Source organism: Amblyomma maculatum, chromosome 1, assembly GCF_055883805.1.
Source record: "Amblyomma maculatum isolate TAMU_Amacu chromosome 1, ASM5588380v1, whole genome shotgun sequence".
NCBI classification, from domain to species: domain Eukaryota; kingdom Metazoa; phylum Arthropoda; class Arachnida; order Ixodida; family Ixodidae; genus Amblyomma; species Amblyomma maculatum.
Window position 1 is genome coordinate 487861452 of NC_139344.1, and position 72089 is coordinate 487933540.

Consider the following 72089-nt stretch of genomic DNA (forward strand, 5'->3'; position numbering starts at 1 on the left):
GGTTGTCCTGATTCTATTAGCGATTACCTTAGTAAATACCTTATACGTAACAGACAGTAAGCTGATTGGTCTGTAATTTTTAAGGTCCTTAGAGTCCCCTTTCTTGTGAATGAGGATAATGTTTGCATTCTTCCATGCTTCCGGTACCGTCGATGACACCAGGCACTGCGTATACAGGGTGGCCAGTTTTTCTAGCACGATATCCCCCCCGTCCTTCAGCAAATCTGTAGTTATCTGATCCTCTCCAGCTGATTTCCCCCTTTTCATAGTTTCTAGTGCTTTCTTGACCTCGTCCTTCGTCACTGGTGGAACGTCTGACTGTTTTTCCCTACCGCTAATCTCATTACGGTCCTGACTACTTTGGCTACTGTAGAGATCTGTATAGAACTCCTCGGCTACTTTGACTATCTTGTCCATATTAGTGATGACGTCGCCCTCCTTGTCCCTTATCGCATACATCTGGTCTTTGCCTATGCCCAATTTCTTCTTTACCGCTTTAAGGCTTCCCCCGTTCTTTACAGCATGCTCAATTTTCTCCATGTTATACTTCCTTATATCGGCCACCTTGCGCTTATTGATTAGCTTTGATATCTCGGCCAATTCGATCTGGTCTGTTGGATTGGAAGCTTTCATACTCTGCCGTTTCTTAATCAAATCTTTCGTCTCCTTAGACAGCTTACCGGTATCCTCTCTAACTATCCTACTGCCTACTTCTACCGCGCACTCAGTAATGATATCTCTGAAATTATTGTTCCTTGCCTCTAGGGTAATGTCGCCATCCTCAGTTAGAGCTGAATACCTATTCTGTAGCGAGATCCTGAACTCTTCTGCCCTCCCCCTCACCGCTAATTCGTTGATGGGTTTCTTTCTTACTAATCTATTGCGTTCCTTCTTCAGATTTAGGCTAATTCGGGACCTCAGCATCCTGTGGTCACTACATCGAACTTTCCCGATTACCTCTACATCCTGCACAATGGCGGGGGTTGAACACATTATGAAGTCGATTTCATTTTTAGTCTCTCCGTTAGGACTTTTCCATGTCCATTTTCGGTTCTTCCGTTTGCTGAAGAAGGTATTCATGATTCGTAAGTTATTGCGCTCTGCAAACTCGACTTGTAACTCCCCCCTGCTATTCCTAGAACCAATGCCATAGTCACCTACTGCCTTGCCTCCTGCCTGTTTTTTCCCTACCTTGGCTTAAACTAGTTTGGCTTAAACTATTACGGAACGCCTGTGAGGCCCTGCAGAAGCGAGCGCAAGGTCGTGGAGCACTCAATCTGAAGTCTTCATTCCTGGTTAAAACGACGAGTTATAGACGGCTCTAAGAGATGCAAAATCACTTTGCAGATGTCTTCTTTACATTCAGATGCAGCATCAAGCTCGTGCGTCCGCTCAGTTTGGCTTAAACTATTACGGAACGCCTGCGAGGCCCTGCAGACGCGAGCGCAATGTCGTGGAGCGCTCAATCTGAAGTCTTCAGTCCTTTGTAAAACGACGAGTTATAAACGGCTCTACGAGATGCATAATCACTTCCCAGATGTCTTCTTTGCATTCAGATGCAGCATAAAGCTCGTGCGAGTGCTCAGTTTCGCTTAAACAATTACGGAACGCCTGCGAGGCCCTGCAGACGCGAGCGCAATGTCGTGGAGCGCTCAATCTGAAGTCTTCAGTCCTTTGTAAAACGACGAGTTATAGACGGCTCTACGAGATACAAAATCACTTCGCAGATGCCTTCTTTACATTCAAATGCAGCATCAAGCTCGTGCGTGTGCTCAGTTTTTCTTAAACTATTACGGAACGCCTGCGAGGCCCTGCAGACGCGAGTGCAATGTCGTGGCGCGCTCAACCCGAAGTCTTCATACCTGCGTAAAAGGACGAGTTATAGACGACTCTACGAGATGCAAAATCCCTTCGCAGACGTCATCTTTACACTCTGATGCAGTATCAAGCTCGTGCGTGTGCTCAGTTTGGCTTAAACTATTACGGACCGCCTGCGAGGCCTTGCAGGCACGAGCGCAATGTCGTGGCGCGCTCAACCCGAAGTCTTCATACCTGCGTAAAAGGACGAGTTATAGACGACTCTACGAGATGCAACATCAATTCGCAGATGTCTTCTTTTACACTCAGATGCAGTAACAAGCTCGTGCGTGTGCTCAGTTTGGCTTAAACTATTACGGAACGCCTGCGAGGCCCTGCAGACGCAAACGCAATGTCGTGGCGCGCTCAATCTGAAGTCTTCATTCCTGCGTAAAACGACGAATTATAGACGGCTCTACGAGGTGCAAAATCGCTTCGCAGATGTCTTCTTTACATTCAGATGCAGCATAAAGCTCGTGCGTGTGCTCAGTTTGGCTTAAGCTATTACGGAACGCCTGCGAGGCCCTGCAGACGCGAGCGCAATGTCGTGGCGCGCTCAACCCGAAGTATTTATTCCTGCGTAAAAGGACGACTTATAGACGACTCTACGAGATGCAACATCAATTCGCAGATGTCTTCTTTTACACTCAGATGCAGTAACAAGCTCGTGCGTGTGCTCAGTTTGGCTTAAACTATTACGGAACGCCTGCGAGGCCCTGCAGACGCAAACGCAATGTCGTGGCGAGCTCAATCTGAAGTCTTCATTCCTGCGTAAAAGGACGAGTTATAGACGACTCTACGAGATGCAAAATCCCTTCGCAGAAGTCATCTTTACACTCTGATGCAGTATCACGCTCGTGCGTGTGCTCACTTTGGCTTAAACTATTACGGAACGCCTGCGAGGCCCTGCAGGCGCGAGCGCAATGTCGTGGCGCGCTCAACCCGAAGTATTTATTCCTGCGTAAAACGACGAGATATAGACGACTCTACGAGATACAACATCAATTCGCAGATGTCTTCTTTACACTCAGATGCAGCATCAAGCTCGTGCGTGTGCTCAGTTTGGCTTAAAATATTACGGAACGCCGGCGAGGCACTGCAGACGCAAACGCAATGTCGTGGCGCGCTCAATCTGAAGTCTTCATTCCTGCGTAAAACGACGAATTATAGACGGCTCTACGAGGTGCAAAATCGCTTTGCAGATGTCTTCTTTACATTCAGATGCAGCATAAAGCTCGTGCGTGTGCTCAGTTTGGCTTAAGCTATTACGGAACGCCTGCGAGGCCCTGCAGACGCGAGCGCAATGTCGTGGCGGGCTCAACCCGAAGTATTTATTCCTGCGTAAAACGACGAGATATAGACGACTCTACGAGATGCAACATCAATTCGCAGATGTCTTCTTTACACTCAGATGCAGTATCAAGCTCGTGCGTGTGCTCAGTTTGGCTTAAAATATTACGGAACGCCGGCGAGGCACTTGCAGATGCAAACGCAATGTCGTGGCGCGCTCGATCTGAAGTCTTCATTCCTGAGTAAAAGAACGAGTTATAGACGACTCTACGGGATGCAAAATCACTTCGCAGATGTCTTTACAGTCAGATGCAGCATCAAGCTCGTGTGTGTGCTCAGTTTGTCTCACACTATTACGGAACGCCGGCGAGCCCTGCAGACGCGAGCGCAAGGTCGTGGAGCGCTCAATCTGAAGTCTTCATTCCTGCGTAAAACGACGAATTATAGACAGCTCTACGAGATGCAAAATCACTTCGCAGATGTCTTTACAGTCAGATGCACCATCAAGCTCGTGCGTGTGCTCAGTTTGGCTTACACTATTACGGAACGCCTGCGAGGCACTGCAGATGCGAGCGCAATGTCGTGGAGCGCTCAATCTGAAGTCTTCAGTCCGTCGTAAAACGACGAGTTATAAACGGCTCTACGAGATGCAAAATCACTTCGCAGATGTCTTCTTTGCATTCAGATGCAGCATAAAGCTCGTGCGTGTGCTCAGTTTCGCTTAAACTATTACGGAACGCCTGCGAGGCCCTGCAGACGCGAGCTCAATGTCGCAGCGCGCTCAACCCGAAGTATTTATCCCTTTGTAAAATGACGAGTCATAGACGGCTCTACGAGATACAAAATCACTTCGCAGATGTCTTCTTTACATTCAAATGCAGCATCAAGCTCGTGCGTGTGCTCAGTTTGGCTTAAACTATTACGGAACGCCTGCGAGGCCCTGCAGACGTGAGCGCAATGTCGTGGCGCGCTCAACCCGAAGTCTTCATACCTGCTTAAAACGACGAGTAATAGAGGGCTCTACGAGATGCAAAATCACTTCGCAGATGTCTTCTTTGCATTCAGATGCAGCATAAAGCTCGTGCGTGTGCTCAGTTTCACCTAAACTATTACGGAACGCCTGCGAGGCCCTGCAGACGCGAGCGCAATGTCGTGGCGCGCTCAACCCGAAGTCTTCATACCTGCGTAAAACGACGAGTTATAGACGACTCTACGAGATGCAAAATCCCTTCGCAGAAGTCATCTTTACACTCTGATGCAGTATCACGCTCGTGCGTGTGCTCACTTTGGCTTAAACTATTACGGAACGCCTGCGAGGCCCTGCAGGCGCGAGCGCAATGTCGTGGCACGCTCAACCCGAAGTATTTATTCCTGCGTAAAACGACGAGATATAGACGACTCTACGAGATACAACATCAATTCGCAGATGTCTTCTTTACACTCAGATGCAGCATCAAGCTCGTGCGTGTGCTCAGTTTGGCTTAAAATATTACGGAACGCCGGCGAGGCACTGCAGACGCAAACACAATGTCGTGGCGCGCTCAATCTGAAGTCTTCATTCCTGCGTAAAACGACGAATTATAGACGGCTCTACGAGATGCAAAATCGCTTCGCAGATGTCTTCTTTACATTCAGATGCAGCATAAAGCTCGTGCGTGTGCTCAGTTTGGCTTAAACTATTACGGAACGCCTGCGAGGCCCTGCAGACGCGAGCGCAATGTCGTGGCGCGCTCAATCTGATGTCTTCATTCCTGAGTAAAACGACGAGTTATAGACGACTCTACGGGATGCAAAATCCCTTCGCAGATGTCTTTACAGTCAGATGCAGCATCAAGCTCGTGTGTGTGCTCAGTTTGGCTCGCACTATTACGGAACGCCGGCGAGGCCCTGCAGACGCGAGCGGAATGTCGTGGCGCGCTGTCTGAAGTCTTCATTCCTGAGTAAAACGACGAGTTATAGACTGCTATACGAGATGCAAAATTACTTCGCAGATGTCTTCTTTACATTCAGATGCAGCATCAAGCTCGTGCGTGTGCTCAGTTTGGCTTAAACTATTACGGAACGCCTGCGAGGCCCTGCAGACACGAGCGCAAGGCCGTGGAGCGCTCAATCTGAAGTCTTCATTCCTGCGTAAAACGACGAGATATAGACGACTCTACGAGATACAACATCAATTCGCAGATGTCTTCTTTACACTCAGATGCAGCATCAAGCTCGTGCGTGTGCTCAGTTTGGCTTAAACTATTACGGAACGCCTGCGAGGCCCTGCAGACGCGAGCGCAATGTCGTGGCGCGCTCAATCTGATGTCTTCATTCCTGAGTAAAACGACGAGTTATAGACGACTCTACGGGATGCAAAATCCCTTCGCAGATGTCTTTACAGTCAGATGCAGCATCAAGCTCGTGTGTGTGCTCAGTTTGGCTCGCACTATTACGGAACGCCGGCGAGGCCCTGCAGACGCGAGCGCAATGTCGTGGCGCGCTGTCTGAAGTCTTCATTCCTGAGTAAAACGACGAGTTATAGACTGCTATACGAGATGCAAAATCACTTCGCAGATGTCTTCTTTACATTCAGATGCAGCATCAAGCTCGTGCGTGCGCTCAGTTTGGCTTAAACTATTACGGAACGCCTGCGAGGCCCTGCAGACGCGAGCGCAATGTCGTGGAGCGCTCAGTCTGAAGTCTTCAGTCCTTCGTAAAACGACGAGTTATAGACGGCTCTACGAGATTCAAAATCACTTCGCAGATGTCTTTACATTCAAATGCAGCATCAAGATCGTGCGTGTGCTCAGTTTGGCTTAAACTATTACGGAACACCTGCGAGGCTCTGCAGACGCGAGCGCAATGTCGTGGCGCGCTCAACCCGAAGTCTTCATACCTGCTTAAAACGACGAGTTATAGACGGCTCTACGAGATGCAAAATAACTTCGCAGATGTCTTCTTTGCATTCAGATGCAGCATAAAGCTCGTGTGTGCGCTCAGTTTGGCTTAAACTATTACGGAACGCCTGCGAGGCCCTGCAGACGCGAGCGCAATGTCGTGGCGCGCTCAACCCGAAGTATTTATTCCTGCGTAAAACGACGAGATATAGACGACTCTACGAGACGCAACATCAATTCGCAGATGTCTTCTTTACACTCAGATGCAGTATCAAGCTCGTGCGTGTGCTCAGTTTGGCTTAAAATATTACGGAACGCCGGCGAGGCACTGCAGACGCAAACGCAATGTCATGGCGCGCTCAATCTGAAGTCTTCATTGCTGCGTAAAACGACGAAATATAGACGGCTCTACGAGATGCAAAATCGCTTCGCGGATGTCTTCTTTACATTCAGATGCAGCATAAAGCTCGTGCGTGTGCTCAGTTTGGCTTAAACTATTACGGAACGCCTGCGAGGCCCTGCAGACGCGAGCGCAGTGTCGTGGCGCGCTCAATCTGAAGCCTTCATTCCTGAGTAAAACAACGAGTTATAGACGACTCTACGGGATGCAAAATCCCTTTGCAGATGTCTTTACAGTCAGATGCAGCATCAAGCTCGTGTGTGTGCTCAGTTTGGCTCACACTATTACGGAACGCCGGCGAGGCCCTGCTCACGCGAGCGCAATGTCGTGGCGCGCTCAATCTGAAGTCTTCATTCCTGAGTAAAACGACGAGTTATAGACTGCTATACGAGATGCAAAATCACTTCGCAGATGTCTTCTTTACATTCAGATGCAGTATCAAGGTCGTGCGTGTGCTCAGTTTTGCTTAAACTATTACGGAACGCCTGCGAGGCCCTGCACACGCGAGCGCAATGTCGTGGTGCGCTCAATCTGAAGTCTTCATTCCTGAGTAAAACGACGAGTTATAGACTGCTATACCAGATGCAAAATCACTTCGCAGATGTCTTCTTTACATTCAGATGCAGTATCAAGGTCGTGCGTGTGCTCAGTTTGGCTTAAACTATTACGGAACGCCTGCGAGGCCCTGCAGACGCGAGCGCAATGTCGTGGAGCGCTCAATCTGAAGTCTTCAGTCCTTCGTAAAACGACGAGTTATAGACGGCTCTACGAGATACAAAATCACTTCGCAGATGTCTTCTTTACATTCAAATGCAGCATCAAGCTCGTGCGTGTGCTCAGTTTGGCTTAAACTATTGCGGAACGCCTGCGAGGCCCTGCAGACGCGAGCGCAATGTCGTGGCGCGCTCAACCCGAAGTCTTCATACCTGCTTAAAACGACGAATTATAGACGGCTCTACGAGATGCAAAATCACTTCGCAGATGTCTTCTTTGCATTCAGATGCAGCATAAAGCTCGTGCGTGTGCTCAGTTTCACTTAAACTATTACGGAACGCCTGCGAGGCTCTGCAGACGCGAGCTCAATGTCGTGGCGCTCTCAACCCGAAGTATTTATTCCTGCGTAAAACGACGAGTTATAGACGGCTCTACGAGATACAAAATCACTTCGCAGATGTCTTCTTTACATTCAAATGCAGCATCAAGCTCGGGCGTGTGCTCAGTTTGGCTTAAACTAAAACTTAGCGGGTAATATAAATGAATTTTATAGTATTAATGAGAGGGTTGCAGGCATGGTAATTCGGCTTAATAAGCGGTATAAACTGAAGGCTGTACAGGCCTATGCACCTACATGTAGTTATGATGACCAGGCAGTTGAAAGCTTCCACGAAGATGTAGAATCGGCAATGCGAAAAGTAAAGACGCAGTATACTGTACTAATGGGCGATTTCAATGCCAAGGTAGGGAAAAAACAGGCAGGAGACAAGGTAGTAGGTGACTATGGCATTGGTTCTAGGAATAGCAGGGGGGAGTTACTAGTTGAGTTTGCAGAGCGCAATAACTTACGAATCATGAATACCTTCTTCAGCAAACGGAAGAACCGGAAATGGACAAGGAAAAGTCCTAACGGAGAGACTAAAAATGAAATCGACTTCATAATGTGTTCAACCCCCGCCATTGTGCAAGATGTAGAGGTAATCGGGAAAGTGCGATGCAGTGACCACAGGATGGTGAGGTCCCGAATTAGCCTAAATCTGAAGAAGGAACGCAACAGATTAGTAAGAAAGAAACCCATCAACGAATTAGCGGTGAGGGGGAGGGCAGAAGAGTTCAGGATCTCGCTACAGAATAGGTTTTCAGCTCTAACTGAGGATGGCGACATTACCCTAGAGGCAAGGAACAATAATTTCAGAGATATCATTACTGAGTGCGCGGTAGAAGTAGGCGGTAGGACAGTTAGAGAGGATACCGGTAAGCTGTCTAAGGAGACGAAAGATTTGATTAAGAAACGCCAGAGAATGAAAGCTTCCAATCCAACAGACCGGATCTAATTGGCCGAGATATCAAAGCTAATCAATAAGCGCAAGGTGGCCGATATTAGGAAGTATAACATGGAGAAAATTGAGCATGCTGTAAAGAACGGGGGAAGCCTTAAAGCGGTAAAGAAGAAATTGGGCATAGGCAAAAACCAGATGTATGCGATAAGGGACAAGGCGGGCAACGTCATCACTAATATGGAAAAGATAGTCAAAGTAGCCGAGGAGTTCTATACAGATCTCTACAGTAGCCAAAGTAGTCAGGACCGTAATGAGATTGGCGGTAGAGAAAAACAGTCAGACGTTCCACCAGTGACGAAGGACGAGGTCAAGAAAGCACTAGAAACTATGAAAAGGGGGAAATCAGCTAGAGAGGATCAGATAACTACAGATTTGCTGAAGGACGGGGGGATATCGTGCTAGAAAACCTGGCCACCCTGTATACGCAGTGCCTGGTGTCATCGACGGTACCGGAACCATGGAAGAATGCAAACATTATCCTCATTCACAAGAAAGGGGACTCTAAGGACCTTAAAAATTACAGACCAATCAGCTTACTGTCTGTTACGTATAAGGTATTTACTAAGGTAATCGCTACTAGAATCAGGACAACCTTAGACTGCAATCAAGCAAAGGATCAAGCAGGGTTTCGGAAACGGTACTCTACTATCGATCATATCCATACCATCAATCAGGTGATAGAAAAATGCTCGGAATATAACCAGCCCTTATACATAGCATTCATTGATTACGAAAAAGCATTTGACTCAGTTGAAACCTCGGCGGTGATGCAGGCATTGCGAAATCAGGGGGTAGACGAGTTATACGTGAAAGTGCTGGAAGATATATATAGCGGCTGCACAGCAACAATAGTTCTGCATAAAGAAAGTAACAAAATTCCCATAAAGAGAGGTGTTAGGCAAGGACACACAATCTCCCCAGTACTATTCACAGCTTGTTTAGAGGAAGTATTCAGAGATTTGGAATGGGAGCAGTTAGGGATAAGGGTAGATGGAGAATACCTCAGTAATCTGCGATTTGCTGATGACATTGCCTTGCTAAGCAACTCGGGGGATGAACTGCAAATAATGATTGATGACCTAGACAGGAAAAGTAGAAAGGTAGGCTTGAAAATCAATATGCAGAAGACTAAGGTAATGTTCAACAGCCTCGGGCAGGAACAGCAGTTTACATTAGGTAGCGAAATACTGCAAGTAGTAGACGAATATGTCTACTTAGGACAGGTAGTAACCGCAGACCCGGACCACGAAAAGAAAATAACAAGAAGAATAGGATTGGCATGGAGCGCATTTGGCAAGCACTCGCAGATTATGACTAGCAGCTTACCGGTATCGCTCAAGAGGAAAGTATACAATAGTTGCATCTTGCCTGTACTCACCTATGGGGCTGAAACGTGGAGGCTAACCAAGAGAGTTCTACTTAAGTTGAGGACAACCCAGAGGGCTATGGAACGAAAAATGGTAGGGGTAACATTAAGAGATAGAAAGCGTGCAGAGTGGGTCAGAGAAATAACTCAAGTTATCGACATTCTAGTAGAAATTAGGAAGAAGAAATGGACATGGGCAGGACATGTAGTGCGAAGAGAGGATAACCGATGGTCGCTGAGGGTAACAAACTGGATTCCAAGGGAAGGAAAGCGTAGCAGGGGGCGGGAGAAAGTTAGGTGGGTGGATGAGATTAAGAAGTTCGCAGGGGTCAAGTGGATGCAGCTAGCACAGAACCGGGTTAAGTGGAGAAATATGGGAGAGGCCTTCGCCCTGCAGTGGTTATAATCAGGCTGATGATGATAATGATGATGATTACGGAACGCCTGCGAGGCCCTGCAGACGCGAGCGCAATGTCGTGGTGCGCTCAACCCGAAGTCTTCATACCTGCGTAAAACGACGAGTTATAGACGACTCTACGAGATGCAACATCCCTTCGCAGACGTCATCTTTACACTCTGATGCAGTATCACGCTCGTGCGTGTGCTCAGTTTGGCTTAAACTATTACGGAACGCCTGCGAGGCCCTGCAGGCGCGAGCGCAATGTCGTGGCGGGCTCAATCGAAGTATTTATTCCTGCGTAAAACGACGAGATATAGACGACTCTACGAGATGCAACATCAAGTCGCAGATGTCTTCTTTACACTCAGATGCAGTATCAAGCTCGTGCGTGTGCTCAGTTTGGCTTAAAATATTACGGAACGCCGGCGAGGCACTTGCAGATGCAAACGCAATGTCGTGGCGCGCTCAATCTGAAGTCTTCATTCCTGAGTAAAAGAACAAGTTATAGACGACTCTACGGGATGCAAAATCACTTCGCAGATGTCTTTACAGTCAGATGCAGCATCAAGCTCGTGTGTGTGCTCAGTTTGTCTCACACTATTACGGAACGCCGGCGAGCCCTGCAGACGCGAGCGCAATGTCGTGGCGAGCTCAATCTGAAGTCTTCATTCCTGAGTAAAACGAAGAGTTATAGACTGCTATACGAGATGCAAAATTACTTCGCAGATGTCTTCTTTACATTCAGATGCAGCATCAAGCTCGTGCGTTTGCTCAGTTTGGCTTAAACTATTACGGAACACCTGTGAGGCCCTGCAGACGCGAGCGCAATGTCGTGGCGCGCTCAATCTGAAGTCTTCATTCCTGCGTAAAACGACGAATTATAGACAGCTCTACGAGATGCAAAATCGCTTCGCAGATGTCTTCTTTACATTCAGATGCAGCATAAAGCTCGTGCGTGTACTCAGTTTGGCTTAAACTATTACGGAACGCGTGCGAGGCCCTGCAGACGCGAGCGCAATGTCGTGGCGCGCTCAATTCCTGACATTCCTGGCACTGCAGACGCAAGCGCAATGTCGTGGCGCGCTCAATGTGAAGTATTCATTCCTGCGTAAAACAACGAATTATAGACGGCTCTACGAGATGCAAAATCGCTTCGCAGATGTCTTCTTTACATTCAGATGCAGCATCAAGCTCGTGCGTGTGCTCAGTTTGGCTTAAACTATTACGGAACGCCTGTGAGGCCCTGCAGAAGCGAGCGCAAGGTCGTGGAGCACTCAATCTGAAGTCTTCATTCCTGGTTAAAACGACGAGTTATAGACGGCTCTAAGAGATGCAAAATCACTTCGCAGATGTCTTCTTTACATTCAGATGCAGCATCAAGCTCGTGCGTCCGCTCAGTTTGGCTTAAACTATTACGGAACGCCTGCGAGGCCCTGCAGACGCGAGCGCAATGTCGTGGAGGGCTCAATCTGAAGTCTTCAGTCCTTTGTAAAACGACGAGTTATAAACGGCTCTACGAGATGTATAATCACTTCCCAGATGTCTTCTTTGCATTCAGATGCAGCATAAAGCTCGTGCGTGTGCTCAGTTTCGCTTAAACAATTACGGAACGCCTGCGAGGCCCTGCAGACGCGAGCGCAATGTCGTGGAGCGCTCAATCTGAAGTCTTCAGTCCTTTGTAAAACGACGAGTTATAGACGGCTCTACGAGATACAAAATCACTTCGCAGATGCCTTCTTTACATTCAAATGCAGCATCAAGCTCGTGCGTGTGCTCAGTTTTTCTTAAACTATTACGGAACGCTGCGAGGCCCTGCAGACGCGAGTGCAATGTCGTGGCGCGCTCAACCCGAAGTCTTCATACCTGCGTAAAAGGACGAGTTATAGACGACTCTACGAGATGCAAAATCCCTTCGCAGACGTCATCTTTACACTCTGATGCAGTATCAAGCTCGTACGTGTGCTCAGTTTGGCTTAAACTATTACGGAACGCCTGCGAGGCCTTGCAGGCACGAGCGCAATGTCGTGGCGCGCTCAACCCGAAGTCTTCATACCTGCGTAAAAGGACGAGTTATAGACGACTCTACGAGATGCAACATCAATTCGCAGATGTTTTCTTTTACACTCAGATGCAGTAACAAGCTCGTGCGTGTGCTCAGTTTGGCTTAAACTATTACGGAACGCCTGCGAGGCCCTGCAGACGCGAGCGCAATGTCGTGGCGCGCTCAATCTGAAGTCTTCATTCCTGACTAAAATGACGAGTTATAGACGACTCTACTAATGCAAAATCACTTCGCAGATGTCCTCTTTACATTCAGATGCAGCATCAAGCTCGTGCGTGTGCTAAGTTTGGCTTACACTATTACGGAACGCCCGCGAGGCCCTTGCAGACGCGAGCGCATGTCGTGGCGCGCATAATCTGAAGTCTTCATTCCTGAGTAAAACGACGAGTTATAGACAACTCTACGAGATGCAAAATCACTTCGCAGATGTCTTTACAGTCAGATGCAGCATCAAGCTCGTGTGTGTGCCCAGTTTGGCTCACACTATTACGGAACGCCGGCGAGGCCCTGCAGACGCGAGCGCAATTTCGTGGCGCGCTGAATCTGAAGACTTCATTCCTGCGTAAAACGATGAGTTATAGACGACTATACGAGATGCAAAATCACTTTGCAGATGTCGTCTTTACATTCAGATGCAGCATCAAGCTCGTGCGTGTGCTCAGTTTGGCTTACACTATTACGGAACGCCGGCGAGGCACTGCAGACGCGAGCGCAATGTCGTGGCGCGCTCAATCTGAAGTCTTCATTCCTGCGTAAAGCGACGAATTATAGACGGCTCTACGAGATGCAAAATCGCTTCGCAGATGTCTTCTTTACATTCAGATGCAGCATAAAGCTTGTGCGTGTGCTCAGTTTGGCTTAAACTATTACGGAACGCCTGCGAGTCCCTGCAGACGCGAGCGCACTGTCGTGGCGCGCACAATCTGAAGTCTTCATTCCTGAGTAAAACGACGAGTTATAGACGACTCTACGAGATGCAAAATAACTTCGCAGATGTCTTTGCAGTCAGATGCAGCATCAAGCTCGTGTGTGTGTGCTCAATTTGGCTCACACTATTACGGAACGCCGGCGAGGCCCTGCAGACGCGAGCGCAATGTCGTGGCGCTCTCAATCCGAAGTCTTCATCCTGAGTAAAACGACGAGTTATAGACTGCTCTACGAGATGCAAAATCACTTCGCAGATGTCTTCTTTGCATTCAGATGCAGCATAAAGCTCGTGCATGTGCTCAGTTTCACTTAAACTATTACGGAACGCCTGCGAGGCCCTGCAGACGCGAGCTCAATGTCGTGGTGCGCTCAACCCGAAGTATTTATTCCTGCGTAAAATGACGAGTTATAGATGGCTCTACAAGATACAAAATCACTTCGCAGATGTCTTCTTTACATTCAAATGCAGCATCAAGCTCGTGCGTGTGCTCAGTTTGGCTTAAACTATTACGGAAAGCCTGCGAGGTCCTGCAGACGCGAGCGCGATGTCGTGGCGCGCTCAACCCGAAGTATTTATTCCTGCGTAAAACGACGAGATATAGACGACTCTAGAGATGCAACATCAATTCGCAGATGTCTTCTTTACACTCAGATGCAGTATCAAGCTCGTGTGTGTGCTCAGTTTGGCTTAAACTATTACGGAACGCCTGCGAGGCCCTGCAGACGCGAGCGCAATGTTGTGGCGTGCTCAATCTGAAGTCTTCATTCCTGCGTAAAACGACGAATTATAGACGGCTCTACGAGATGCAAAATCGCTTGGCAGATGTCTTCTTTACATTCAGATGCTGCATCAAGCTCGTGTGTGTGCTCAGTTTGGCTCACACTATTACGGAACGCCGGCGAGACCCTGCAGACGCGAGCGCAATGTCGTGGCGCACTCAATCTGAAGTCTTCATACCTGAGTAAACCGACGAGTTATAGACTGCTATACGAGATGCAAAATCACTTCGCAGATGTCTTCTTTACATTCAGATGCAGCATCAAGCTCGTGCGTGTGCTCAGTTTGGCTTAAACTATTACGGAACGCCTGTGAGACCCTGAAGACGCGAGCGCAAGCTCGTGGAGCGCTCAATCTGAAGTCTTCATTCCTGCTTAAAACGACGAGTTATAGACGGCTCTACGAGATGCAAAATCACTTCGCAGATGTCTTCTTTGCATTCAGATGCAGTATCACGCTCGTGCGTGTGCTCAGTTTGGCTAAAACTATTACGGAACGCCTGCGAGGCCCTGCAGGCGCGAGCGCATTGTCATGGCGCGCTCAACCCGAAGTATTTATTCCTGCGTAAAACGACGAGATATAGACGAATCTACGAGATGCAACATCAATTCGCAGATGTCTTCTTTACACTCAGATGCAGTATCAAGCTCGTGCGTGTGCTCAGTTTGGCTTAAACTATTACGGAACGCCTGCGAGGCCCAGCAGACGCGAGCGCAATGTCGTGGCGCGCTCAATCTGAATTCTTCATTGCTGAGTAAAACGACGAGGTATAGACGACTTTACGAATGCAAAATCACTTCGCAGATGTCTTTACAGTCAGATGCAGCATCAAGCTCGTGTGTGTGCTCAGTTTGGCTCACACTATTACGGAACGCCAGCGAGGCCCTTCAGACGCGAGCGCAATGTCGTGGCGTGCTCAATCTGAAGTCTTCATTCCTGCGTAAAACGACGAATTATAGACGGCTCTACGAGATGAAAAATCGCTTCGCAGATGTCTTCTTTACATTCAGATGCAGCATAAAGCTCGTGCGTGTGCTCAGTTTGGCTTAAACTATTACGGAACGCCTGCGAGGCCCTGCAGACGCGAGCGCAATGTCGTGGCGCGCTCAATCTGAAGTCTTCATTCCTGACTAAAACGACGAGTTATAAACGACTCTACGAGATGCAAAATCACTTCGCAGATGTCGTTTTTACAATCAGATGCAGCATCAAGCTCGTGCGTGTGCTCAGTTTGGCTTACACTATTCCAGAACGCCTGCGAGGCACTGCAGACGCGAGCGCAATGTCGTGGCGCGCTCAATCTGAAGTCTTCATTCCTGCGTAAAACGACGAATTATAAACGGCTCTACGAGATGCAAAATCGCTTCGCAGATGTCTTCTTTGCATACAGATGCAGCATAAAGCTCGTGCGTGTGCTCAGTTTGGCTTAAACTATTACGGAGCGCCTGCGAGGCCCTGCAGACGCGAGCGCAATGTCGTGGCGCGCTCAATCTGAAGTCTTCATTGCTGAGTAAAACGACGAGTTATAGACGACTCTACGAATGCAAAATCACTTCGCAGATGTCTTTAAAGTCAGATGCAGCATCAAGCTCGTGTGTGTGCTCAGTTTGGCTCACACTATTACGGAACGCCGGCGAAGCACTGCAGACGCGAGCGCAATGTCGTGGCGCGCTCAATCTGAAGTATTCATTCCTGCGTAAAACGACGAATTATAGATGGCTCTACGAGATGCAAAATCGCTTCGCAGATATCTTCTTTACATTCAGATGCTGCATCAAGCTCGTGTGTGTGCTCAGTTTGGCTCACACTATTACAGAACGCCGGCGAGGCCCTGCAGACGCGAGCGCAATGTCGTGGCGCGCTCAATCTGAAGTCTTCATTCGTGCTTAAAACGACGAGTTATAGACGGCTCTACGAGATACAAAATCCATTTGCAGACGTCATCTTTACACTCTGATGCAGTATCAAGCTCGTGCGTGAGCTCAGTTTGGCTTAAACTATTACGGAACGCCTGCGAGGCCCAGCAGACGCGAGCGCAATGTCGTGGCGCGCTCAATCTGAATTCTTCATTACTGAGTAAAACGACGAGTTATAGACGACTCTACGAATGCAAAATCACTTCGCAGATGTCTTTACAGTCAGATGCAGCATCAAGCTCGTGTGTGTGCTCAGTTTGGCTCACACTATTACGGAACGCCAGCGAGGCCCTTCAGACGCGAGCGCAATGTCGTGGCGTGCTCAATCTGAAGTCATCATTCCTGCGTAAAACGACGAATTATAGACGGCTCTACGAGATGCAAAATCGCTTCGCAGATGTCTTCTTTACATTCAGATGCAGCATAAAGCTCGTGCGTGTGCTCAGTTTGGCTTAAACTATTACGGAACGCCTGCGAGGCCCTGCAGACGCGAGCGCAATGTCGTGGCGCGCTCAATCTGAAGTCTTGATTCCTGACTAAAACGACGAGTTATAAACGACTCTACGAGATGCAAAATCACTTCGCAGATGTCGTCTTTACAATCAGATGCAGCATCAAGCTCGTGCGTGTGCTCAGTTTGGCTTACACTATTCCAGAACGCCTGCGAGGCACTGCAGACGCGAGCGCAATGTCGTGGCGCGCTCAATCTGAAGTCTTCATTCCTGCGTAAAACGACGAATTATAAACGGCTCTACGAGATGCAAAATCGCTTCGCAGATGTCTTCTTTACATTCAGATGCAGCATAAAGCTCGTGCGTGTGCTCAGTTTGGCTTAAACTATTACGGAGCGCCTGCGAGGCCCTGCAGACGCGAGCGCAATGTCGTGGCGCGCTCAATCTGAAGTCTTCATTGCTGAGTAAAACGACGAGTTATAGACGACTCTACGAATGCAAAATCACTTCGCAGATGTCTTTAAAGTCAGATGCAGCATCAAGCTCGTGTGTGTGCTCAGTTTGGCTCACACTATTACGGAACGCCGGCGAAGCCCTGCAGACGCGAGCGCAATGTCGTGGCGCGCTCAATCTGAAGTATTCATTCCTGCGTAAAACGACGAATTATAGATGGCTCTACGAGATGCAAAATCGCTTCGCAGATATCTTCTTTACATTCAGATGCTGCATCAAGCTCGTGTGTGTGCTCAGTTTGGCTCATACTATTACGGAACGCCGGCGAGGCCCTGCAGACGCGAGCGCAATGTCGTGGCGCGCTCAATCTGAAGTCTTCATTCGTGCTTAAAACGACGAGTTATAGACGGCTCTACGAGATGCAAAATCACTTCGCAGATGTCTTCTTTGCATTCAGATGCAGTATCACGCTCGTGCGTGTGCTCAGTTTGGCTCATACTATTACGGAACGCCGGCGAGGCCCTGCAGACGCGAGCGCAATGTCGTGGCGCGCTCAATCTGAAGTCTTCATTCGTGCTTAAAACGACGAGTTATAGACGGCTCTACGAGATGCAACATCAATTCGCAGATGTCTTCTTTACACTCAGATGCAGTATCAAGCTCGTGCGTGTGCTCAGTTTGGCTTAAAATATTGCGGAACGCCGGCGAGGCACTGCAGACGCGAGCGCAATGTCGTGGCGCGCTCAATCTGAAGTCTTCATTCCTGAGTAAAAGGACGAGTTATAGACGACTCTACGGGATGCAAAATCACTTCGCAGATGTCTTTACAGTCAGATGCAGCATCAAGCTCGTGTGTGTGCTCAGTTTGTCTCACACTATTACGGAACGCCGGCGAGGCCCTGCAGACGCGAGCGCAATGTCGTGGCGAGCTCAATCTGAAGTCTTCATTCCTGAGTAAAACGAAGAGTTATAGACAGCTCTACGAGATGCAAAATCGCTTCGCAGATGTCTTCTTTACATTCAGATGCAGCATAAAGCTCGTGCGTGTGCTCAGTTTGGCTTAAACTATTACGGAACGCGTGCGAGGCCCTGCAGACGCGAGCGCAATGTCGTGGCGCGCTCAATTCCTGACATTCCTGGCACTGCAGACGCAAGCGCAATGTCGTGGCGCGCTCAATGTGAAGTATTCATTCCTGCGTAAAACAACGAATTATAGATGGCTCTACGAGATGCAAAATCGCTTCGCAGATGTCTTCTTTACATTCAGATGCAGCATCAAGCTCGTGCGTGTGCTCAGTTTGGCTTAAACTATTACGGAACGCCTGCGAGGCCCTGCAGACGCGAGCGCAATGTCGTGGAGCGCTCAATCTGAAGTCTTCAGTCCTTTGTAAAACGACGAGTTATAAACGGCTCTACGAGATGCATAATCATTTCCCAGATGTCTTCTTTGCATTCAGATGCAGCATAAAGCTCGTGCGTGTGCTCAGTTTCGCTTAAACAATTACGGAACGCCTGCGAGGCCCTGCAGACGCGAGCGCAATGTCGTGGAGCGCTCAATCTGAAGTCTTCAGTCCTTTGTAAAACGACGAGTTATAGACGGCTCTACGAGATACAAAATCACTTCGCAGATGCCTTCTTTACATTCAAATGCAGCATCAAGCTCGTGCGTGTGCTCAGTTTGGCTTAAACTATTACGGAACGCCTGCGAGGCCCTGCAGACGCGAGTACAATGTCGCGGCGCGCTCAACCCGAAGTCTTCATACCTGCGTAAAAGGACGAGTTATAGACGACTCTACGAGATGCAAAATCCCTTCGCAGACGTCATCTTTACACTCTGATGCAGTATCAAGCTCGTGCGTGTGCTCAGTTTGGCTTAAAATATTACGGAACGCCTGCGAGGCCTTGCAGGCACGAGCGCAATGTCGTGGCGCGCTCAACCCGAAGTCTTCATACCTGCGTAAAAGGACGAGTTATAGACGGCTCTACGAGATACAAAATCACTTCGCAGATGCCTTCTTTACATTCAAATGCAGCATCAAGCTCGTGCGTGTGCTCAGTTTGGCTTAAACTATTACGGAACGCCTGCGAGGCCCTGCAGACGCGAGTGCAATGTCGTGGCGCGCTCAACCCGAAGTCTTCATACCTGCGTAAAAGGACAAGTTATAGACGACTCTACGAGATGCAAAATCCCTTCGCAGACGTCATCTTTACACTCTGATGCAGTATCAAGCTCGTGCGTGTGCTCAGTTTGGCTTAAACTATTACGGAACGCCTGCGAGGCCTTGCAGGCACGAGCGCAATGCCGTGGCGCGCTCAACCCGAAGTCATAATACCTGCGTAAAAGGACGAGTTATAGACGACTCTACGAGATGCAACATCAATTCGCAGATGTCTTCTTTTACACTCAGATGCAGTAACAAGCTCGTGCGTGTGCTCAGTTTGGCTTAAACTATTACGGAACGCCTGCGAGGCCCTGCATACGCGAGCGCAATGTCGTGGCGCGCTCAATCTGAAGTCTTCATTCCTGACTAAAACGACGAGTTATAGACGACTCTACTAATGCAAAATCACTTCGCAGATGTCCTCTTTACATTCAGATGCAGCATCAAGCTCGTGCGTGTGCTAAGTTTGGCTTACACTATTACGGAACGCCGGCGAGGCACTGCAGAGGCGAGCGCAATGTCGTGGCGCGCTCAATCTGAAGTCTTCATTCCTGCGTAAAACGACGAATTATAGACGGCTCTACGAGATGCAAAATCGCTTCGCAGATGTCTTCTTTACATTCAGATGCAGCATAAAGCTTGTGCGTGTGCTCAGTTTGGCTTAAACTATTACGGAACGCCTGCGAGTCCCTGCAGACGCGAGCGCACTGTCGTTGTGCGCTCAACCCGAAGTATTTATTCCTGCGTAAAATGACGAGTTATAGATGGCTCTACGAGATACAAAATCACTTCGCAGATGTCTTCTTTACATTCAAATGCAGCATCAAGCTCGTGCGTGTGCTCAGTTTGGCTTAAACTATTACGGAAAGCCTGCGAGGCCCTGCAGACGCGAGCGCGATGTCGTGGCGCGCTCAACCCGAAGTATTTATTCCTGCGTAAAACGACGAGATATAGACGACTCTAGAGATGCAACATCAATTCGCAGATGTCTTCTTTACACTCAGATGCAGTATCAAGCTCGTGTGTGTGCTCAGTTTGGCTTAAACTATTACGGAACGCCTGCGAGGCCAGGCAGACGCGAGCGCAATGTTGTGGCGTGCTCAATCTGATGTATTGATTCCTGAGTAAAACGACGAGTCATAGACGACTCTACGGGATGCAAAATCACTTCGCAGATGTCTTTACAGTCAGATGCAGCATCAAGCTCGTGTGTGTGCTCAGTTTGTCTCACACTATTACGGAACGCCGGCGAGGCCCTGCAGACGCGAGCGCAATGTCGTGGCGAGCTCAATCTGAAGTCTTCATTCCTGAGTAAAACGAAGAGTTATAGACTGCTATACGAGATGCAAAATTACTTCGCAGATGTCTTCTTTACATTCAGATGCAGCATCAAGCTCGTGCGTTTGCTCAGTTTGGCCTAAACTATTACGGAACACCTGTGAGGCCCTGCAGACGCGAGCGCAAGGTCGTGGAGCGCTCAATCTGAAGTCTTCATTCCTGCGTAAAACGACGAATTATATACAGCTCTACGAGATGCAAAATCACTTCGCAGATGTCTTTACAGTCAGATGCAGCATCAAGCTCGTGCGTGTGCTCAGTTTGGCTTACACTATTACGGAACGCCTGCGAGGCACTGCAGACGCGAGCGCAATGTCGTGGCGCGCTCAATCTGAAGTCTTCATTCCTGCGTAAAACTACGAATTATAGACAGCTCTACGAGATATAAAATCGCTTCGCAGATGTCTTCTTTACATTCAGATGCAGCATAAAGCTCGTGCGTGTGCTCAGTTTGGCTTAAGCTATTACGGAACGCGTGCGAGGCCCTGCAGACGCGAGCGCAATGTCGTGGCGCGCTCAATTCCTGACATTCCTGGCACTGCAGACGCAAGCGCAATGTCGTGGCGCGCTCAATGTGAAGTATTCATTCCTGCGTAAAACAACGAATTATAGACGGCTCTACGAGATGCAAAATCGCTTCGCAGATGTCTTCTTTACATTCAGATGCAGCATCAAGCTCGTGCGTGTGCTCAGTTTGGCTTAAACTATTACGGAACGCCTGTGAGGCCCTGCAGAAGCGAGCGCAAGGTCGTGGAGCACTCAATCTGAAGTCTTCATTCCTGGTTAAAACGACGAGTTATAGACGGCTCTAAGAGATGCAAAATCACTTCGCAGATGTCTTTTTTACATTCAGATGCAGCATCAAGCTCGTGCGTCCGCTCAGTTTGGCTTAAACTATTACGGAACGCCTGCGAGGCCCTGCAGACGCGAGCGCAATGTCGTGGAGCGCTCAATCTGAAGTCTTCAGTCCTTTGTACAACGACGAGTTATAAACGGCTCTACGAGATGCATAATCACTTCCCAGATGTCTTCTTTGCATTCAGATGCAGCATAAAGCTCGTGCGTGTGCTCAGTTTCGCTTAAACAATTACGGAACGCCTGCGAGGCCCTGCAGACGCGAGCGCAATGTCGTGGAGCGCTCAATCTGAAGTCTTCAGTCCTTTGTAAAACGACGAGTTATAGACGGCTCTACGAGATACAAAATCACTTCGCAGATGCCTTCTTTACACTCTGATGCAGTATCAAGCTCGTGCGTGTGCTCAGTTTGGCTTAAACTATTACGGAACGCCTGCGAGGCCTTGCAGGCACGAGCGCAATGTCGTGGCGCGCTCAACCCGAAGTCTTCATACCTGCGTAAAAGGACGAGTTATAGACGACTCTACGAGATGCAACATCAATTCGCAGATGTCTTCTTTTACACTCAGATGCAGTAACAAGCTCGTGCGTGTGCTCAGTTTGGCTTAAACTATTACGGAACGCCTGCGAGGCCCTGCAGACGCGAGCGCAATGTCGTGGCGCGCTCAATCTGAAGTCTTCATTCCTGACTAAAACGACGAGTTATAGACGACTCTACTAATGCAAAATCACTTCGCAGATGTCCTCTTTACATTCAGATGCAGCATCAAGCTCGTGCGTGTGCTAAGTTTGGCTTACACTATTACGGAACGCCCGCGAGGCCCTTGCAGACGCGAGCGCATGTCGTGGCGCGCTTAATCTGAAGTCTTCATTCCTGAGTAAAACGACGAGTTATAGACAACTCTACGAGATGCAAAATCACTTCGCAGATGTCTTTACAGTCAGATGCAGCATCAAGCTCGTGTGTGTGCTCAGTTTGGCTCACACTATTACAGAACGCCGGCGAGGCCCTGCAGACGCGAGCGCAATGTCGTGGCGCGCTGAATCTGAAGACTTCATTCCTGCGTAAAACGATGAGTTATAGACGACTATACGAGATGCAAAATCACTTTGCAGATGTCGTCTTTACATTCAGATGCAGCATCAAGCTCGTGCGCGTGCTCAGTTTGGCTTACACTATTACGGAACGCCTGCGAGTCCCTGCAGACGCGAGCGCACTGTCTTGGCGCGCACAATCTGAAGTCTTCATTCCTGAGTAAAACGACGAGTTATAGACGACTCTACGAGATGCAAAATAACTTCGCAGATGTCTTTGCAGTCAGATGCAGCATCAAGCTCGTGCGTCCGCTCAGTTTGGCTTAAACTATTACGGAACGCCTGCGAGGCCCTGCAGACGCGAGCGCAATGTCGTGGAGCGCTCAATCTGAAGTCTTCAGTCCTTTGTAAAACGACGAGTTATAAACGGCTCTACGAGATGCATAATCACTTCCCAGATGTCTTCTTTGCATTCAGATGCAGCATAAAGCTCGTGCGTGTGCTCAGTTTCGCTTAAACAATTACGGAACGCCTGCGAGGCCCTGCAGACGCGAGCGCAATGTCGTGGAGCGCTCAATCTGAAGTCTTCAGTCCTTTGTAAAACGACGAGTTATAGACGGCTCTACGAGATACAAAATCACTTCGCAGATGCCTTCTTTACACTCTGATGCAGTATCAAGCTCGTGCGTAGCTCAGTTTGGCTTAAACTATTACGGAACGCCTGCGAGGCCTTGCAGGCACGAGCGCAATGTCGTGGCGCGCTCAACCCGAAGTATTTATGCCTGCGTAAAACGACGAGATATAGACGACTCTACGAGATGCAACATCAATTCGCAGATGTCTTCTTTACACTCAGATGCAGTATCAAGCTCGTGCGTGTGCTCAGTTTGGCTTAAAATATTGCGGAACGCCGGCGAGGCACTGCAGACGCGAGCGCAATGTCGTGGCGCGCTCAATCTGAAGTCTTCATTCCTGAGTAAAAGGACGAGTTATAGACGACTCTACGGGATGCAAAATCACTTCGCAGATGTCCTCTTTACAGTCAGATGCAGCATCAAGCTCGTGTGTGTGCTCAGTTTGTCTCACACTATTACGGAACGCCGGCGAGGCCCTGCAGACGCGAGCGCAATGTCGTGGCGAGCTCAATCTGAAGTCTTCATTCCTGAATAAAACGAAGAGTTATAGACAGCTCTACGAGATGCAAAATCGCTTCGCAGATGTCTTTACAGTCAGATGCAGCATCAAGCTCGTGTGTGTGCTCAGTTTGGCTCACACTATTACAGAACGCCGGCGAGGCCCTGCAGACGCGAGCGCAATGTCGTGGCGCGCTGAATCTGAAGACTTCATTCCTGCGTAAAACGATGAGTTATAGACGACTATACGAGATGCAAAATCACTTTGCAGATGTCGTCTTTACATTCAGATGCAGCATCAAGCTCGTGCGTGTGCTCAGTTTGGCTTACACTATTACGGAACGCCTGCGAGTCCCTGCAGACGCGAGCGCACTGTCGTGGCGCGCACAATCTGAAGTCTTCATTCCTGAGTAAAACGACGAGTTATAGACGACTCTACGAGATGCAAAATAACTTCGCAGATGTCTTTGCAGTCAGATGCAGCATCAAGCTCGTGTGTGTGTGCTCAATTTGGCTCACACTATTACGGAACGCCGGCGAGGCCCTGCAGACGCGAGCGCAATGTCGTGGCGCGCTCAATCCGAAGTCTTCATTCCTGAGTAAAACGACGAGTTATAGACTGCTCTACGAGATGCAAAATCACTTCGCAGATGTCTTCTTTGCATTCAGATGCAGCATAAAGCTCGTGCATGTGCTCAGTTTCACTTAAACTATTACGGAACGCCTGCGAGGCCCTGCAGACGCGAGCGCGATGTCGTGGCGCGCTCAACCCGAAGTATTTATTCCTGCGTAAAACGACGAGATATAGACGACTCTAGAGATGCAACATCAATTCGCAGATGTCTTCTTTACACTCAGATGCAGCATCAAGCTCGTGCGTGTGCTCAGTTTGGCTTAAACTATTACGGAACGCCTGCGAGGCACTGCAGACGCGAGCGCAATGTCGTGGCGCGCTCAATCTGAAGTCTTCATTGCTGAGTAAAATGACGAGTTATAGACGACTCTACGAATGCAAAATCACTTCGCAGATGTCTTTAAAGTCAGATGCAGCATCAAGCTCGTGTGTGTGCTCAGTTTGGCTCACACTATTACGGAACGCTTCGAGGCCCTGCAGACGCGAGCGCAATGTCGTGGCGCGCTCAATCTGAAGTATTCATTCTTGAGTAAAACGACGGGTTATAGACGGCTCTACGAGATGCAAAATCACTTCGCAGATGTCTTCTTTACATTCAGATGCAGCATCAAGCTCGTGCGTGTGCTCAGTTTGGCTTAAACTATTACGGAACGCCTGTGAGGCCCTGCAGAAGCCAGCGCAAGCTCGTGGAGCGCTCAATCTGAAGTCTTCATTCCTGCTTAAAACGACGAGTTATAGACGGCTCTACGAGATGCAAAATCACTTCGCAGATGTCTTCTTTGCATTCAGATGCAATATCACGCTCGTGCGTGTGCTCAGTTTGGCTAAAACTATTACGGAACGCCTGCGAGGCCCTGCAGGCGCGAGCGCATTGTCATGGCGCGCTCAACCCGAAGTATTTATTCCTGCGTAAAACGACGAGATATAGACGAATCTACGAGATGCAACATCAATTCGCAGATGTCTTCTTTACACTCAGATGCAGTATCAAGCTCGTGCGTGTGCTCAGTTTGGCTTAAACTATTACGGAACGCCTGCGAGGCCCAGCAGACGCGAGCGCAATGTCGTGGCGCGCTCAATCTGAATTCTTCATTGCTGAGTAAAACGACGAGGTATAGACGACTCTACGAATGCAAAATCACTTCGCAGATGTCTTTACAGTCAGATGCAGCATCAAGCTCGTGTGTGTGCTCAGTTTGGCTCACACTATTACGGAACGCCAGCGAGGCCCTTCAGACGCGAGCGCAATGTCGTGGCGTGCTCAATCTGAAGTCTTCATTCCTGCGTAAAACGACGAATTATAGACGGCTCTACGAGATGCAAAATCGCTTCGCAGATGTCTTCTTTACATTCAGATGCAGCATAAAGCTCGTGCGTGTGCTCAGTTTGGATTAAACTATTACGGAACGCCTGCGAGGCCCTGCAGACGCGAGCGCAATGTCGTGACGCGCTCAATCTGAAGTCTTCATTCCTGACTAAAACGACGAGTTATAAACGACTCTACGAGATGCAAAATCACTTCGCAGATGTCGTCTTTACAATCAGATGCAGCATCAAGCTCGTGCGTGTGCTCAGTTTGGCTTACACTATTCCAGAACGCCTGCGAGGCACTGCAGACGCGAGCGCAATGTCGTGGCGCGCTCAATCTGAAGTCTTCATTCCTGCGTAAAACGACGAATTATAAACGGCTCTACGAGATGCAAAATCGCTTCGCAGATGTCTTCTCTACATTCAGATGCAGCATAAAGCTCGTGCGTGTGCTCAGTTTGGCTCACACTATTACGGAACGCCTGCGAGGCCCTGCAGACGCGAGCGCGATGTCGTGGCGCGCTCAACCCGAAGTATTTATTCCTGCGTAAAACGACGAGATATAGACGACTCTAGAGATGCAACATCAATTCGCAGATGTCTTCTTTACACTCAGATGCAGCATCAAGCTCGTGCGTGTGCTCAGTTTGGCTTAAACTATTACGGAACGCCTGCGAGGCACTGCAGACGCGAGCGCAATGTCGTGGCGCGCTCAATCTGAAGTCTTCACTGCTGAGTAAAACGACGAGTTATAGACGACTCTACGAATGCAAAATCACTTCGCTGCTGTCTTTAAAGTCAGATGCAGCATCAAGCTCGTGTGTGTGCTCAGTTTGGCTCACACTATTACGGAACGCCGGCGAAGCCCTGCAGACGCGAGCGCAATGTCGTGGCACGCTCAATCTGAAGTATTCATTCCTGCGTAAAACGACGAATTATAGATGGCTCTACGAGATGCAAAATCGCTTCGCAGATATCTTCTTTACATTCAGATGCTGCATCAAGCTCGTGTGTGTGCTCAGTTTGGCTCACACTATTACGGAACGCCGGCGAGGCCCTGCAGACGCGAGCGCAATGTCGTGGCGCGCTCAATCTGAAGTCTTCATTCGTGCTTAAAACGACGAGTTATAGACGGCTCTACGAGATGCAAAATCACTTCGCAGATGTCTTCTTTGCATTCAGATGCAGTATCACGCTCGTGCGTGTGCTCCGTTTGGCTAAAACTATTACGGAACGCCTGCGAGGCCCTGCAGGCGCGAGCGCATTGTCATGGCGCGCTCAATCTGAAGTCTTCATTGCTGAGTAAAACGACGAGTTATAGACGACTCTACGAATGCAAAATCACTTCGCTGATGTCTTTAAAGTCAGATGCAGCATCAAGCTCGTGTGTGTGCTCAGTTTGGCTCACACTATTACGGAACGCCGGCGAAGCCCTGCAGACGCGAGCGCAATGTCGTGGCGCGCTCAACCCGAAGTATTTATTCCTGCGTAAAACGACGAGATATAGACGACTCTACGAGATGCAACATCAATTCGCAGATGTCTTCTTTACACTCAGATGCAGTATCAAGCTCGTGCGTGTGCTCAGTTTGGCTTAAAATATTGCGGAACGCCGGCGAGGCACTGCAGACGCGAGAGCAATGTCGTGGCGCGCTCAACCCGAAGTCTTCATTCCTGCGTAAAACGACGAGTTATAGACGACTGTACGAGATGCAAAATCACTTCGCAGATGTCTTCACAGTCAGATGCAGCATTAAGCTCGTGCGTGTGCTCAGTTTGGCTGACATTATTACGGAACGCCTGCGAGGCACTGCAGACGCGAGCGCAATGTCGTGGCGTGCTCAATCTGAAGTCTTCATTCCTGCGTAAAACGACGAATTATAGACGGCTCTACGAGATGCAAAATCGCTTCGCAGATGTCTTCTTTACATTCAGATGCAGCATAAAGCTCGTGCGTGTGCTCAGTTTGGCTTAAACTATTACGGAACACGTGCGAGGCCCTGCAGACGCGAGCGCAATGTTGTGGCGCGCTCAATCTGAATTCTTCATTGCTGAGTAAAACGACCTGTTATAGACGACTCTACGAATGCAAAATCACTTCGCAGATGTCTTTACAGTCAGATGCAGCATCAAGCTCGTGTGTGTGCTCAGTTTGCCTCACACTATTACGAAACGCCGGCGAGGCCCTTCAGACGCGAGCGCAATGTCGTGGCGCGCTCAATCTGAAGTCTTCATTCCTGCGTAAAACGACGAATTATAGACGGCTCTACGAGATACAAAATCACTTCGCAGATGTCTTCTTTACATTCAGATGCAGCATAAAGCTCGTGCGTGTGCTCAGTTTGGCTTAAACTTTTACGGAACGCGTGCGAGGCCCTGCAGACGCGAGCGCAATGTCGTGGCGCGCTCAATTCCTGACATTCCTGGCACTGCAGACGCAAGCGCAATGTCGTGGCGCGCTCAATGTGAAGTATTCATTCCTGCGTAAAACAACGAATTATAGACGGCTCTACGAGATGCAAAACCGCTTCGCAGATGTCTTCTTTACATTCAGATGCAGCATCAAGCTCGTGCTTGTGCTCAGTTTGGCTTAAACTATTACGGAACGCCTGTGAGGCCCTGCAGAAGCGAGCGCAAGGTCGTGGAGCACTCAATCTGAAGTCTTCATTCCTGGTTAAAACGACGAGTTATAGACGGCTCTAAGAGATGCAAAATCACTTCGCAGATGTCTTCATTACATTCAGATGCAGCATCAAGCTCGTGCGTCCGCTCAGTTTGGCTTAAACTATTACGGAACGCCTGCGAGGCCCTGCAGACGCGCGCGCAATGTCGTGGAGCGCTCAATCTGAAGTCTTCAGTCCTTTGTAAACCGACGAGTTATAAACGGCTCTACGAGATGCATAATCACTTCCCAGATGTCTTCTTTGCATTCAGATGCAGCATAAAGCTCGTGCGTGTGCTCAGTTTCGCTTAAACAATTACGGAACGCCTGCGAGGCCCTGCAGACGCGAGCGCAATGTCGTGGAGCGCTCAATCTGAAGTCTTCAGTCCTTTGTAAAACGACGAGTTATAGATGGCTCTACGAGATACAAAATCACTTCGCAGATGCCTTCTTTACATTCAAATGCAGCATCAAGCTCGTGCGTGTGCTCAGTTTGGCTTAAACTATTACGGAACGCCTGCGAGGCCCTGCAGACGCGAGTGCAATGTCGTGGCGCGCTCAACCCGAAGTCTTCATACCTGCGTAAAAGGACGAGTTATAGACGACTCTACGAGATGCAAAATCCCTTCGCAGACGTCATCTTTACACTCTGATGCAGTATCAAGCTCGTGCGTGTGCTCAGTTTGGCTTAAACTATTACGGAACGCCTGCGAGGCCTTGCAGGCACGAGCGCAATGTCGTGGCGCGCTCAACCCGAAGTCTTCATACCTGCGTAAAAGGACGAGTTATAGACGACTCTACGAGATGCAACATCAATTCGCAGATGTCTTCTTTTACACTCAGATGCAGTAACAAGCTCGTGCGTGTGCTCAGTTTGGCTTAAACTATTACGGAACGCCTGCGAGGCCCTGCAGACGCGAGCGCAATGTCGTGGCGCGCTCAATCTGAAGTCTTCATTCCTGACTAAAACGACGAGTTATAGACGACTCTACTAATGCAAAATCACTTCGCAGATGTCCTCTTTACATTCAGATGCAGCATCAAGCTCGTGCGTGTGCTAAGTTTGGCTTACACTATTACGGAACGCCCGCGAGGCCCTTGCAGACGCGAGCGCATGTCGTGGCGCGCTTAATCTGAAGTCTTCATTCCTGAGTAAAACGACGAGTTATAGACAACTCTACGAGATGCAAAATCACTTCGCAGATGTCGTCTTTACATTCAGATGCAGCATCAAGCTCGTGCGTGTGCTCAGTTTGGCTTACACTATTACGGAACGCCGGCGAGGCACTGCAGACGCGAGCGCAATGTCGTGGCGCGCTCAATCTGAAGTCTTCATTCCTGACTAAAACGACGAGTTATAGACGACTCTACTAATGCAAAATCACTTCGCAGATGTCCTCTTTACAGTCAGATGCAGCATCAAGCTCGTGTGTGTGCTCAGTTTGGCTCACACTATTACGGAACGCCGGCGAGGCCCTGCAGACGCGAGCGCAATGTCGTGGCGCGCTCAATCTGAAGTCTTCATTCGTGCTTAAAACGACGAGTTATAGACGGCTCTACGAGATGCAAAATCACTTCGCAGATGTCTTCTTTGCATTCAGATGCAGTATCACGCTCGTGCGTGTGCTCCGTTTGGCTAAAACTATTACGGAACGCCTGCGAGGCCCTGCAGGCGCGAGCGCATTGTCATGGCGCGCTCAATCTGAAGTCTTCATTGCTGAGTAAAACGACGAGTTATAGACGACTCTACGAATGCAAAATCACTTCGCTGATGTCTTTAAAGTCAGATGCAGCATCAAGCTCGTGTGTGTGCTCAGTTTGGCTCACACTATTACGGAACGCCGGCGAAGCCCTGCAGACGCGAGCGCAATGTCGTGGCGCGCTCAACCCGAAGTATTTATTCCTGCGTAAAACGACGAGATATAGACGACTCTACGAGATGCAACATCAATTTGCAGATGTCTTCTTTACACTCAGATGCAGTATCAAGCTCGTGCGTGTGCTCAGTTTGGCTTAAAATATTGCGGAACGCCGGCGAGGCACTGCAGACGCGAGAGCAATGTCGTGGCGCGCTCAACCCGAAGTCTTCATTCCTGCGTAAAACGACGAGTTATAGACGACTGTACGAGATGCAAAATCACTTCGCAGATGTCTTCACAGTCAGATGCAGCATTAAGCTCGTGCGTGTGCTCAGTTTGGCTGACATTATTACGGAACGCCTGCGAGGCACTGCAGACGCGAGCGCAATGTCGTGGCGTGCTCAATCTGAAGTCTTCATTCCTGCGTAAAACGACGAATTATAGACGGCTCTACGAGATGCAAAATCGCTTCGCAGATGTCTTCTTTACATTCAGATGCAGCATAAAGCTCGTGCGTGTGCTCAGTTTGGCTTAAACTATTACGGAACACGTGCGAGGCCCTGCAGACGCGAGCGCAATGTTGTGGCGCGCTCAATCTGAATTCTTCATTGCTGAGTAAAACGACCTGTTATAGACGACTCTACGAATGCAAAATCACTTCGCAGATGTCTTTACAGTCAGATGCAGCATCAAGCTCGTGTGTGTGCTCAGTTTGCCTCACACTATTACGAAACGCCGGCGAGGCCCTTCAGACGCGAGCGCAATGTCGTGGCGCGCTCAATCTGAAGTCTTCATTCCTGCGTAAAACGACGAATTATAGACGGCTCTACGAGATACAAAATCACTTCGCAGATGTCTTCTTTACATTCAGATGCAGCATAAAGCTCGTGCGTGTGCTCAGTTTGGCTTAAACTTTTACGGAACGCGTGCGAGGCCCTGCAGACGCGAGCGCAATGTCGTGGCGCGCTCAATTCCTGACATTCCTGGCACTGCAGACGCAAGCGCAATGTCGTGGCGCGCTCAATGTGAAGTATTCATTCCTGCGTAAAACAACGAATTATAGACGGCTCTACGAGATGCAAAACCGCTTCGCAGATGTCTTCTTTACATTCAGATGCAGCATCAAGCTCGTGCTTGTGCTCAGTTTGGCTTAAACTATTACGGAACGCCTGTGAGGCCCTGCAGAAGCGAGCGCAAGGTCGTGGAGCACTCAATCTGAAGTCTTCATTCCTGGTTAAAACGACGAGTTATAGACGGCTCTAAGAGATGCAAAATCACTTCGCAGATGTCTTCATTACATTCAGATGCAGCATCAAGCTCGTGCGTCCGCTCAGTTTGGCTTAAACTATTACGGAACGCCTGCGAGGCCCTGCAGACGCGCGCGCAATGTCGTGGAGCGCTCAATCTGAAGTCTTCAGTCCTTTGTAAACCGACGAGTTATAAACGGCTCTACGAGATGCATAATCACTTCCCAGATGTCTTCTTTGCATTCAGATGCAGCATAAAGCTCGTGCGTGTGCTCAGTTTCGCTTAAACAATTACGGAACGCCTGCGAGGCCCTGCAGACGCGAGCGCAATGTCGTGGAGCGCTCAATCTGAAGTCTTCAGTCCTTTGTAAAACGACGAGTTATAGATGGCTCTACGAGATACAAAATCACTTCGCAGATGCCTTCTTTACATTCAAATGCAGCATCAAGCTCGTGCGTGTGCTCAGTTTGGCTTAAACTATTACGGAACGCCTGCGAGGCCCTGCAGACGCGAGTGCAATGTCGTGGCGCGCTCAACCCGAAGTCTTCATACCTGCGTAAAAGGACGAGTTATAGACGACTCTACGAGATGCAAAATCCCTTCGCAGACGTCATCTTTACACTCTGATGCAGTATCAAGCTCGTGCGTGTGCTCAGTTTGGCTTAAACTATTACGGAACGCCTGCGAGGCCTTGCAGGCACGAGCGCAATGTCGTGGCGCGCTCAACCCGAAGTCTTCATACCTGCGTAAAAGGACGAGTTATAGACGACTCTACGAGATGCAACATCAATTCGCAGATGTCTTCTTTTACACTCAGATGCAGTAACAAGCTCGTGCGTGTGCTCAGTTTGGCTTAAACTATTACGGAACGCCTGCGAGGCCCTGCAGACGCGAGCGCAATGTCGTGGCGCGCTCAATCTGAAGTCTTCATTCCTGACTAAAACGACGAGTTATAGACGACTCTACTAATGCAAAATCACTTCGCAGATGTCCTCTTTACATTCAGATGCAGCATCAAGCTCGTGCGTGTGCTAAGTTTGGCTTACACTATTACGGAACGCCCGCGAGGCCCTTGCAGACGCGAGCGCATGTCGTGGCGCGCTTAATCTGAAGTCTTCATTCCTGAGTAAAACGACGAGTTATAGACAACTCTACGAGATGCAAAATCACTTCGCAGATGTCGTCTTTACATTCAGATGCAGCATCAAGCTCGTGCGTGTGCTCAGTTTGGCTTACACTATTACGGAACGCCGGCGAGGCACTGCAGACGCGAGCGCAATGTCGTGGCGCGCTCAATCTGAAGTCTTCATTCCTGACTAAAACGACGAGTTATAGACGACTCTACTAATGCAAAATCACTTCGCAGATGTCCTCTTTACAGTCAGATGCAGCATCAAGCTCGTGTGTGTGCTCAGTTTGGCTCACACTATTACGGAACGCCGGCGAGGCCCTGCAGACGCGAGCGCAATGTCGTGGCGCGCTCAATCTGAAGTCTTCATTCGTGCTTAAAACGACGAGTTATAGACGGCTCTACGAGATGCAAAATCACTTCGCAGATGTCTTCTTTGCATTCAGATGCAGTATCACGCTCGTGCGTGTGCTCCGTTTGGCTAAAACTATTACGGAACGCCTGCGAGGCCCTGCAGGCGCGAGCGCATTGTCATGGCGCGCTCAATCTGAAGTCTTCATTGCTGAGTAAAACGACGAGTTATAGACGACTCTACGAATGCAAAATCACTTCGCTGATGTCTTTAAAGTCAGATGCAGCATCAAGCTCGTGTGTGTGCTCAGTTTGGCTCACACTATTACGGAACGCCGGCGAAGCCCTGCAGACGCGAGCGCAATGTCGTGGCGCGCTCAACCCGAAGTATTTATTCCTGCGTAAAACGACGAGATATAGACGACTCTACGAGATGCAACATCAATTCGCAGATGTCTTCTTTACACTCAGATGCAGTATCAAGCTCGTGCGTGTGCTCAGTTTGGCTTAAAATATTGCGGAACGCCGGCGAGGCACTGCAGACGCGAGAGCAATGTCGTGGCGCGCTCAACCCGAAGTCTTCATTCCTGCGTAAAACGACGAGTTATAGACGACTGTACGAGATGCAAAATCACTTCGCAGATGTCTTCACAGTCAGATGCAGCATTAAGCTCGTGCGTGTGCTCAGTTTGGCTGACATTATTACGGAACGCCTGCGAGGCACTGCAGACGCGAGCGCAATGTCGTGGCGTGCTCAATCTGAAGTCTTCATTCCTGCGTAAAACGACGAATTATAGACGGCTCTACGAGATGCAAAATCGCTTCGCAGATGTCTTCTTTACATTCAGATGCAGCATAAAGCTCGTGCGTGTGCTCAGTTTGGCTTAAACTATTACGGAACACGTGCGAGGCCCTGCAGACGCGAGCGCAATGTTGTGGCGCGCTCAATCTGAATTCTTCATTGCTGAGTAAAACGACCTGTTATAGACGACTCTACGAATGCAAAATCACTTCGCAGATGTCTTTACAGTCAGATGCAGCATCAAGCTCGTGTGTGTGCTCAGTTTGCCTCACACTATTACGAAACGCCGGCGAGGCCCTTCAGACGCGAGCGCAATGTCGTGGCGCGCTCAATCTGAAGTCTTCATTCCTGCGTAAAACGACGAATTATAGACGGCTCTACGAGATACAAAATCACTTCGCAGATGTCTTCTTTACATTCAGATGCAGCATAAAGCTCGTGCGTGTGCTCAGTTTGGCTTAAACTTTTACGGAACGCGTGCGAGGCCCTGCAGACGCGAGCGCAATGTCGTGGCGCGCTCAATTCCTGACATTCCTGGCACTGCAGACGCAAGCGCAATGTCGTGGCGCGCTCAATGTGAAGTATTCATTCCTGCGTAAAACAACGAATTATAGACGGCTCTACGAGATGCAAAACCGCTTCGCAGATGTCTTCTTTACATTCAGATGCAGCATCAAGCTCGTGCTTGTGCTCAGTTTGGCTTAAACTATTACGGAACGCCTGTGAGGCCCTGCAGAAGCGAGCGCAAGGTCGTGGAGCACTCAATCTGAAGTCTTCATTCCTGGTTAAAACGACGAGTTATAGACGGCTCTAAGAGATGCAAAATCACTTCGCAGATGTCTTCATTACATTCAGATGCAGCATCAAGCTCGTGCGTCCGCTCAGTTTGGCTTAAACTATTACGGAACGCCTGCGAGGCCCTGCAGACGCGCGCGCAATGTCGTGGAGCGCTCAATCTGAAGTCTTCAGTCCTTTGTAAACCGACGAGTTATAAACGGCTCTACGAGATGCATAATCACTTCCCAGATGTCTTCTTTGCATTCAGATGCAGCATAAAGCTCGTGCGTGTGCTCAGTTTCGCTTAAACAATTACGGAACGCCTGCGAGGCCCTGCAGACGCGAGCGCAATGTCGTGGAGCGCTCAATCTGAAGTCTTCAGTCCTTTGTAAAACGACGAGTTATAGATGGCTCTACGAGATACAAAATCACTTCGCAGATGCCTTCTTTACATTCAAATGCAGCATCAAGCTCGTGCGTGTGCTCAGTTTGGCTTAAACTATTACGGAACGCCTGCGAGGCCCTGCAGACGCGAGTGCAATGTCGTGGCGCGCTCAACCCGAAGTCTTCATACCTGCGTAAAAGGACGAGTTATAGACGACTCTACGAGATGCAAAATCCCTTCGCAGACGTCATCTTTACACTCTGATGCAGTATCAAGCTCGTGCGTGTGCTCAGTTTGGCTTAAACTATTACGGAACGCCTGCGAGGCCTTGCAGGCACGAGCGCAATGTCGTGGCGCGCTCAACCCGAAGTCTTCATACCTGCGTAAAAGGACGAGTTATAGACGACTCTACGAGATGCAACATGAATTCGCAGATGTCTTCTTTTACACTCAGATGCAGTAACAAGCTCGTGCGTGTGCTCAGTTTGGCTTAAACTATTACGGAACGCCTGCGAGGCCCTGCAGACGCGAGCGCAATGTCGTGGCGCGCTCAATCTGAAGTCTTCATTCCTGACTAAAACGACGAGTTATAGACGACTCTACTAATGCAAAATCACTTCGCAGATGTCCTCTTTACATTCAGATGCAGCATCAAGGTCGTGCGTGTGCTAAGTTTGGCTTACACTATTACGGAACGCCCGCGAGGCCCTTGCAGACGCGAGCGCATGTCGTGGCGCGCTTAATCTGAAGTCTTCATTCCTGAGTAAAACGACGAGTTATAGACAACTCTACGAGATGCAAAATCACTTCGCAGATGTCGTCTTTACATTCAGATGCAGCATCAAGCTCGTGCGTGTGCTCAGTTTGGCTTACACTATTACGGAACGCCGGCGAGGCACTGCAGACGCGAGCGCAATGTCGTGGCGCGCTCAATCTAAAGTCTTCATTCCTGACTAAAACGACGAGTTATAGACGACTCTACTAATGCAAAATCACTTCGCAGATGTCCTCTTTACAGTCAGATGCAGCATCAAGCTCGTGTGTGTGCTCAGTTTGGCTCACACTATTACGGAACGCCGGCGAGGCCCTGCAGACGCGAGCGCAATGTCGTGGTGCGCTGAATCTGAAGACTTCATTCCTGCGTAAAACGATGAGCTATAGACGACTATACGAGATGCAAAATCACTTTGCAGATGTCGTCTTTACATTCAGATGCAGCACCAAGCTCGTGCGTGTGCTCAGTTTGGCTTACACTATTACGGAACGCCGGCGAGGCACTGCAGACGCGAGCGCAATGTCGTGGCGCGCTCAATCTGAAGTCTTCATTCCTGCGTAAAACGACGAATTATAGACGGCTCTACGAGATGCAAAATAACTTCGCAGATGTCTTTGCAGTCAGATGCAGCATCAAGCTCGTGTGTGTGTGCTCAATTTGGCTCACACTATTACGGAACGCCGGCGAGGCCCTGCAGACGCGAGCGCAATGTCGTGGCGCGCTCAATCTGAAGTCTTCATTCGTGCTTAAAACGACGAGTTATAGACGACTCTACGAATGCAAAATCACTTCGCAGATGTCTTTACAGTCAGATGCAGCATCAAGCTCGTGTGTGTGCTCAGTTTGGCTCACAATATTACGGAACGCCAGCGAGGCCCTTCAGACGCGAGCGCAATGTCGTGGCGTGCTCAATCTGAAGTCTTCATTCCTGCGTAACACGACGAATTATAGACGGCTCTACGAGATGCAAAATCGCTTCGCAGATGTCTTCTTTACATTCAGATGCAGCATAAAGCTCGTGCGTGTGCTCAGTTTGGCTTAAACTATTACGGAGCGCCTGCGAGGCCCTGCAGACGCGAGCGCAATGTCGTGGCGCGCTCAATCTGAATTCTTCATTGCTGAGTAAAACGACGAGTTATAGACGACTATACGAATGCAAAATCACTTCGCAGATGTCTTTAAAGTCAGATGCAGCATCAAGCTCGTGTGTGTGCTCAGTTTGGCTCACACTATTCCGGAACGCCGGCGAAGCCCTGCAGACGCGAGCGCAATGTCGTGGCACGCTCAATCTGAAGTATTCATTCCTGCGTAAAACGACGAATTATAGATGGCTCTACGAGATGCAAAATCGCTTCGCAGATATCTTCTTTACATTCAGATGCTGCATCAAGCTCGTGTGTGTGCTCAGTTTGGCTCACACTATTACGGAACGCCGGCGAGGCCCTGCAGACGCGAGCGCAATGTCGTGGCGCGCTCAACCCGAAGTCTTCATTCCTGCGTAAAACGACGAGTTATAGACGACTGTACGAGATGCAAAATCACTTCGCAGATGTCTTCACAGTCAGATGCAGCATTAAGCTCGTGCGTGTGCTCAGTTTGGCTGACATTATTACGGAACGCCTGCGAGGCACTGCAGACGCGAGCGCAATGTCGTGGCGCGCTCAATCTGAAGTCTTCATTCCTGCGTAAAACGACGAATTATAGACGGCTCTACATGATTCAAAATCGCTTCGCAGATGTCTTCTTTACATTCAGATGCAGCATAAAGCTCGTGCGTGTGCTCAGTTTGGCTTAAACTATTACGGAACGCGTGCGAGGCCCTGCAGACGCGAGCGCAATGTCGTGGCGCGCTCAATCTGAATTCTTCATTGCTGAGTAAAACGACCTGTTATAGACGACTCTACGAATGCAAAATCACTTCGCAGATGTCTTTACAGTCAGATGCAGCATCAAGCTCGTGTGTGTGCTCAGTTTGCCTCACACTATTACGAAACGCCGGCGAGGCCCTTCAGACTCGAGCGCAATGTCGTGGCGCGCTCAATCTGAAGTCTTCATTCCTGCGTAAAACGACGAATTATAGACGGCTCTACGAGATACAAAATCACTTCGCAGATGTCTTCTTTACATTCAGATGCAGCATAAAGCTCGTGCGTGTGCTCAGTTTGGCTTAAACTATTACGGAACGCCTGCGAGGCCCTGCAGACGCGAGCGCAATGTCGTGACGCGCTCAATCTGAAGTCTTCATTCCTGACTAAAACGACGAGTTATAAACGACTCTACGAGATGCAAAATCACTTCGCAGATGTCGTCTTTACAATCAGATGCAGCATCAAGCTCGTGCGTGTGCTCAGTTTGGCTTACACTATTCCAGAACGCCTGCGAGGCACTGCAGACGCGAGCGCAATGTCGTGGCGCGCTCAATCTGAAGTCTTCATTCCTGCGTAAAACGACGAATTATAAACGGCTCTACGAGATGCAAAATCGCTTCGCAGATGTCTTCTCTACATTCAGATGCAGCATAAAGCTCGTGCGTGTGCTCAGTTTGGCTCACACTATTACGGAACGCCTGCGAGGCCCTGCAGACGCGAGCGCGATGTCGTGGCGCGCTCAACCCGAAGTATTTATTCCTGCGTAAAACGACGAGATATAGACGACTCTAGAGATGCAACATCAATTCGCAGATGTCTTCTTTACACTCAGATGCAGCATCAAGCTCGTGCGTGTGCTCAGTTTGGCTTAAACTATTACGGAACGCCTGCGAGGCACTGCAGACGCGAGCGCAATGTCGTGGCGCGCTCAATCTGAAGTCTTCACTGCTGAGTAAAACGACGAGTTATAGACGACTCTACGAATGCAAAATCACTTCGCTGCTGTCTTTAAAGTCAGATGCAGCATCAAGCTCGTGTGTGTGCTCAGTTTGGCTCACACTATTACGGAACGCCGGCGAAGCCCTGCAGACGCGAGCGCAATGTCGTGGCACGCTCAATCTGAAGTATTCATTCCTGCGTAAAACGACGAATTATAGATGGCTCTACGAGATGCAAAATCGCTTCGCAGATATCTTCTTTACATTCAGATGCTGCATCAAGCTCGTGTGTGTGCTCAGTTTGGCTCACACTATTACGGAACGCCGGCGAGGCCCTGCAGACGCGAGCGCAATGTCGTGGCGCGCTCAATCTGAAGTCTTCATTCGTGCTTAAAACGACGAGTTATAGACGGCTCTACGAGATGCAAAATCACTTCGCAGATGTCTTCTTTGCATTCAGATGCAGTATCACGCTCGTGCGTGTGCTCCGTTTGGCTAAAACTATTACGGAACGCCTGCGAGGCCCTGCAGGCGCGAGCGCATTGTCATGGCGCGCTCAATCTGAAGTCTTCATTGCTGAGTAAAACGACGAGTTATAGACGACTCTACGAATGCAAAATCACTTCGCTGATGTCTTTAAAGTCAGATGCAGCATCAAGCTCGTGTGTGTGCTCAGTTTGGCTCACACTATTACGGAACGCCGGCGAAGCCCTGCAGACGCGAGCGCAATGTCGTGGCGCGCTCAACCCGAAGTATTTATTCCTGCGTAAAACGACGAGATATAGACGACTCTACGAGATGCAACATCAATTCGCAGATGTCTTCTTTACACTCAGATGCAGTATCAAGCTCGTGCGTGTGCTCAGTTTGGCTTAAAATATTGCGGAACGCCGGCGAGGCACTGCAGACGCGAGAGCAATGTCGTGGCGCGCTCAACCCGAAGTCTTCATTCCTGCGTAAAACGACGAGTTATAGACGACTGTACGAGATGCAAAATCACTTCGCAGATGTCTTCACAGTCAGATGCAGCATTAAGCTCGTGCGTGTGCTCAGTTTGGCTGACATTATTACGGAACGCCTGCGAGGCACTGCAGACGCGAGCGCAATGTCGTGGCGTGCTCAATCTGAAGTCTTCATTCCTGCGTAAAACGACGAATTATAGACGGCTCTACGAGATGCAAAATCGCTTCGCAGATGTCTTCTTTACATTCAGATGCAGCATAAAGCTCGTGCGTGTGCTCAGTTTGGCTTAAACTATTACGGAACACGTGCGAGGCCCTGCAGACGCGAGCGCAATGTTGTGGCGCGCTCAATCTGAATTCTTCATTGCTGAGTAAAACGACCTGTTATAGACGACTCTACGAATGCAAAATCACTTCGCAGATGTCTTTACAGTCAGATGCAGCATCAAGCTCGTGTGTGTGCTCAGTTTGCCTCACACTATTACGAAACGCCGGCGAGGCCCTTCAGACGCGAGCGCAATGTCGTGGCGCGCTCAATCTGAAGTCTTCATTCCTGCGTAAAACGACGAATTATAGACGGCTCTACGAGATACAAAATCACTTCGCAGATGTCTTCTTTACATTCAGATGCAGCATAAAGCTCGTGCGTGTGCTCAGTTTGGCTTAAACTTTTACGGAACGCGTGCGAGGCCCTGCAGACGCGAGCGCAATGTCGTGGCGCGCTCAATTCCTGACATTCCTGGCACTGCAGACGCAAGCGCAATGTCGTGGCGCGCTCAATGTGAAGTATTCATTCCTGCGTAAAACAACGAATTATAGACGGCTCTACGAGATGCAAAACCGCTTCGCAGATGTCTTCTTTACATTCAGATGCAGCATCAAGCTCGTGCGTGTGCTCAGTTTGGCTTAAACTATTACGGAACGCCTGTGAGGCCCTGCAGAAGCGAGCGCAAGGTCGTGGAGCACTCAATCTGAAGTCTTCATTCCTGGTTAAAACGACGAGTTATAGACGGCTCTAAGAGATGCAAAATCACTTCGCAGATGTCTTCATTACATTCAGATGCAGCATCAAGCTCGTGCGTCCGCTCAGTTTGGCTTAAACTATTACGGAACGCCTGCGAGGCCCTGCAGACGCGCGCGCAATGTCGTGGAGCGCTCAATCTGAAGTCTTCAGTCCTTTGTAAACCGACGAGTTATAAACGGCTCTACGAGATGCATAATCACTTCCCAGATGTCTTCTTTGCATTCAGATGCAGCATAAAGCTCGTGCGTGTGCTCAGTTTCGCTTAAACAATTACGGAACGCCTGCGAGGCCCTGCAGACGCGAGCGCAATGTCGTGGAGCGCTCAATCTGAAGTCTTCAGTCCTTTGTAAAACGACGAGTTATAGATGGCTCTACGAGATACAAAATCACTTCGCAGATGCCTTCTTTACATTCAAATGCAGCATCAAGCTCGTGCGTGTGCTCAGTTTGGCTTAAACTATTACGGAACGCCTGCGAGGCCCTGCAGACGCGAGTGCAATGTCGTGGCGCGCTCAACCCGAAGTCTTCATACCTGCGTAAAAGGACGAGTTATAGACGACTCTACGAGATGCAAAATCCCTTCGCAGACGTCATCTTTACACTCTGATGCAGTATCAAGCTCGTGCGTGTGCTCAGTTTGGCTTAAACTATTACGGAACGCCTGCGAGGCCTTGCAGGCACGAGCGCAATGTCGTGGCGCGCTCAACCCGAAGTCTTCATACCTGCGTAAAAGGACGAGTTATAGACGACTCTACGAGATGCAACATCAATTCGCAGATGTCTTCTTTTACACTCAGATGCAGTAACAAGCTCGTGCGTGTGCTCAGTTTGGCTTAAACTATTACGGAACGCCTGCGAGGCCCTGCAGACGCGAGCGCAATGTCGTGGCGCGCTCAATCTGAAGTCTTCATTCCTGACTAAAACGACGAGTTATAGACGACTCTACTAATGCAAAATCACTTCGCAGATGTCCTCTTTACATTCAGATGCAGCATCAAGCTCGTGCGTGTGCTAAGTTTGGCTTACACTATTACGGAACGCCCGCGAGGCCCTTGCAGACGCGAGCGCATGTCGTGGCGCGCTTAATCTGAAGTCTTCATTCCTGAGTAAAACGACGAGTTATAGACAACTCTACGAGATGCAAAATCACTTCGCAGATGTCGTCTTTACATTCAGATGCAGCATCAAGCTCGTGCGTGTGCTCAGTTTGGCTTACACTATTACGGAACGCCGGCGAGGCACTGCAGACGCGAGCGCAATGTCGTGGCGCGCTCAATCTGAAGTCTTCATTCCTGACTAAAACGACGAGTTATAGACGACTCTACTAATGCAAAATCACTTCGCAGATGTCCTCTTTACAGTCAGATGCAGCATCAAGCTCGTGTGTGTGCTCAGTTTGGCTCACACTATTACGGAACGCCGGCGAGGCCCTGCAGACGCGAGCGCAATGTCGTGGTGCGCTGAATCTGAAGACTTCATTCCTGCGTAAAACGATGAGCTATAGACGACTATACGAGATGCAAAATCACTTTGCAGATGTCGTCTTTACATTCAGATGCAGCACCAAGCTCGTGCGTGTGCTCAGTTTGGCTTACACTATTACGGAACGCCGGCGAGGCACTGCAGACGCGAGCGCAATGTCGTGGCGCGCTCAATCTGAAGTCTTCATTCCTGCGTAAAACGACGAATTATAGACGGCTCTACGAGATGCAAAATAACTTCGCAGATGTCTTTGCAGTCAGATGCAGCATCAAGCTCGTGTGTGTGTGCTCAATTTGGCTCACACTATTACGGAACGCCGGCGAGGCCCTGCAGACGCGAGCGCAATGTCGTGGCGCGCTCAATCTGAATTCTTCATTGCTGAGTAAAACGACGAGTTATAGACGACTCTACGAATGCAAAATCACTTCGCAGATGTCTTTAAAGTCAGATGCAGCATCAAGCTCGTGTGTGTGCTCAGTTTGGCTCACACTATTCCGGAACGCCGGCGAAGCCCTGCAGACGCGAGCGCAATGTCGTGGCACGCTCAATCTGAAGTATTCATTCCTGCGTAAAACGACGAATTATAGATGGCTCTACGAGATGCAAAATCGCTTCGCAGATATCTTCTTTACATTCAGATGCTGCATCAAGCTCATCAAGCTCGTGTGTGTGCTCAGTTTGGCTCACACTATTACGGAACGCCGGCGAGGCCCTGCAGACGCGAGCGCAATGTCGTGGCGCGCTCAACCCGAAGTCTTCATTCCTGCGTAAAACGACGAGTTATAGACGACTGTACGAGATGCAAAATCACTTCGCAGATGTCTTCACAGTCAGATGCAGCATTAAGCTCGTGCGTGTGCTCAGTTTGGCTGACATTATTACGGAACGCCTGCGAGGCACTGCAGACGCGAGCGCAATGTCGTGGCGCGCTCAATCTGAATTCTTCATTGCTGAGTAAAACGACCTGTTATAGACGACTCTACGAATGCAAAATCACTTCGCAGATGTCTTTACAGTCAGATGCAGCATCAAGCTCGTGTGTGTGCTCAGTTTGCCTCACACTATTACGAAACGCCGGCGAGGCCCTTCAGACTCGAGCGCAATGTCGTGGCGCGCTCAATCTGAAGTCTTCATTCCTGCGTAAAACGACGAATTATAGACGGCTCTACGAGATACAAAATCACTTCGCAGATGTCTTCTTTACATTCAGATGCAGCATAAAGCTCGTGCGTGTGCTCAGTTTGGCTTAAACTATTACGGAACGCGTGCGAGGCCCTGCAGACGCGAGCGCAATGTCGTGGCGCGCTCAATCTGAATTCTTCATTGCTGAGTAAAACGACCTGTTATAGACGACTCTACGAATGCAAAATCACTTCGCAGATGTCTTTACAGTCAGATGCAGCATCAAGCTCGTGTGTGTGCTCAGTTTGCCTCACACTATTACGAAACGCCGGCGAGGCCCTTCAGACGCGAGCGCAATGTCGTGGCGCGCTCAATCTGAAGTCTTCATTCCTGCGTAAAACGACGAATTATAGACGGCTCTACGAGATACAAAATCACTTCGCAGATGTCTTCTTTACATTCAGATGCAGCATAAAGCTCGTGCGTGTGCTCAGTTTGGCTTAAACTATTACGGAACGCCTGCGAGGCCCTGCAGACGCGAGCGCAATGTCGTGACGCGCTCAATCTGAAGTCTTCATTCCTGACTAAAACGACGAGTTATAAACGACTCTACGAGATGCAAAATCACTTCGCAGATGTCGTCTTTACAATCAGATGCAGCATCAAGCTCGTGCGTGTGCTCAGTTTGGCTTACACTATTCCAGAACGCCTGCGAGGCACTGCAGACGCGAGCGCAATGTCGTGGCGCGCTCAATCTGAAGTCTTCATTCCTGCGTAAAACGACGAATTATAAACGGCTCTACGAGATGCAAAATCGCTTCGCAGATGTCTTCTCTACATTCAGATGCAGCATCAAGCTCGTGTGTGTGCTCAGTTTGGCTCACACTATTACGGAACGCCGGCGAGGCCCTGCAGACGCGAGCGCAATGTCGTGGCGCGCTCAATCTGAAGTCTTCATTCGTGCTTAAAACGACGAGTTATAGACGGCTCTACGAGATGCAAAATCACTTCGCAGATGTCTTCTTTGCATTCAGATGCAGTATCACGCTCGTGCGTGTGCTCCGTTTGGCTAAAACTATTACGGAACGCCTGCGAGGCCCTGCAGGCGCGAGCGCATTGTCATGGCGCGCTCAATCTGAAGTCTTCATTGCTGAGTAAAACGACGAGTTATAGACGACTCTACAAATGCAAAATCACTTCGCTGATGTCTTTAAAGTCAGATGCAGCATCAAGCTCGTGTGTGTGCTCAGTTTGGCTCACACTATTACGGAACGCCGGCGAAGCCCTGCAGACGCGAGCGCAATGTCGTGGCGCGCTCAACCCGAAGTATTTATTCCTGCGTAAAACGACGAGATATAGACGACTCTACGAGATGCAACATCAATTCGCAGATGTCTTCTTTACACTCAGATGCAGTATCAAGCTCGTGCGTGTGCTCAGTTTGGCTTAAAATATTGCGGAACGCCGGCGAGGCACTGCAGACGCGAGAGCAATGTCGTGGCGCGCTCAACCCGAAGTCTTCATTCCTGCGTAAAACGACGAGTTATAGACGACTGTACGAGATGCAAAATCACTTCGCAGATGTCTTCACAGTCAGATGCAGCATTAAGCTCGTGCGTGTGCTCAGTTTGGCTGACATTATTACGGAACGCCTGCGAGGCACTGCAGACGCGAGCGCAATGTCGTGGCGTGCTCAATCTGAAGTCTTCATTCCTGCGTAAAACGACGAATTATAGACGGCTCTACGAGATGCAAAATCGCTTCGCAGATGTCTTCTTTACATTCAGATGCAGCATAAAGCTCGTGCGTGTGCTCAGTTTGGCTTAAACTATTACGGAACACGTGCGAGGCCCTGCAGACGCGAGCGCAATGTTGTGGCGCGCTCAATCTGAATTCTTCATTGCTGAGTAAAACGACCTGTTATAGACGACTCTACGAATGCAAAATCACTTCGCAGATGTCTTTACAGTCAGATGCAGCATCAAGCTCGTGTGTGTGCTCAGTTTGCCTCACACTATTACGAAACGCCGGCGAGGCCCTTCAGACGCGAGCGCAATGTCGTGGCGCGCTCAATCTGAAGTCTTCATTCCTGCGTAAAACGACGAATTATAGACGGCTCTACGAGATACAAAATCACTTCGCAGATGTCTTCTTTACATTCAGATGCAGCATAAAGCTCGTGCGTGTGCTCAGTTTGGCTTAAACTTTTACGGAACGCGTGCGAGGCCCTGCAGACGCGAGCGCAATGTCGTGGCGCGCTCAATTCCTGACATTCCTGGCACTGCAGACGCAAGCGCAATGTCGTGGCGCGCTCAATGTGAAGTATTCATTCCTGCGTAAAACAACGAATTATAGACGGCTCTACGAGATGCAAAACCGCTTCGCAGATGTCTTCTTTACATTCAGATGCAGCATCAAGCTCGTGCGTGTGCTCAGTTTGGCTTAAACTATTACGGAACGCCTGTGAGGCCCTGCAGAAGCGAGCGCAAGGTCGTGGAGCACTCAATCTGAAGTCTTCATTCCTGGTTAAAACGACGAGTTATAGACGGCTCTAAGAGATGCAAAATCACTTCGCAGATGTCTTCATTACATTCAGATGCAGCATCAAGCTCGTGCGTCCGCTCAGTTTGGGTTAAACTATTGCGGAACGCCTGCGAGGCCCTGCAGACGCGCGCGCAATGTCGTGGAGCGCTCAATCTGAAGTCTTCAGTCCTTTGTAAACCGACGAGTTATAAACGGCTCTACGAGATGCATAATCACTTCCCAGATGTCTTCTTTGCATTCAGATGCAGCATAAAGCTCGTGCGTGTGCTCAGTTTCGCTTAAACAATTACGGAACGCCTGCGAGGCCCTGCAGACGCGAGCGCAATGTCGTGGAGCGCTCAATCTGAAGTCTTCAGTCCTTTGTAAAACGACGAGTTATAGATGGCTCTACGAGATACAAAATCACTTCGCAGATGCCTTCTTTACATTCAAATGCAGCATCAAGCTCGTGCGTGTGCTCAGTTTGGCTTAAACTATTACGGAACGCCTGCGAGGCCCTGCAGACGCGAGTGCAATGTCGTGGCGCGCTCAACCCGAAGTCTTCATACCTGCGTAAAAGGACGAGTTATAGACGACTCTACGAGATGCAAAATCCCTTCGCAGACGTCATCTTTACACTCTGATGCAGTATCAAGCTCGTGCGTGTGCTCAGTTTGGCTTAAACTATTACGGAACGCCTGCGAGGCCTTGCAGGCACGAGCGCAATGTCGTGGCGCGCTCAACCCGAAGTCTTCATACCTGCGTAAAAGGACGAGTTATAGACGACTCTACGAGATGCAACATCAATTCGCAGATGTCTTCTTTTACACTCAGATGCAGTAACAAGCTCGTGCGTGTGCTCAGTTTGGCTTAAACTATTACGGAACGCCTGCGAGGCCCTGCAGACGCGAGCGCAATGTCGTGGCGCGCTCAATCTGAAGTCTTCATTCCTGACTAAAACGACGAGTTATAGACGACTCTACTAATGCAAAATCACTTCGCAGATGTCCTCTTTACATTCAGATGCAGCATCAAGCTCGTGCGTGTGCTAAGTTTGGCTTACACTATTACGGAACGCCCGCGAGGCCCTTGCAGACGCGAGCGCATGTCGTGGCGCGCTTAATCTGAAGTCTTCATTCCTGAGTAAAACGACGAGTTATAGACAACTCTACGAGATGCAAAATCACTTCGCAGATGTCGTCTTTACATTCAGATGCAGCATCAAGCTCGTGCGTGCGCTCAGTTTGGCTTACACTATTACGGAACGCCGGCGAGGCACTGCAGACGCGAGCGCAATGTCGTGGCGCGCTCAATCTGAAGTCTTCATTCCTGACTAAAACGACGAGTTATAGACGACTCTACTAATGCAAAATCACTTCGCAGATGTCCTCTTTACAGTCAGATGCAGCATCAAGCTCGTGTGTGTGCTCAGTTTGGCTCACACTATTACGGAACGCCGGCGAGGCCCTGCAGACGCGAGCGCAATGTCGTGGTGCGCTGAATCTGAAGACTTCATTCCTGCGTAAAACGATGAGCTATAGACGACTATACGAGATGCAAAATCACTTTGCAGATGTCGTCTTTACATTCAGATGCAGCACCAAGCTCGTGCGTGTGCTCAGTTTGGCTTACACTATTACGGAACGCCGGCGAGGCACTGCAGACGCGAGCGCAATGTCGTGGCGCGCTCAATCTGAAGTCTTCATTCCTGCGTAAAACGACGAATTATAGACGGCTCTACGAGATGCAAAATAACTTCGCAGATGTCTTTGCAGTCAGATGCAGCATCAAGCTCGTGTGTGTGTGCTCAATTTGGCTCACACTATTACGGAACGCCGGCGAGGCCCTGCAGACGCGAGCGCAATGTCGTGGCGCGCTCAATCTGAAGTCTTCATTCGTGCTTAAAACGACGAGTTATAGACGACTCTACGAATGCAAAATCACTTCGCAGATGTCTTTATAGTCAGATGCAGCATCAAGCTCGTGTGTGTGCTCAGTTTGGCTCACAATATTACGGAACGCCAGCGAGGCCCTTCAGACGCGAGCGCAATGTCGTGGCGTGCTCAATCTGAAGTCTTCATTCCTGCGTAACACGACGAATTATAGACGGCTCTACGAGATGCAAAATCGCTTCGCAGATGTCTTCTTTACATTCAGATGCAGCATAAAGCTCGTGCGTGTGCTCAGTTTGGCTTAAACTATTACGGAGCGCCTGCGAGGCCCTGCAGACGCGAGCGCAATGTCGTGGCGCGCTCAATCTGAATTCTTCATTGCTGAGTAAAACGACGAGTTATAGACGACTCTACGAATGCAAAATCACTTCGCAGATGTCTTTAAAGTCAGATGCAGCATCAAGCTCGTGTGTGTGCTCAGTTTGGCTCACACTATTCCGGAACGCCGGCGAAGCCCTGCAGACGCGAGCGCAATGTCGTGGCACGCTCAATCTGAAGTATTCATTCCTGCGTAAAACGACGAATTATAGATGGCTCTACGAGATGCAAAATCGCTTCGCAGATATCTTCTTTACATTCAGATGCTGCATCAAGCTCGTGTGTGTGCTCAGTTTGGCTCACACTATTACGGAACGCCGGCGAGGCCCTGCAGACGCGAGCGCAATGTCGTGGCGCGCTCAACCCGAAGTCTTCATTCCTGCGTAAAACGACGAGTTATAGACGACTGTACGAGATGCAAAATCACTTCGCAGATGTCTTCACAGTCAGATGCAGCATTAAGCTCGTGCGTGTGCTCAGTTTGGCTGACATTATTATGGAACGCCTGCGAGGCACTGCAGACGCGAGCGCAATGTCGTGGCGCGCTCAATCTGAAGTCTTCATTCCTGCGTAAAACGACGAGATATAGACGACTCTACGAGATGCAACATCAAGTCGCAGATGTCTTCTTTACACTCAGATGCAGTATCAAGCTCGTGCGTGTGCTCAGTTTGGCTTAAAATATTACGGAACGCCGGCGAGGCACTTGCAGATGCAAACGCAATGTCGTGGCGCGCTCAATCTGAAGTCTTCATTCCTGAGTAAAAGAACAAGTTATAGACGACTCTACGGGATGCAAAATCACTTCGCAGATGTCTTTACAGTCAGATGCAGCATCAAGCTCGTGTGTGTGCTCAGTTTGTCTCACACTATTACGGAACGCCGGCGAGCCCTGCAGACGCGAGCGCAATGTCGTGGCGAGCTCAATCTGAAGTCTTCATTCCTGAGTAAAACGAAGAGTTATAGACTGCTATACGAGATGCAAAATTACTTCGCAGATGTCTTCTTTACATTCAGATGCAGCATCAAGCTCGTGCGTTTGCTCAGTTTGGCTTAAACTATTACGGAACACCTGTGAGGCCCTGCAGACGCGAGCGCAATGTCGTGGCGCGCTCAATCTGAAGTCTTCATTCCTGCGTAAAACGACGAATTATAGACAGCTCTACGAGATGCAAAATCGCTTCGCAGATGTCTTCTTTACATTCAGATGCAGCATAAAGCTCGTGCGTGTACTCAGTTTGGCTTAAACTATTACGGAACGCGTGCGAGGCCCTGCAGACGCGAGCGCAATGTCGTGGCGCGCTCAATTCCTGACATTCCTGGCACTGCAGACGCAAGCGCAATGTCGTGGCGCGCTCAATGTGAAGTATTCATTCCTGCGTAAAACAACGAATTATAGACGGCTCTACGAGATGCAAAATCGCTTCGCAGATGTCTTCTTTACATTCAGATGCAGCATCAAGCTCGTGCGTGTGCTCAGTTTGGCTTAAACTATTACGGAACGCCTGTGAGGCCCTGCAGAAGCGAGCGCAAGGTCGTGGAGCACTCAATCTGAAGTCTTCATTCCTGGTTAAAACGACGAGTTATAGACGGCTCTAAGAGATGCAAAATCACTTCGCAGATGTCTTCTTTACATTCAGATGCAGCATCAAGCTCGTGCGTCCGCTCAGTTTGGCTTAAACTATTACGGAACGCCTGCGAGGCCCTGCAGACGCGAGCGCAATGTCGTGGAGGGCTCAATCTGAAGTCTTCAGTCCTTTGTAAAACGACGAGTTATAAACGGCTCTACGAGATGTATAATCACTTCCCAGATGTCTTCTTTGCATTCAGATGCAGCATAAAGCTCGTGCGTGTGCTCAGTTTCGCTTAAACAATTACGGAACGCCTGCGAGGCCCTGCAGACGCGAGCGCAATGTCGTGGAGCGCTCAATCTGAAGTCTTCAGTCCTTTGTAAAACGACGAGTTATAGACGGCTCTACGAGATACAAAATCACTTCGCAGATGCCTTCTTTACATTCAAATGCAGCATCAAGCTCGTGCGTGTGCTCAGTTTTTCTTAAACTATTACGGAACGCTGCGAGGCCCTGCAGACGCGAGTGCAATGTCGTGGCGCGCTCAACCCGAAGTCTTCATACCTGCGTAAAAGGACGAGTTATAGACGACTCTACGAGATGCAAAATCCCTTCGCAGACGTCATCTTTACACTCTGATGCAGTATCAAGCTCGTACGTGTGCTCAGTTTGGCTTAAACTATTACGGAACGCCTGCGAGGCCTTGCAGGCACGAGCGCAATGTCGTGGCGCGCTCAACCCGAAGTCTTCATACCTGCGTAAAAGGACGAGTTATAGACGACTCTACGAGATGCAACATCAATTCGCAGATGTTTTCTTTTACACTCAGATGCAGTAACAAGCTCGTGCGTGTGCTCAGTTTGGCTTAAACTATTACGGAACGCCTGCGAGGCCCTGCAGACGCGAGCGCAATGTCGTGGCGCGCTCAATCTGAAGTCTTCATTCCTGACTAAAATGACGAGTTATAGACGACTCTACTAATGCAAAATCACTTCGCAGATGTCCTCTTTACATTCAGATGCAGCATCAAGCTCGTGCGTGTGCTAAGTTTGGCTTACACTATTACGGAACGCCCGCGAGGCCCTTGCAGACGCGAGCGCATGTCGTGGCGCGCATAATCTGAAGTCTTCATTCCTGAGTAAAACGACGAGTTATAGACAACTCTACGAGATGCAAAATCACTTCGCAGATGTCTTTACAGTCAGATGCAGCATCAAGCTCGTGTGTGTGCCCAGTTTGGCTCACACTATTACGGAACGCCGGCGAGGCCCTGCAGACGCGAGCGCAATTTCGTGGCGCGCTGAATCTGAAGACTTCATTCCTGCGTAAAACGATGAGTTATAGACGACTATACGAGATGCAAAATCACTTTGCAGATGTCGTCTTTACATTCAGATGCAGCATCAAGCTCGTGCGTGTGCTCAGTTTGGCTTACACTATTACGGAACGCCGGCGAGGCACTGCAGACGCGAGCGCAATGTCGTGGCGCGCTCAATCTGAAGTCTTCATTCCTGCGTAAAGCGACGAATTATAGACGGCTCTACGAGATGCAAAATCGCTTCGCAGATGTCTTCTTTACATTCAGATGCAGCATAAAGCTTGTGCGTGTGCTCAGTTTGGCTTAAACTATTACGGAACGCCTGCGAGTCCCTGCAGACGCGAGCGCACTGTCGTGGCGCGCACAATCTGAAGTCTTCATTCCTGAGTAAAACGACGAGTTATAGACGACTCTACGAGATGCAAAATAACTTCGCAGATGTCTTTGCAGTCAGATGCAGCATCAAGCTCGTGTGTGTGTGCTCAATTTGGCTCACACTATTACGGAACGCCGGCGAGGCCCTGCAGACGCGAGCGCAATGTCGTGGCGCTCTCAATCCGAAGTCTTCATCCTGAGTAAAACGACGAGTTATAGACTGCTCTACGAGATGCAAAATCACTTCGCAGATGTCTTCTTTGCATTCAGATGCAGCATAAAGCTCGTGCATGTGCTCAGTTTCACTTAAACTATTACGGAACGCCTGCGAGGCCCTGCAGACGCGAGCTCAATGTCGTGGTGCGCTCAACCCGAAGTATTTATTCCTGCGTAAAATGACGAGTTATAGATGGCTCTACAAGATACAAAATCACTTCGCAGATGTCTTCTTTACATTCAAATGCAGCATCAAGCTCGTGCGTGTGCTCAGTTTGGCTTAAACTATTACGGAAAGCCTGCGAGGTCCTGCAGACGCGAGCGCGATGTCGTGGCGCGCTCAACCCGAAGTATTTATTCCTGCGTAAAACGACGAGATATAGACGACTCTAGAGATGCAACATCAATTCGCAGATGTCTTCTTTACACTCAGATGCAGTATCAAGCTCGTGTGTGTGCTCAGTTTGGCTTAAACTATTACGGAACGCCTGCGAGGCCCTGCAGACGCGAGCGCAATGTTGTGGCGTGCTCAATCTGAAGTCTTCATTCCTGCGTAAAACGACGAATTATAGACGGCTCTACGAGATGCAAAATCGCTTGGCAGATGTCTTCTTTACATTCAGATGCTGCATCAAGCTCGTGTGTGTGCTCAGTTTGGCTCACACTATTACGGAACGCCTGCGAGGCCCAGCAGACGCGAGCGCAATGTCGTGGCGCGCTCAATCTGAATTCTTCATTGCTGAGTAAAACGACGAGGTATAGACGACTTTACGAATGCAAAATCACTTCGCAGATGTCTTTACAGTCAGATGCAGCATCAAGCTCGTGTGTGTGCTCAGTTTGGCTCACACTATTACGGAACGCCAGCGAGGCCCTTCAGACGCGAGCGCAATGTCGTGGCGTGCTCAATCTGAAGTCTTCATTCCTGCGTAAAACGACGAATTATAGACGGCTCTACGAGATGAAAAATCGCTTCGCAGATGTCTTCTTTACATTCAGATGCAGCATAAAGCTCGTGCGTGTGCTCAGTTTGGCTTAAACTATTACGGAACGCCTGCGAGGCCCTGCAGACGCGAGCGCAATGTCGTGGCGCGCTCAATCTGAAGTCTTCATTCCTGACTAAAACGACGAGTTATAAACGACTCTACGAGATGCAAAATCACTTCGCAGATGTCGTTTTTACAATCAGATGCAGCATCAAGCTCGTGCGTGTGCTCAGTTTGGCTTACACTATTCCAGAACGCCTGCGAGGCACTGCAGACGCGAGCGCAATGTCGTGGCGCGCTCAATCTGAAGTCTTCATTCCTGCGTAAAACGACGAATTATAAACGGCTCTACGAGATGCAAAATCGCTTCGCAGATGTCTTCTTTGCATACAGATGCAGCATAAAGCTCGTGCGTGTGCTCAGTTTGGCTTAAACTATTACGGAGCGCCTGCGAGGCCCTGCAGACGCGAGCGCAATGTCGTGGCGCGCTCAATCTGAAGTCTTCATTGCTGAGTAAAACGACGAGTTATAGACGACTCTACGAATGCAAAATCACTTCGCAGATGTCTTTAAAGTCAGATGCAGCATCAAGCTCGTGTGTGTGCTCAGTTTGGCTCACACTATTACGGAACGCCGGCGAAGCACTGCAGACGCGAGCGCAATGTCGTGGCGCGCTCAATCTGAAGTATTCATTCCTGCGTAAAACGACGAATTATAGATGGCTCTACGAGATGCAAAATCGCTTCGCAGATATCTTCTTTACATTCAGATGCTGCATCAAGCTCGTGTGTGTGCTCAGTTTGGCTCACACTATTACAGAACGCCGGCGAGGCCCTGCAGACGCGAGCGCAATGTCGTGGCGCGCTCAATCTGAAGTCTTCATTCGTGCTTAAAACGACGAGTTATAGACGGCTCTACGAGATACAAAATCCATTTGCAGACGTCATCTTTACACTCTGATGCAGTATCAAGCTCGTGCGTGAGCTCAGTTTGGCTTAAACTATTACGGAACGCCTGCGAGGCCCAGCAGACGCGAGCGCAATGTCGTGGCGCGCTCAATCTGAATTCTTCATTACTGAGTAAAACGACGAGTTATAGACGACTCTACGAATGCAAAATCACTTCGCAGATGTCTTTACAGTCAGATGCAGCATCAAGCTCGTGTGTGTGCTCAGTTTGGCTCACACTATTACGGAACGCCAGCGAGGCCCTTCAGACGCGAGCGCAATGTCGTGGCGTGCTCAATCTGAAGTCATCATTCCTGCGTAAAACGACGAATTATAGACGGCTCTACGAGATGCAAAATCGCTTCGCAGATGTCTTCTTTACATTCAGATGCAGCATAAAGCTCGTGCGTGTGCTCAGTTTGGCTTAAACTATTACGGAACGCCTGCGAGGCCCTGCAGACGCGAGCGCAATGTCGTGGCGCGCTCAATCTGAAGTCTTGATTCCTGACTAAAACGACGAGTTATAAACGACTCTACGAGATGCAAAATCACTTCGCAGATGTCGTCTTTACAATCAGATGCAGCATCAAGCTCGTGCGTGTGCTCAGTTTGGCTTACACTATTCCAGAACGCCTGCGAGGCACTGCAGACGCGAGCGCAATGTCGTGGCGCGCTCAATCTGAAGTCTTCATTCCTGCGTAAAACGACGAATTATAAACGGCTCTACGAGATGCAAAATCGCTTCGCAGATGTCTTCTTTACATTCAGATGCAGCATAAAGCTCGTGCGTGTGCTCAGTTTGGCTTAAACTATTACGGAGCGCCTGCGAGGCCCTGCAGACGCGAGCGCAATGTCGTGGCGCGCTCAATCTGAAGTCTTCATTGCTGAGTAAAACGACGAGTTATAGACGACTCTACGAATGCAAAATCACTTCGCAGATGTCTTTAAAGTCAGATGCAGCATCAAGCTCGTGTGTGTGCTCAGTTTGGCTCACACTATTACGGAACGCCGGCGAAGCCCTGCAGACGCGAGCGCAATGTCGTGGCGCGCTCAATCTGAAGTATTCATTCCTGCGTAAAACGACGAATTATAGATGGCTCTACGAGATGCAAAATCGCTTCGCAGATATCTTCTTTACATTCAGATGCTGCATCAAGCTCGTGTGTGTGCTCAGTTTGGCTCATACTATTACGGAACGCCGGCGAGGCCCTGCAGACGCGAGCGCAATGTCGTGGCGCGCTCAATCTGAAGTCTTCATTCGTGCTTAAAACGACGAGTTATAGACGGCTCTACGAGATGCAAAATCACTTCGCAGATGTCTTCTTTGCATTCAGATGCAGTATCACGCTCGTGCGTGTGCTCAGTTTGGCTCATACTATTACGGAACGCCGGCGAGGCCCTGCAGACGCGAGCGCAATGTCGTGGCGCGCTCAATCTGAAGTCTTCATTCGTGCTTAAAACGACGAGTTATAGACGGCTCTACGAGATGCAACATCAATTCGCAGATGTCTTCTTTACACTCAGATGCAGTATCAAGCTCGTGCGTGTGCTCAGTTTGGCTTAAAATATTGCGGAACGCCGGCGAGGCACTGCAGACGCGAGCGCAATGTCGTGGCGCGCTCAATCTGAAGTCTTCATTCCTGAGTAAAAGGACGAGTTATAGACGACTCTACGGGATGCAAAATCACTTCGCAGATGTCTTTACAGTCAGATGCAGCATCAAGCTCGTGTGTGTGCTCAGTTTGTCTCACACTATTACGGAACGCCGGCGAGGCCCTGCAGACGCGAGCGCAATGTCGTGGCGAGCTCAATCTGAAGTCTTCATTCCTGAGTAAAACGAAGAGTTATAGACAGCTCTACGAGATGCAAAATCGCTTCGCAGATGTCTTCTTTACATTCAGATGCAGCATAAAGCTCGTGCGTGTGCTCAGTTTGGTTTAAACTATTACGGAACGCGTGCGAGGCCCTGCAGACGCGAGCGCAATGTCGTGGCGCGCTCAATTCCTGACATTCCTGGCACTGCAGACGCAAGCGCAATGTCGTGGCGCGCTCAATGTGAAGTATTCATTCCTGCGTAAAACAACGAATTATAGATGGCTCTACGAGATGCAAAATCGCTTCGCAGATGTCTTCTTTACATTCAGATGCAGCATCAAGCTCGTGCGTGTGCTCAGTTTGGCTTAAACTATTACGGAACGCCTGCGAGGCCCTGCAGACGCGAGCGCAATGTCGTGGAGCGCTCAATCTGAAGTCTTCAGTCCTTTGTAAAACGACGAGTTATAAACGGCTCTACGAGATGCATAATCATTTCCCAGATGTCTTCTTTGCATTCAGATGCAGCATAAAGCTCGTGCGTGTGCTCAGTTTCGCTTAAACAATTACGGAACGCCTGCGAGGCCCTGCAGACGCGAGCGCAATGTCGTGGAGCGCTCAATCTGAAGTCTTCAGTCCTTTGTAAAACGACGAGTTATAGACGGCTCTACGAGATACAAAATCACTTCGCAGATGCCTTCTTTACATTCAAATGCAGCATCAAGCTCGTGCGTGTGCTCAGTTTGGCTTAAACTATTACGGAACGCCTGCGAGGCCCTGCAGACGCGAGTACAATGTCGCGGCGCGCTCAACCCGAAGTCTTCATACCTGCGTAAAAGGACGAGTTATAGACGACTCTACGAGATGCAAAATCCCTTCGCAGACGTCATCTTTACACTCTGATGCAGTATCAAGCTCGTGCGTGTGCTCAGTTTGGCTTAAAATATTACGGAACGCCTGCGAGGCCTTGCAGGCACGAGCGCAATGTCGTGGCGCGCTCAACCCGAAGTCTTCATACCTGCGTAAAAGGACGAGTTATAGACGGCTCTACGAGATACAAAATCACTTCGCAGATGCCTTCTTTACATTCAAATGCAGCATCAAGCTCGTGCGTGTGCTCAGTTTGGCTTAAACTATTACGGAACGCCTGCGAGGCCCTGCAGACGCGAGTGCAATGTCGTGGCGCGCTCAACCCGAAGTCTTCATACCTGCGTAAAAGGACAAGTTATAGACGACTCTACGAGATGCAAAATCCCTTCGCAGACGTCATCTTTACACTCTGATGCAGTATCAAGCTCGTGCGTGTGCTCAGTTTGGCTTAAACTATTACGGAACGCCTGCGAGGCCTTGCAGGCACGAGCGCAATGCCGTGGCGCGCTCAACCCGAAGTCATAATACCTGCGTAAAAGGACGAGTTATAGACGACTCTACGAGATGCAACATCAATTCGCAGATGTCTTCTTTTACACTCAGATGCAGTAACAAGCTCGTGCGTGTGCTCAGTTTGGCTTAAACTATTACGGAACGCCTGCGAGGCCCTGCATACGCGAGCGCAATGTCGTGGCGCGCTCAATCTGAAGTCTTCATTCCTGACTAAAACGACGAGTTATAGACGACTCTACTAATGCAAAATCACTTCGCAGATGTCCTCTTTACATTCAGATGCAGCATCAAGCTCGTGCGTGTGCTAAGTTTGGCTTACACTATTACGGAACGCCGGCGAGGCACTGCAGAGGCGAGCGCAATGTCGTGGCGCGCTCAATCTGAAGTCTTCATTCCTGCGTAAAACGACGAATTATAGACGGCTCTACGAGATGCAAAATCGCTTCGCAGATGTCTTCTTTACATTCAGATGCAGCATAAAGCTTGTGCGTGTGCTCAGTTTGGCTTAAACTATTACGGAACGCCTGCGAGTCCCTGCAGACGCGAGCGCACTGTCGTTGTGCGCTCAACCCGAAGTATTTATTCCTGCGTAAAATGACGAGTTATAGATGGCTCTACGAGATACAAAATCACTTCGCAGATGTCTTCTTTACATTCAAATGCAGCATCAAGCTCGTGCGTGTGCTCAGTTTGGCTTAAACTATTACGGAAAGCCTGCGAGGCCCTGCAGACGCGAGCGCGATGTCGTGGCGCGCTCAACCCGAAGTATTTATTCCTGCGTAAAACGACGAGATATAGACGACTCTAGAGATGCAACATCAATTCGCAGATGTCTTCTTTACACTCAGATGCAGTATCAAGCTCGTGTGTGTGCTCAGTTTGGCTTAAACTATTACGGAACGCCTGCGAGGCCAGGCAGACGCGAGCGCAATGTTGTGGCGTGCTCAATCTGATGTATTGATTCCTGAGTAAAACGACGAGTCATAGACGACTCTACGGGATGCAAAATCACTTCGCAGATGTCTTTACAGTCAGATGCAGCATCAAGCTCGTGTGTGTGCTCAGTTTGTCTCACACTATTACGGAACGCCGGCGAGGCCCTGCAGACGCGAGCGCAATGTCGTGGCGAGCTCAATCTGAAGTCTTCATTCCTGAGTAAAACGAAGAGTTATAGACTGCTATACGAGATGCAAAATTACTTCGCAGATGTCTTCTTTACATTCAGATGCAGCATCAAGCTCGTGCGTTTGCTCAGTTTGGCCTAAACTATTACGGAACACCTGTGAGGCCCTGCAGACGCGAGCGCAAGGTCGTGGAGCGCTCAATCTGAAGTCTTCATTCCTGCGTAAAACGACGAATTATATACAGCTCTACGAGATGCAAAATCACTTCGCAGATGTCTTTACAGTCAGATGCAGCATCAAGCTCGTGCGTGTGCTCAGTTTGGCTTACACTATTACGGAACGCCTGCGAGGCACTGCAGACGCGAGCGCAATGTCGTGGCGCGCTCAATCTGAAGTCTTCATTCCTGCGTAAAACTACGAATTATAGACAGCTCTACGAGATATAAAATCGCTTCGCAGATGTCTTCTTTACATTCAGATGCAGCATAAAGCTCGTGCGTGTGCTCAGTTTGGCTTAAGCTATTACGGAACGCGTGCGAGGCCCTGCAGACGCGAGCGCAATGTCGTGGCGCGCTCAATTCCTGACATTCCTGGCACTGCAGACGCAAGCGCAATGTCGTGGCGCGCTCAATGTGAAGTATTCATTCCTGCGTAAAACAACGAATTATAGACGGCTCTACGAGATGCAAAATCGCTTCGCAGATGTCTTCTTTACATTCAGATGCAGCATCAAGCTCGTGCGTGTGCTCAGTTTGGCTTAAACTATTACGGAACGCCTGTGAGGCCCTGCAGAAGCGAGCGCAAGGTCGTGGAGCACTCAATCTGAAGTCTTCATTCCTGGTTAAAACGACGAGTTATAGACGGCTCTAAGAGATGCAAAATCACTTCGCAGATGTCTTTTTTACATTCAGATGCAGCATCAAGCTCGTGCGTCCGCTCAGTTTGGCTTAAACTATTACGGAACGCCTGCGAGGCCCTGCAGACGCGAGCGCAATGTCGTGGAGCGCTCAATCTGAAGTCTTCAGTCCTTTGTACAACGACGAGTTATAAACGGCTCTACGAGATGCATAATCACTTCCCAGATGTCTTCTTTGCATTCAGATGCAGCATAAAGCTCGTGCGTGTGCTCAGTTTCGCTTAAACAATTACGGAACGCCTGCGAGGCCCTGCAGACGCGAGCGCAATGTCGTGGAGCGCTCAATCTGAAGTCTTCAGTCCTTTGTAAAACGACGAGTTATAGACGGCTCTACGAGATACAAAATCACTTCGCAGATGCCTTCTTTACACTCTGATGCAGTATCAAGCTCGTGCGTGTGCTCAGTTTGGCTTAAACTATTACGGAACGCCTGCGAGGCCTTGCAGGCACGAGCGCAATGTCGTGGCGCGCTCAACCCGAAGTCTTCATACCTGCGTAAAAGGACGAGTTATAGACGACTCTACGAGATGCAACATCAATTCGCAGATGTCTTCTTTTACACTCAGATGCAGTAACAAGCTCGTGCGTGTGCTCAGTTTGGCTTAAACTATTACGGAACGCCTGCGAGGCCCTGCAGACGCGAGCGCAATGTCGTGGCGCGCTCAATCTGAAGTCTTCATTCCTGACTAAAACGACGAGTTATAGACGACTCTACTAATGCAAAATCACTTCGCAGATGTCCTCTTTACATTCAGATGCAGCATCAAGCTCGTGCGTGTGCTAAGTTTGGCTTACACTATTACGGAACGCCCGCGAGGCCCTTGCAGACGCGAGCGCATGTCGTGGCGCGCTTAATCTGAAGTCTTCATTCCTGAGTAAAACGACGAGTTATAGACAACTCTACGAGATGCAAAATCACTTCGCAGATGTCTTTACAGTCAGATGCAGCATCAAGCTCGTGTGTGTGCTCAGTTTGGCTCACACTATTACAGAACGCCGGCGAGGCCCTGCAGACGCGAGCGCAATGTCGTGGCGCGCTGAATCTGAAGACTTCATTCCTGCGTAAAACGATGAGTTATAGACGACTATACGAGATGCAAAATCACTTTGCAGATGTCGTCTTTACATTCAGATGCAGCATCAAGCTCGTGCGCGTGCTCAGTTTGGCTTACACTATTACGGAACGCCTGCGAGTCCCTGCAGACGCGAGCGCACTGTCGTGGCGCGCACAATCTGAAGTCTTCATTCCTGAGTAAAACGACGAGTTATAGACGACTCTACGAGATGCAAAATAACTTCGCAGATGTCTTTGCAGTCAGATGCAGCATCAAGCTCGTGCGTCCGCTCAGTTTGGCTTAAACTATTACGGAACGCCTGCGAGGCCCTGCAGACGCGAGCGCAATGTCGTGGAGCGCTCAATCTGAAGTCTTCAGTCCTTTGTAAAACGACGAGTTATAAACGGCTCTACGAGATGCATAATCACTTCCCAGATGTCTTCTTTGCATTCAGATGCAGCATAAAGCTCGTGCGTGTGCTCAGTTTCGCTTAAACAATTACGGAACGCCTGCGAGGCCCTGCAGACGCGAGCGCAATGTCGTGGAGCGCTCAATCTGAAGTCTTCAGTCCTTTGTAAAACGACGAGTTATAGACGGCTCTACGAGATACAAAATCACTTCGCAGATGCCTTCTTTACACTCTGATGCAGTATCAAGCTCGTGCGTAGCTCAGTTTGGCTTAAACTATTACGGAACGCCTGCGAGGCCTTGCAGGCACGAGCGCAATGTCGTGGCGCGCTCAACCCGAAGTATTTATGCCTGCGTAAAACGACGAGATATAGACGACTCTACGAGATGCAACATCAATTCGCAGATGTCTTCTTTACACTCAGATGCAGTATCAAGCTCGTGCGTGTGCTCAGTTTGGCTTAAAATATTGCGGAACGCCGGCGAGGCACTGCAGACGCGAGCGCAATGTCGTGGCGCGCTCAATCTGAAGTCTTCATTCCTGAGTAAAAGGACGAGTTATAGACGACTCTACGGGATGCAAAATCACTTCGCAGATGTCCTCTTTACAGTCAGATGCAGCATCAAGCTCGTGTGTGTGCTCAGTTTGTCTCACACTATTACGGAACGCCGGCGAGGCCCTGCAGACGCGAGCGCAATGTCGTGGCGAGCTCAATCTGAAGTCTTCATTCCTGAATAAAACGAAGAGTTATAGACAGCTCTACGAGATGCAAAATCGCTTCGCAGATGTCTTTACAGTCAGATGCAGCATCAAGCTCGTGTGTGTGCTCAGTTTGGCTCACACTATTACAGAACGCCGGCGAGGCCCTGCAGACGCGAGCGCAATGTCGTGGCGCGCTGAATCTGAAGACTTCATTCCTGCGTAAAACGATGAGTTATAGACGACTATACGAGATGCAAAATCACTTTGCAGATGTCGTCTTTACATTCAGATGCAGCATCAAGCTCGTGCGTGTGCTCAGTTTGGCTTACACTATTACGGAACGCCTGCGAGTCCCTGCAGACGCGAGCGCACTGTCGTGGCGCGCACAATCTGAAGTCTTCATTCCTGAGTAAAACGACGAGTTATAGACGACTCTACGAGATGCAAAATAACTTCGCAGATGTCTTTGCAGTCAGATGCAGCATCAAGCTCGTGTGTGTGTGCTCAATTTGGCTCACACTATTACGGAACGCCGGCGAGGCCCTGCAGACGCGAGCGCAATGTCGTGGCGCGCTCAATCCGAAGTCTTCATTCCTGAGTAAAACGACGAGTTATAGACTGCTCTACGAGATGCAAAATCACTTCGCAGATGTCTTCTTTGCATTCAGATGCAGCATAAAGCTCGTGCATGTGCTCAGTTTCACTTAAACTATTACGGAACGCCTGCGAGGCCCTGCAGACGCGAGCGCGATGTCGTGGCGCGCTCAACCCGAAGTATTTATTCCTGCGTAAAACGACGAGATATAGACGACTCTAGAGATGCAACATCAATTCGCAGATGTCTTCTTTACACTCAGATGCAGCATCAAGCTCGTGCGTGTGCTCAGTTTGGCTTAAACTATTACGGAACGCCTGCGAGGCACTGCAGACGCGAGCGCAATGTCGTGGCGCGCTCAATCTGAAGTCTTCATTGCTGAGTAAAATGACGAGTTATAGACGACTCTACGAATGCAAAATCACTTCGCAGATGTCTTTAAAGTCAGATGCAGCATCAAGCTCGTGTGTGTGCTCAGTTTGGCTCACACTATTACGGAACGCTTCGAGGCCCTGCAGACGCGAGCGCAATGTCGTGGCGCGCTCAATCTGAAGTATTCATTCTTGAGTAAAACGACGGGTTATAGACGGCTCTACGAGATGCAAAATCACTTCGCAGATGTCTTCTTTACATTCAGATGCAGCATCAAGCTCGTGCGTGTGCTCAGTTTGGCTTAAACTATTACGGAACGCCTGTGAGGCCCTGCAGAAGCCAGCGCAAGCTCGTGGAGCGCTCAATCTGAAGTCTTCATTCCTGCTTAAAACGACGAGTTATAGACGGCTCTACGAGATGCAAAATCACTTCGCAGATGTCTTCTTTGCATTCAGATGCAATATCACGCTCGTGCGTGTGCTCAGTTTGGCTAAAACTATTACGGAACGCCTGCGAGGCCCTGCAGGCGCGAGCGCATTGTCATGGCGCGCTCAACCCGAAGTATTTATTCCTGCGTAAAACGACGAGATATAGACGAATCTACGAGATGCAACATCAATTCGCAGATGTCTTCTTTACACTCAGATGCAGTATCAAGCTCGTGCGTGTGCTCAGTTTGGCTTAAACTATTACGGAACGCCTGCGAGGCCCAGCAGACGCGAGCGCAATGTCGTGGCGCGCTCAATCTGAATTCTTCATTGCTGAGTAAAACGACGAGGTATAGACGACTCTACGAATGCAAAATCACTTCGCAGATGTCTTTACAGTCAGATGCAGCATCAAGCTCGTGTGTGTGCTCAGTTTGGCTCACACTATTACGGAACGCCAGCGAGGCCCTTCAGACGCGAGCGCAATGTCGTGGCGTGCTCAATCTGAAGTCTTCATTCCTGCGTAAAACGACGAATTATAGACGGCTCTACGAGATGCAAAATCGCTTCGCAGATGTCTTCTTTACATTCAGATGCAGCATAAAGCTCGTGCGTGTGCTCAGTTTGGATTAAACTATTACGGAACGCCTGCGAGGCCCTGCAGACGCGAGCGCAATGTCGTGACGCGCTCAATCTGAAGTCTTCATTCCTGACTAAAACGACGAGTTATAAACGACTCTACGAGATGCAAAATCACTTCGCAGATGTCGTCTTTACAATCAGATGCAGCATCAAGCTCGTGCGTGTGCTCAGTTTGGCTTACACTATTCCAGAACGCCTGCGAGGCACTGCAGACGCGAGCGCAATGTCGTGGCGCGCTCAATCTGAAGTCTTCATTCCTGCGTAAAACGACGAATTATAAACGGCTCTACGAGATGCAAAATCGCTTCGCAGATGTCTTCTCTACATTCAGATGCAGCATAAAGCTCGTGCGTGTGCTCAGTTTGGCTCACACTATTACGGAACGCCTGCGAGGCCCTGCAGACGCGAGCGCGATGTCGTGGCGCGCTCAACCCGAAGTATTTATTCCTGCGTAAAACGACGAGATATAGACGACTCTAGAGATGCAACATCAATTCGCAGATGTCTTCTTTACACTCAGATGCAGCATCAAGCTCGTGCGTGTGCTCAGTTTGGCTTAAACTATTACGGAACGCCTGCGAGGCACTGCAGACGCGAGCGCAATGTCGTGGCGCGCTCAATCTGAAGTCTTCACTGCTGAGTAAAACGACGAGTTATAGACGACTCTACGAATGCAAAATCACTTCGCTGCTGTCTTTAAAGTCAGATGCAGCATCAAGCTCGTGTGTGTGCTCAGTTTGGCTCACACTATTACGGAACGCCGGCGAAGCCCTGCAGACGCGAGCGCAATGTCGTGGCACGCTCAATCTGAAGTATTCATTCCTGCGTAAAACGACGAATTATAGATGGCTCTACGAGATGCAAAATCGCTTCGCAGATATCTTCTTTACATTCAGATGCTGCATCAAGCTCGTGTGTGTGCTCAGTTTGGCTCACACTATTACGGAACGCCGGCGAGGCCCTGCAGACGCGAGCGCAATGTCGTGGCGCGCTCAATCTGAAGTCTTCATTCGTGCTTAAAACGACGAGTTATAGACGGCTCTACGAGATGCAAAATCACTTCGCAGATGTCTTCTTTGCATTCAGATGCAGTATCACGCTCGTGCGTGTGCTCCGTTTGGCTAAAACTATTACGGAACGCCTGCGAGGCCCTGCAGGCGCGAGCGCATTGTCATGGCGCGCTCAATCTGAAGTCTTCATTGCTGAGTAAAACGACGAGTTATAGACGACTCTACGAATGCAAAATCACTTCGCTGATGTCTTTAAAGTCAGATGCAGCATCAAGCTCGTGTGTGTGCTCAGTTTGGCTCACACTATTACGGAACGCCGGCGAAGCCCTGCAGACGCGAGCGCAATGTCGTGGCGCGCTCAACCCGAAGTATTTATTCCTGCGTAAAACGACGAGATATAGACGACTCTACGAGATGCAACATCAATTCGCAGATGTCTTCTTTACACTCAGATGCAGTATCAAGCTCGTGCGTGTGCTCAGTTTGGCTTAAAATATTGCGGAACGCCGGCGAGGCACTGCAGACGCGAGAGCAATGTCGTGGCGCGCTCAACCCGAAGTCTTCATTCCTGCGTAAAACGACGAGTTATAGACGACTGTACGAGATGCAAAATCACTTCGCAGATGTCTTCACAGTCAGATGCAGCATTAAGCTCGTGCGTGTGCTCAGTTTGGCTGACATTATTACGGAACGCCTGCGAGGCACTGCAGACGCGAGCGCAATGTCGTGGCGTGCTCAATCTGAAGTCTTCATTCCTGCGTAAAACGACGAATTATAGACGGCTCTACGAGATGCAAAATCGCTTCGCAGATGTCTTCTTTACATTCAGATGCAGCATAAAGCTCGTGCGTGTGCTCAGTTTGGCTTAAACTATTACGGAACACGTGCGAGGCCCTGCAGACGCGAGCGCAATGTTGTGGCGCGCTCAATCTGAATTCTTCATTGCTGAGTAAAACGACCTGTTATAGACGACTCTACGAATGCAAAATCACTTCGCAGATGTCTTTACAGTCAGATGCAGCATCAAGCTCGTGTGTGTGCTCAGTTTGCCTCACACTATTACGAAACGCCGGCGAGGCCCTTCAGACGCGAGCGCAATGTCGTGGCGCGCTCAATCTGAAGTCTTCATTCCTGCGTAAAACGACGAATTATAGACGGCTCTACGAGATACAAAATCACTTCGCAGATGTCTTCTTTACATTCAGATGCAGCATAAAGCTCGTGCGTGTGCTCAGTTTGGCTTAAACTTTTACGGAACGCGTGCGAGGCCCTGCAGACGCGAGCGCAATGTCGTGGCGCGCTCAATTCCTGACATTCCTGGCACTGCAGACGCAAGCGCAATGTCGTGGCGCGCTCAATGTGAAGTATTCATTCCTGCGTAAAACAACGAATTATAGACGGCTCTACGAGATGCAAAACCGCTTCGCAGATGTCTTCTTTACATTCAGATGCAGCATCAAGCTCGTGCTTGTGCTCAGTTTGGCTTAAACTATTACGGAACGCCTGTGAGGCCCTGCAGAAGCGAGCGCAAGGTCGTGGAGCACTCAATCTGAAGTCTTCATTCCTGGTTAAAACGACGAGTTATAGACGGCTCTAAGAGATGCAAAATCACTTCGCAGATGTCTTCATTACATTCAGATGCAGCATCAAGCTCGTGCGTCCGCTCAGTTTGGCTTAAACTATTACGGAACGCCTGCGAGGCCCTGCAGACGCGCGCGCAATGTCGTGGAGCGCTCAATCTGAAGTCTTCAGTCCTTTGTAAACCGACGAGTTATAAACGGCTCTACGAGATGCATAATCACTTCCCAGATGTCTTCTTTGCATTCAGATGCAGCATAAAGCTCGTGCGTGTGCTCAGTTTCGCTTAAACAATTACGGAACGCCTGCGAGGCCCTGCAGACGCGAGCGCAATGTCGTGGAGCGCTCAATCTGAAGTCTTCAGTCCTTTGTAAAACGACGAGTTATAGATGGCTCTACGAGATACAAAATCACTTCGCAGATGCCTTCTTTACATTCAAATGCAGCATCAAGCTCGTGCGTGTGCTCAGTTTGGCTTAAACTATTACGGAACGCCTGCGAGGCCCTGCAGACGCGAGTGCAATGTCGTGGCGCGCTCAACCCGAAGTCTTCATACCTGCGTAAAAGGACGAGTTATAGACGACTCTACGAGATGCAAAATCCCTTCGCAGACGTCATCTTTACACTCTGATGCAGTATCAAGCTCGTGCGTGTGCTCAGTTTGGCTTAAACTATTACGGAACGCCTGCGAGGCCTTGCAGGCACGAGCGCAATGTCGTGGCGCGCTCAACCCGAAGTCTTCATACCTGCGTAAAAGGACGAGTTATAGACGACTCTACGAGATGCAACATCAATTCGCAGATGTCTTCTTTTACACTCAGATGCAGTAACAAGCTCGTGCGTGTGCTCAGTTTGGCTTAAACTATTACGGAACGCCTGCGAGGCCCTGCAGACGCGAGCGCAATGTCGTGGCGCGCTCAATCTGAAGTCTTCATTCCTGACTAAAACGACGAGTTATAGACGACTCTACTAATGCAAAATCACTTCGCAGATGTCCTCTTTACATTCAGATGCAGCATCAAGCTCGTGCGTGTGCTAAGTTTGGCTTACACTATTACGGAACGCCCGCGAGGCCCTTGCAGACGCGAGCGCATGTCGTGGCGCGCTTAATCTGAAGTCTTCATTCCTGAGTAAAACGACGAGTTATAGACAACTCTACGAGATGCAAAATCACTTCGCAGATGTCGTCTTTACATTCAGATGCAGCATCAAGCTCGTGCGTGTGCTCAGTTTGGCTTACACTATTACGGAACGCCGGCGAGGCACTGCAGACGCGAGCGCAATGTCGTGGCGCGCTCAATCTGAAGTCTTCATTCCTGACTAAAACGACGAGTTATAGACGACTCTACTAATGCAAAATCACTTCGCAGATGTCCTCTTTACAGTCAGATGCAGCATCAAGCTCGTGTGTGTGCTCAGTTTGGCTCACACTATTACGGAACGCCGGCGAGGCCCTGCAGACGCGAGCGCAATGTCGTGGCGCGCTCAATCTGAAGTCTTCATTCGTGCTTAAAACGACGAGTTATAGACGGCTCTACGAGATGCAAAATCACTTCGCAGATGTCTTCTTTGCATTCAGATGCAGTATCACGCTCGTGCGTGTGCTCCGTTTGGCTAAAACTATTACGGAACGCCTGCGAGGCCCTGCAGGCGCGAGCGCATTGTCATGGCGCGCTCAATCTGAAGTCTTCATTGCTGAGTAAAACGACGAGTTATAGACGACTCTACGAATGCAAAATCACTTCGCTGATGTCTTTAAAGTCAGATGCAGCATCAAGCTCGTGTGTGTGCTCAGTTTGGCTCACACTATTACGGAACGCCGGCGAAGCCCTGCAGACGCGAGCGCAATGTCGTGGCGCGCTCAACCCGAAGTATTTATTCCTGCGTAAAACGACGAGATATAGACGACTCTACGAGATGCAACATCAATTTGCAGATGTCTTCTTTACACTCAGATGCAGTATCAAGCTCGTGCGTGTGCTCAGTTTGGCTTAAAATATTGCGGAACGCCGGCGAGGCACTGCAGACGCGAGAGCAATGTCGTGGCGCGCTCAACCCGAAGTCTTCATTCCTGCGTAAAACGACGAGTTATAGACGACTGTACGAGATGCAAAATCACTTCGCAGATGTCTTCACAGTCAGATGCAGCATTAAGCTCGTGCGTGTGCTCAGTTTGGCTGACATTATTACGGAACGCCTGCGAGGCACTGCAGACGCGAGCGCAATGTCGTGGCGTGCTCAATCTGAAGTCTTCATTCCTGCGTAAAACGACGAATTATAGACGGCTCTACGAGATGCAAAATCGCTTCGCAGATGTCTTCTTTACATTCAGATGCAGCATAAAGCTCGTGCGTGTGCTCAGTTTGGCTTAAACTATTACGGAACACGTGCGAGGCCCTGCAGACGCGAGCGCAATGTTGTGGCGCGCTCAATCTGAATTCTTCATTGCTGAGTAAAACGACCTGTTATAGACGACTCTACGAATGCAAAATCACTTCGCAGATGTCTTTACAGTCAGATGCAGCATCAAGCTCGTGTGTGTGCTCAGTTTGCCTCACACTATTACGAAACGCCGGCGAGGCCCTTCAGACGCGAGCGCAATGTCGTGGCGCGCTCAATCTGAAGTCTTCATTCCTGCGTAAAACGACGAATTATAGACGGCTCTACGAGATACAAAATCACTTCGCAGATGTCTTCTTTACATTCAGATGCAGCATAAAGCTCGTGCGTGTGCTCAGTTTGGCTTAAACTTTTACGGAACGCGTGCGAGGCCCTGCAGACGCGAGCGCAATGTCGTGGCGCGCTCAATTCCTGACATTCCTGGCACTGCAGACGCAAGCGCAATGTCGTGGCGCGCTCAATGTGAAGTATTCATTCCTGCGTAAAACAACGAATTATAGACGGCTCTACGAGATGCAAAACCGCTTCGCAGATGTCTTCTTTACATTCAGATGCAGCATCAAGCTCGTGCTTGTGCTCAGTTTGGCTTAAACTATTACGGAACGCCTGTGAGGCCCTGCAGAAGCGAGCGCAAGGTCGTGGAGCACTCAATCTGAAGTCTTCATTCCTGGTTAAAACGACGAGTTATAGACGGCTCTAAGAGATGCAAAATCACTTCGCAGATGTCTTCATTACATTCAGATGCAGCATCAAGCTCGTGCGTCCGCTCAGTTTGGCTTAAACTATTACGGAACGCCTGCGAGGCCCTGCAGACGCGCGCGCAATGTCGTGGAGCGCTCAATCTGAAGTCTTCAGTCCTTTGTAAACCGACGAGTTATAAACGGCTCTACGAGATGCATAATCACTTCCCAGATGTCTTCTTTGCATTCAGATGCAGCATAAAGCTCGTGCGTGTGCTCAGTTTCGCTTAAACAATTACGGAACGCCTGCGAGGCCCTGCAGACGCGAGCGCAATGTCGTGGAGCGCTCAATCTGAAGTCTTCAGTCCTTTGTAAAACGACGAGTTATAGATGGCTCTACGAGATACAAAATCACTTCGCAGATGCCTTCTTTACATTCAAATGCAGCATCAAGCTCGTGCGTGTGCTCAGTTTGGCTTAAACTATTACGGAACGCCTGCGAGGCCCTGCAGACGCGAGTGCAATGTCGTGGCGCGCTCAACCCGAAGTCTTCATACCTGCGTAAAAGGACGAGTTATAGACGACTCTACGAGATGCAAAATCCCTTCGCAGACGTCATCTTTACACTCTGATGCAGTATCAAGCTCGTGCGTGTGCTCAGTTTGGCTTAAACTATTACGGAACGCCTGCGAGGCCTTGCAGGCACGAGCGCAATGTCGTGGCGCGCTCAACCCGAAGTCTTCATACCTGCGTAAAAGGACGAGTTATAGACGACTCTACGAGATGCAACATCAATTCGCAGATGTCTTCTTTTACACTCAGATGCAGTAACAAGCTCGTGCGTGTGCTCAGTTTGGCTTAAACTATTACGGAACGCCTGCGAGGCCCTGCAGACGCGAGCGCAATGTCGTGGCGCGCTCAATCTGAAGTCTTCATTCCTGACTAAAACGACGAGTTATAGACGACTCTACTAATGCAAAATCACTTCGCAGATGTCCTCTTTACATTCAGATGCAGCATCAAGCTCGTGCGTGTGCTAAGTTTGGCTTACACTATTACGGAACGCCCGCGAGGCCCTTGCAGACGCGAGCGCATGTCGTGGCGCGCTTAATCTGAAGTCTTCATTCCTGAGTAAAACGACGAGTTATAGACAACTCTACGAGATGCAAAATCACTTCGCAGATGTCGTCTTTACATTCAGATGCAGCATCAAGCTCGTGCGTGTGCTCAGTTTGGCTTACACTATTACGGAACGCCGGCGAGGCACTGCAGACGCGAGCGCAATGTCGTGGCGCGCTCAATCTGAAGTCTTCATTCCTGACTAAAACGACGAGTTATAGACGACTCTACTAATGCAAAATCACTTCGCAGATGTCCTCTTTACAGTCAGATGCAGCATCAAGCTCGTGTGTGTGCTCAGTTTGGCTCACACTATTACGGAACGCCGGCGAGGCCCTGCAGACGCGAGCGCAATGTCGTGGCGCGCTCAATCTGAAGTCTTCATTCGTGCTTAAAACGACGAGTTATAGACGGCTCTACGAGATGCAAAATCACTTCGCAGATGTCTTCTTTGCATTCAGATGCAGTATCACGCTCGTGCGTGTGCTCCGTTTGGCTAAAACTATTACGGAACGCCTGCGAGGCCCTGCAGGCGCGAGCGCATTGTCATGGCGCGCTCAATCTGAAGTCTTCATTGCTGAGTAAAACGACGAGTTATAGACGACTCTACGAATGCAAAATCACTTCGCTGATGTCTTTAAAGTCAGATGCAGCATCAAGCTCGTGTGTGTGCTCAGTTTGGCTCACACTATTACGGAACGCCGGCGAAGCCCTGCAGACGCGAGCGCAATGTCGTGGCGCGCTCAACCCGAAGTATTTATTCCTGCGTAAAACGACGAGATATAGACGACTCTACGAGATGCAACATCAATTCGCAGATGTCTTCTTTACACTCAGATGCAGTATCAAGCTCGTGCGTGTGCTCAGTTTGGCTTAAAATATTGCGGAACGCCGGCGAGGCACTGCAGACGCGAGAGCAATGTCGTGGCGCGCTCAACCCGAAGTCTTCATTCCTGCGTAAAACGACGAGTTATAGACGACTGTACGAGATGCAAAATCACTTCGCAGATGTCTTCACAGTCAGATGCAGCATTAAGCTCGTGCGTGTGCTCAGTTTGGCTGACATTATTACGGAACGCCTGCGAGGCACTGCAGACGCGAGCGCAATGTCGTGGCGTGCTCAATCTGAAGTCTTCATTCCTGCGTAAAACGACGAATTATAGACGGCTCTACGAGATGCAAAATCGCTTCGCAGATGTCTTCTTTACATTCAGATGCAGCATAAAGCTCGTGCGTGTGCTCAGTTTGGCTTAAACTATTACGGAACACGTGCGAGGCCCTGCAGACGCGAGCGCAATGTTGTGGCGCGCTCAATCTGAATTCTTCATTGCTGAGTAAAACGACCTGTTATAGACGACTCTACGAATGCAAAATCACTTCGCAGATGTCTTTACAGTCAGATGCAGCATCAAGCTCGTGTGTGTGCTCAGTTTGCCTCACACTATTACGAAACGCCGGCGAGGCCCTTCAGACGCGAGCGCAATGTCGTGGCGCGCTCAATCTGAAGTCTTCATTCCTGCGTAAAACGACGAATTATAGACGGCTCTACGAGATACAAAATCACTTCGCAGATGTCTTCTTTACATTCAGATGCAGCATAAAGCTCGTGCGTGTGCTCAGTTTGGCTTAAACTTTTACGGAACGCGTGCGAGGCCCTGCAGACGCGAGCGCAATGTCGTGGCGCGCTCAATTCCTGACATTCCTGGCACTGCAGACGCAAGCGCAATGTCGTGGCGCGCTCAATGTGAAGTATTCATTCCTGCGTAAAACAACGAATTATAGACGGCTCTACGAGATGCAAAACCGCTTCGCAGATGTCTTCTTTACATTCAGATGCAGCATCAAGCTCGTGCTTGTGCTCAGTTTGGCTTAAACTATTACGGAACGCCTGTGAGGCCCTGCAGAAGCGAGCGCAAGGTCGTGGAGCACTCAATCTGAAGTCTTCATTCCTGGTTAAAACGACGAGTTATAGACGGCTCTAAGAGATGCAAAATCACTTCGCAGATGTCTTCATTACATTCAGATGCAGCATCAAGCTCGTGCGTCCGCTCAGTTTGGCTTAAACTATTACGGAACGCCTGCGAGGCCCTGCAGACGCGCGCGCAATGTCGTGGAGCGCTCAATCTGAAGTCTTCAGTCCTTTGTAAACCGACGAGTTATAAACGGCTCTACGAGATGCATAATCACTTCCCAGATGTCTTCTTTGCATTCAGATGCAGCATAAAGCTCGTGCGTGTGCTCAGTTTCGCTTAAACAATTACGGAACGCCTGCGAGGCCCTGCAGACGCGAGCGCAATGTCGTGGAGCGCTCAATCTGAAGTCTTCAGTCCTTTGTAAAACGACGAGTTATAGATGGCTCTACGAGATACAAAATCACTTCGCAGATGCCTTCTTTACATTCAAATGCAGCATCAAGCTCGTGCGTGTGCTCAGTTTGGCTTAAACTATTACGGAACGCCTGCGAGGCCCTGCAGACGCGAGTGCAATGTCGTGGCGCGCTCAACCCGAAGTCTTCATACCTGCGTAAAAGGACGAGTTATAGACGACTCTACGAGATGCAAAATCCCTTCGCAGACGTCATCTTTACACTCTGATGCAGTATCAAGCTCGTGCGTGTGCTCAGTTTGGCTTAAACTATTACGGAACGCCTGCGAGGCCTTGCAGGCACGAGCGCAATGTCGTGGCGCGCTCAACCCGAAGTCTTCATACCTGCGTAAAAGGACGAGTTATAGACGACTCTACGAGATGCAACATGAATTCGCAGATGTCTTCTTTTACACTCAGATGCAGTAACAAGCTCGTGCGTGTGCTCAGTTTGGCTTAAACTATTACGGAACGCCTGCGAGGCCCTGCAGACGCGAGCGCAATGTCGTGGCGCGCTCAATCTGAAGTCTTCATTCCTGACTAAAACGACGAGTTATAGACGACTCTACTAATGCAAAATCACTTCGCAGATGTCCTCTTTACATTCAGAT